General features: G+C 52.9%; 2 protein-coding genes across 21 annotated transcripts in view; one reads left to right on the plus strand and one right to left on the minus strand.

The window, feature by feature from the left end:
* TREH (trehalase) overlaps window positions 1-5,778 on the plus strand; it is a gene marked incomplete at both ends in the record, with an annotated part of 18,115 nt that extends 12,337 nt beyond the window's left edge. The window contains 14 exons of the mRNA XM_080692335.1: window positions 42-142; window positions 265-409; window positions 491-578; window positions 1,692-1,792; window positions 1,874-1,966; window positions 2,071-2,187; window positions 2,266-2,388; window positions 3,150-3,199; window positions 3,306-3,500; window positions 4,156-4,373; window positions 4,626-4,737; window positions 5,071-5,183; window positions 5,370-5,420; window positions 5,626-5,778. Coding sequence (XP_080548461.1) covers window positions 42-142; window positions 265-409; window positions 491-578; window positions 1,692-1,792; window positions 1,874-1,966; window positions 2,071-2,187; window positions 2,266-2,388; window positions 3,150-3,199; window positions 3,306-3,500; window positions 4,156-4,373; window positions 4,626-4,737; window positions 5,071-5,183; window positions 5,370-5,420; window positions 5,626-5,778 — 1,660 coding nt within the window. The remainder of the gene's footprint in view (window positions 1-41; window positions 143-264; window positions 410-490; window positions 579-1,691; window positions 1,793-1,873; window positions 1,967-2,070; window positions 2,188-2,265; window positions 2,389-3,149; window positions 3,200-3,305; window positions 3,501-4,155; window positions 4,374-4,625; window positions 4,738-5,070; window positions 5,184-5,369; window positions 5,421-5,625) is intronic.
* Window positions 5,779-7,158: 1,380 nt separating this feature from the next.
* Window positions 7,159-58,668, minus strand: PHLDB1 (pleckstrin homology like domain family B member 1; the record flags this gene model as incomplete). 20 transcript variants are annotated; one of them, XM_080704910.1, is made up of 24 exons in its annotated part: window positions 7,159-7,299; window positions 8,318-8,403; window positions 16,986-17,088; window positions 17,326-17,442; window positions 20,192-20,338; window positions 24,609-24,699; window positions 24,777-25,071; window positions 25,674-25,718; window positions 26,163-26,265; window positions 26,381-26,521; window positions 27,310-27,450; window positions 27,766-27,927; window positions 30,602-30,691; window positions 30,812-30,922; window positions 35,589-35,744; window positions 36,046-36,174; window positions 38,731-38,868; window positions 38,949-39,089; window positions 39,470-39,751; window positions 42,619-43,967; window positions 45,831-45,956; window positions 56,929-57,099; window positions 57,875-57,998; window positions 58,591-58,650. In XM_080704910.1, the coding sequence occupies 24 exons, from the start codon at window positions 58,648-58,650 to the stop codon at window positions 7,159-7,161; spliced, it is 4,449 nt and encodes a 1,482-aa protein (XP_080561036.1). The 20 variants fall into 20 exon arrangements, with proteins under 20 accessions (XP_080561036.1, XP_080561042.1, XP_080561050.1 ...); XM_080704916.1 differs by lacking the exon at window positions 25,674-25,718 and having other exon boundaries at window positions 58,591-58,668; XM_080704924.1 differs by lacking the exons at window positions 25,674-25,718; window positions 27,766-27,927; window positions 36,046-36,174 and adding an exon at window positions 8,167-8,199.
* Window positions 58,669-60,948: the final 2,280 nt, after the last annotated feature.

Here is a 60,948-nt window from a genome sequence, read left to right on the forward strand (position 1 = left end):
CCCAGACCCTCCTCTGATCCTCCCTCACCCTGTCTCTGCAGCCAGATCTACTGCTACGGCGAGCTCCTGCACCAGGTTCAGATGGCCAAGCTCTATCCAGACGACAAGCAGTTTGTGGACATGCCACTGTCCACCACTCCAGGTGAGGCGACCCTGCCTCCTCTGGAACCTTCCACCCATAGAAGGTGGGGGCAGAGGCAGGCAGAGGGGCCCCCCGATGTGGCTCCAGACAGCCCACCTACCCTCCCATCTCCTGTTCCCCAGACCAAGTCCTGCAGAACTTCAATGAGCTAGAGGCAGCCCACAACCACAGCATCCCCAGGCAGCAGCTGCAGGAGTTCGTCCAGCAGCACTTCCAGGCTGCAGGGCAGGAGCTGCAGGCCTGGACCCCCGAGGACTGGAAAGACAGGTAGGACTCCAGGCAGCGCCCAGGAGAGGGCCCCTGGATGGGACTGCCTCCCTGAGCCCTGTGGGGCCGGTGCTCTTCCAGCCCCAGGATCCTGCAGAAGATCTTAGACGTCAAGCTGCGTGCCTGGGCAGGCCAGCTGAACCAGATCTGGAAGATGCTGGGGAGGAAGGTAGCGGTATCCTGGGCCTGACCTACGAGCTGGGGAGGAGAGGGGCTGTGCCAGTGGGGTCCACAGTGCTCCAGAGCCAGATGTCTCCTGAGAACAGAGCCCCCAACCACTTAGGTCACCAAACAAAAGTCCTATAGAATATCTGAGGTCCAGAGGAAGTACCTTTGCCCCTTCATCCCACCAGGTGGCCTCCGACACCCCCTCCCCCAGGCAAACCTAGCCCATCTTGGGTCAGAAGTGAGTATGCTCTTGGAGCTGGCCTTGCCCTGGCTCCAGCTGCTGGACTTCCTGCTGGCCCTCTCCCTTTCTGAGCTCTGGGGCTAGGCCCCTGTGGCCCCTTTTGTCCCTGGTGGCAGGAACACACCTGAGCCCTGTTCTGCTGCTTCCTCAAAGTGACTGAGGTGGAGCCAGGCAGGGTGGCCCAAGCCTGTAATCCCAGTACTTTGGAGGCTGAGACAGGAGGATCGCAGGTTCAAGGATAGCCTCAGCAATTTAACTAGATTCTCAATAAGCTAGCAAAACCCTGTTTCAAAATAAAAAATAAAATGAGTCTTGGGGTATAGCTCAGAGGTAGAATGCTCCTGGGTTCCATATCCAGCACCACAAAATAAATAAATAAATAAATAAATAAATAAATAAATAAATAAAGTGACTGAGGCAGGCTGAGGTTTCTACTGATACCACGTGCTCTAGAACTGCTGGGAATGGCCAAGCAAGGACTTGATTGTCCTGGGCAGACCCCAAGCTGGTCCTACCACATGTGTCGAACATGGGGAAAGGGTGTGGGGTCCCGTTCTGACCTGAGCCAGAGATGGGAGGCTGGTTCTCTGGGCCTGGATTGGTGGTGGCAGCAGTTATATGGGGGTTAAAGGAAACCACAGAGCACCCCATTGCCCTTAGCCCTCTGGCTCACAGTAAGAGCTGCTGTCTCTTGGTCCTTTGCCTGGTGCCAAGCGGAGTGGTCAGGGCTCCTATACATTTTAGTAGAGTCGGGACCCCAAGGGCTGGCACATGGAAAGCAAGGCCACCAAGGCGGCTGGCCTGGACCCCACAGGGAGAGCTGCAGAGATAGCTGTGGCCACTGGGCTCCCCCGCACCTCTCTCCAACTTCAGATGAAGCCCGAGGTTCTCAGCCACCCTGAGCGATTCTCTCTGATCTATTCACAACACCCCTTCATTGTCCCTGGTGGACGCTTTGTTGAGTTCTACTACTGGTGAGTCCCCAGGACAGCGGTGGGGACCCCGGGCCAGTGCCCTGCTGGCCTGGGGTTGCAGCCTGACTGTCCCTCCCCTAGGGACTCCTACTGGGTGATGGAAGGCCTGCTCCTCTCTGAGATGGCCGGAACCGTAAAAGGCATGCTGCAGAACTTCCTGGACCTGGTGAAGACGTAAGAAGGGGCTGGGGGAGAAGCGAATATACTGTGGGGTTGGAGCTGGTCATGCCCTGGCTCTGGCTGCTGGACAGAGGACATCAGCAGGCCTCCTTTGGCAGCTATGGGCACATCCCCAATGGTGGACGTGTGTACTACCTGCAGCGGAGCCAACCCCCTCTCCTGACCCTCATGATGGATCAGTATGTGGCTCATACCAACAACATCACCTTCCTACGGTGGGTGCCCCGCCCGGCTGCCCTGCAGGCCCATCCAGGGCCGGGCCCCTGCTGAGGCGCTGCTTGGCTCCGCTGCAGGGAGAACATCGAGACTCTGGCCTTGGAATTGGACTTCTGGACCAGGAACAGGACCGTCTCTGTGAACTTGGGGGGAAAGAGCTACGTCTTGAATCACTATAATGTCTCCTATGGCAGACCCAGGTGAGGCACTGCCCAGCCAGCCTAGTTGCACACACCTGTAGACTGAGATAGGAGGATTGAAGTTTTGTGGCCAGCATCGGCAACTTTATGGGCCCTCTGTAACTGAGACGCTGTTTCAAAATTAAAAAAAAAAAAAGCCGGGCGTGGTGGCGCACGCTTGTAATCCCCGCGCTTGGGAGGCTGAGACAGGAGGATCGCACGGGTTCGAAGCCAGCCTCAGCTACTTAGTGAGGCTCTCAGCAACTTAGTGAGACCCTGTTTACAAATAAAATATAAAAAAAGGTCTGGGAGTATAGCCCGGAGGTAGAAAGCCAGCCCCTGGGTTCCACCCCCAGTATCACAAAAAAAAAAAAAAAAAAAAAAAGCCAGGCGTGGTGGCTCACGCTTGTAATCCCACCACTTGGGAGGCTGAGACAGGAGGATCGCACAGGTTTGAAGACAGCCTCAGCTACTTAGTGAGGCTCTTAGCAACTTAGTGAGACCCTGTTTCCAAATAAAATATAAAATAAGTCTGGGAGTATAGCCCAAAGGTAGAAAGCCCCTGGGTTCTACCCCCAATACCACCAAAAAAATAAATAAATAAAATAAATAAATAAAAAGGACTGGGAGTGTAGTTCAGAGGTAGAATGCCCTAGAGTTCAATCCCCAGTCACACACACACACACACACACACACACACACACACACACCATCACCCATCTCAACCTGAGTAGAAGGCCAAGCGCCTTCTGGCCCTAGTTCTTCCCTCTCCTCTGCACCAGGCCAGAGTCCTACAGCAAAGACATGGAGCTGGCGGAAACCTTACCAGAAGGTAAGTAGCTGCCAGGTGAGGGAGACCTGGGGAGGCCAGGTGGGCCTCTGAAGTGTGTGTGTCGGGCCTCCCTCTACAACCAGGCTGGCCTGCTCTGTCCTCACAGGGGACCGGGAGGCTCTGTGGGCCGAGCTCAAGGCTGGAGCTGAATCTGGCTGGGACTTCTCTTCCCGCTGGCTGTTTGGAGGCCCAAACCCCGACCTGCTCAGTAGCATCCGAACCAGCAAACTGGTACCTGTGGACCTGAATGCCTTCCTGTGTCAAGCAGAGGGGCTGATGAGCAGCTTCTACTCTAGGCTGGGTGAGTGCCTGCAGGAGGGTGCCAGCATGGGGTCCTGCCTTGGCTATGGAACTGCAGGCAGGGTTAAGGGCAAAGGGTAAGCCTGGACTGCCGTGTCTTCACACACACCCCCTTTGTGCTATGAGGGGCTCTAGGGCTAGTTTCCACTGTCTTTCCCCAGAGATGCCTTCCCCCAGCATCAGGGGAACCCACAGCCAGTGAGTGCCCTGGGGACAGTAGACACAGCCAGGGTAAGTGGCCAGAGCAGGCCTGGGAGCTGTCCAGAGCCATTTGCCCTGGGACTCCATGATCAAGCTTGAAAAATGGTGTGCCTCCTGGTTCTCAGAGCCTTCTAGCCCTCTGGGAGGAGCATCAATGGAAGAGGTGAGGGAAAAGACATCTAAGGCAGAGCTACCAGTCAGGCTCAGCTGGCTGGGTGAGGTGGCGCATGCTTATAATTCCAGCATTTGGGAGGCTGAGACCGGAGGGTCAGTTTGAGGACAGCCTCAGCTATTTAGTGAGGCCTTCTGCAACTCAGTGAGGCCTGTTTCAAAATAAAGAATAAAAACTAGGCCTGTGGTATAGCTCGGAGGTAGAATACCCCTGGGTCCCATCCCCAGTACTGCCAAAATAAATATAAAAATAAATAAATAAATAATAAAAGCAATCCCCCCAGGGAACGACTTCCAGGCTGCCAAGTACAGGGATCTACAGGCTCAGCGCTTGGCTGCCATGAATGCTGTCCTGTGGGATGAGCAGAAAGGTGCCTGGTTTGACTATGACTTAGAGAAGGGGAAAAGGAACCCTGACTTTTACCCCTCCAACCTTGCCCCGCTCTGGGCTGGCTGCTTCTCTGACTCTGGCGTCGTGGACAAGGCTCTGAAATACCTGGAGGTGAGAGGCAGTGGCCAGTCTGGGACCCTGGAAGCAGGACTGTCCCCTCCCTCTGAGCAGGGACCAGACAAGGCCAGGACAGGTCACACTGCTGGTGTGCACCTGGGGCTCAGCCTGGAGGTTCCACTATGGCCACACGGGGGCAGCCATGAGTCAAGAAGAGGGGGGAGGCTCCCTAGGCTTCCCAGGGCCCAGCACACTGGCCCCCTGTCCAGGCCACACCCAGTCACAGCAATGTCTGGAACCTTCTAGGACAACAAGATCCTGACCTACCAGCATGGGATCCCCACCTCTATCCTGAAGACTGGCCAGCAGTGGGACTTCCCCAATGGCTGGGCCCCCCTGCAGGACCTGGTCATCAGAGGTAGGGAGGCAGGCCTGGGCAGCTGCCAGGGCCCAACTGCAGGGTATGGGTCAGTACCCTGCAACAAGGAAGTGACTGGAGGAGCCAGCCCCTCCTTTCCCTGGCTCCTCTGCTCCCTTGGCTGCCCCCTCAGCAAACATGTGCCCCCCACCTGTCCAGGGAACTTGCTTGCCCTCCTCCCCGGCTCCACACTCAGCCTGGACTAGATGGTGCCATGGCTCCAGAGGGTGGCCCTAGGGCCCAGCCAGGCCTCCTTCCCTCCAGGGGTCACATAGGCCCGGCCCCTGCTTTGCCTGGGATGGAGACTCAGGACCTCCTTGGGGTGGGGTCTAGGCTTGGCCAAGTCACCCTCACCTCAGACCCAGGAAGTGGCTTTCCAGCTGGCCCAGAACTGGATCCAGACCAACTTTGACGTCTACTCCCAAAAGTCAGCCATGTATGAGAAGGTGAGCTGCAGGTGGCCTGTCCGCCAGGGTAGGAGTGTCTGTGAGGCTTGGCCAGGCCCAGGGGAGGCACAGTGGCCACTCTCAGCACCGCAGGCTGTAGCTGCTGGCCAGAGCATCTTCTCCTGGGGCTCCATGGCGTGTGGCCCCGGGCAGAGCCTTATCACCTGCATGTCCTCTTGTCCCCAGTATGACATCAGCAACGGACAGCCAGGTGGCGGAGGGGAGTATGAAGTTCAGGTGAGTGGGCTAGCACCTGACAGGCAAATCCTGGGGTCCACACACATTCCACAAGGGACGTGACCTTCCCCCCCAGCATTAATGCACCCTCCTGTGGGCCCTGGGGAGGGCCTGACTGGTGCTTCTTGGTGCCCCCGGGCAAAGAGATCCTACACTCTAACTCAAACGGTGCAAAGCTCTGGTTCTTGGCTTTGCCTTGCTCCAGGAGGGGTTTGGCTGGACCAATGGTGTGGCCCTGATACTCTTGGACCGCTATGGTGACCGGCTGACCTCAGGGTCCCAGCTGGCTCTTCAGGCACCCCATGGCCTGGTGGCTGCCCTTCTGCTCTACCTCCTGTTCAACTTCCTGCTGCAGTGATGGTGACCACAGGACAGCCTCACCGCCTGCCCCGCCTCTTGTTTCCCCGTGTGACCCCAGATCCTGCCCCATTAAACCACTTCACCTTTCTTGCCTCCCCTGCCTCAGCCTCCACCCCGGCCTTCCCTCTCTCACGGTGCAGTGGGGCAGGGCAGTGACTGAGGGGCCAGGGACGGGCCTGGGTTCCTCCTGGGACCTCCTGGGTGGAATCCTGCTGGAGGAGACCTTCTTACCACACCCCCATGTCCCCCAACCCCACACCCTACATGATCTGGCCTTCCACACACGTACATAGTCCAAATGCTTTATTGTTCTGCTGAAATGCTTACAAATACTGAAAAACACCCAGCAGGGGCCCAGGCCATGGGGGCGCTGTGCTGGGGAGGAGGGCAGGGGAGGGGGCTTAGTGTTAAGGCAGCAAAGGGCTGAGGCCACATGGCTGAGGCCTGGTCTTCTTCCCCCCGTCCCATCACCCTTTGGGGCTGAGGAGAGGGCGGCCCCCTTGCTACCCTCTCCTGCTCGGCTTCTCCTCTGGGAGCTCTGAGCAGTCTTCCTCCCTGTCAGGAACCTATCCTGTCAGAGCCCGGGAAGGACCTTGCGACTTGCTACCCCTGTGCATCTCTGCTCCTCTGGTCGCCATCCCTGGCATCGTCCCTTCTGGCTCTAAGCAAGGCACGAGTGGGAGGGAGAGAGCTGGAGTGTAGGCGGAGACAGGCAACAGGCAGGGAGGTGTCAGTCCCCCTCTGCATGAGATGCCCATGGGCCTGGGCTGGAGAGATGACGGCACGTACCCTCAGAGGCCCAGAGCGGAAGCAGTGGGCCGAGTGATTAGTATGTAACCATGGTGATGAAGCAGTCACCATGGAGACCATGGGGATGGGTCTCCACCATGGGGATGGGGCTGGGACCTCAAGGGTGATACCTGCAGTCTGGCCCCTGAGCAAAGTAGTAGGTCCGGTGAGGGAGAAGCAAGGCAGAGACTGCCAGCCGCTCTGGAGTGGCTCTGCTCAGCCCCAGGCCCTTGCAGAGGGCGTGAGGCAAGAGGGGATCTTTGGCAGATTCTGGTACCATAATTTGTCCTTTACAAAGATAAAGCAGGCTGGGGAGAGCAGTCACCAGGTTGGAGTTGAGGCCTCTTTGTGATGGGTCCACAGCTGCAGGGGCCCTGTGCCGGCAGGACTCTGAGCCGTTACTGCAAGTTCTGGGCTCCTAGGAAGCAGCAGACCTACTACCCATCTTTCCTCTTCTGAGCCCAGAAACTCACAGGACAGGTCCTTACAGAGTGTCACAAAGTCATCTTGCACACACGCCTGGCTCACGGTGTCATCTGTCTACAAGGCCAGTGGAGCAGAGGTGGCTGGGTACGGGTCCTGGGCCGCCTCAGTTCATGAACTGTGTGTAGCCCTCAGCCCCCGTGACAATGACATCCATCCAGATGCGCATGGCCTCTGCCGATGGCGCCACCATGTAGTACAGCCGGTCATGGGTCTTGACACAGAAGGTGAGGGCTGGGTTTGGGCTCTGCCAAGGGAAGAGAGGAAGGTCTGAGAGGGGGTCGCACATGACTGGAACATTCTCCTCACCTGCCTCCTGTCTGCTCTTCCCCTCAGCCCCAGAAAACCCCAAAGTCAAAGGGTAGGCCTTAAAGAGGTCCAAAACCAGCAAGGCATCATGGCGTACACTTATAAATCCCAGTACGTGGGAGGCTGAGACAGGATGATCACAAGTTCAAGGACAGCCTCAGCAACTTAGTGAGACCCTGTTTCAAAATTAAAAAAAAAAAAAAATTGGGGCTGGGGGTGTGGCTCGGAGGTAGAATGCTCCCGAGTTCAATCCCTAGTATAAATAAAAAAAAAAAAAAAAAAAAAGAAAGAGGCCCACAGCCTAGGAACACTGAACTGCTCCTCTTCTCCCACCACAGTCCTAGGCTCTGAGCCCCCTGAATCCTGGCAGGGGACACCCTGAGGGGACACCGATCCTTGTCACCCCAGGGTAAGAGAATTAGTCCCCAAGGGCTGTTGCAGTGAAGGTCAGACTCTCCTCTCAGGGTAAAGGCTGTGAGCAAAGTGCTGGGTGGGCACCCCAAGGGGGACAGCGGTCAGGGCCAGGAAGGGGATAGTCAGTTCCCTTCTCACACGTCACTGCTGAGGCCCGCCACCCCTTTCAGCTCTTCCTCCGCCCGCCCCACCGGGTGACAACCTGCTGCCATTTTCAGAGAAGGAGCTGGAGGGTGCTGGAGCCCACAGACCCCGCTTGCTCCCGTGGCTCCCCCGCGGAGCATTCGAGGGGACGAGGGGGACGGGTGAGGGGAGAGTCACGGGTCAGGGGCAGGTGGGGACAGGAGGTGTTATGTGTGCAGCTGTGGTTACAGGCATGTGGGAGGGGTACCTCGGTCACCATAGTGAAGCGGAAAAACCTCTTCTGGGGGGACAGAAGAAAGAAAGAGAAAGTCGACAGAGAGAACAGGGCCTGGGCCAGGGCCTCTGCTGCCACAGCCCGGCCACCCTGGCCCGCCCCGCCTCCGCGCCTCCGCTCTGACCTTGGCCGCACTGCGCAGGTGGTCATAGTACACCTCCTCGATGGCTTGGAAGTAGATGACCCCCTTCAGCTTCGTCTCATGCTTGTCTGCAAAGGGAACAGGCTGCGCTGAGAGGCCTGCCAGCTTCCAGGCCCCAGCTTCCCTGTCTGGGGAGTGGGGGACAGTCCTGGCCTCCCGGCCTTCAAAACAGAGCCCAGCAGGGAGCCTTGGGCACGATGTGCAAAACGCAAACTAAAACTCTCAACTATTAAAATGGCAAGCCAGGCGTGATGGCGCACACTTGTAATCCCAGTACTTGGGAGGCTGAGACGGGAGGATCACACAGGTTCAAAGCCAGCCTCAGCTACTTAGTGAGGCCCTCCACAACTTAGTGAGACCCTGTTTCAAAATAAAAGAATAAAAAATAGGGCAGGGGGTATAGCTCGGAGGTCAAATTCCCCTGGGTTCCATCCCCAGACCCGCAAAATAAAATAAATAAAATAAAATAAAATAAAATATAAAAAGGAGAGAGAGAGAGAGAGAGAGAGAGAGAGAGAGTGTGTGTGTGTGTGTGTGTGTGTGTGTGTGTGTGTGTGTGTGTTAGCTAGGGACTGAACCTAGGGACATTCTACCTCCAAACTATACCCTCAGTCCTATTTTTTTTTTTTTCTTGTGGTACTGGGGTTCCTGGAAGCCCTTCTACCTCCGGGCTACACTCCCAGACCTATTTTTACATTTTTATTTGGAAACAGGGTCTCCTAAGCCAGCACACGCGACTGGCTTTGAACCTGTGCGATCCTCCTGTCTCTGCCTCCCAAGCGTGGGGATTACAAGCGTGCGCCACCACGCCCAGCTCTATTTTTATTTTTAAAAACTTTTTTTTGGTAGTGGGGATTTAACCCAGGGGTATTCTACCTCCATCCCCAACTATTTTATTTTATTTTATTTATATATATATTTTGCAGGTCTGCTGATGGAACCCAGGGACATTTGGCCTCTGAGCCACAACTCCTGCCCTATTTTTTATTCTTTATTTTGAAACTGGGTCTCACTGAGTTGCAGAGGGCCTCACTAAGTAGCTGAGGCTGTCTGAAAACTGCGATCCTCCGGTCTCAGCCTCCCAAATGCTGGGATTACAAGCGTGCGCCACCATGCCCGGCTTCTGATCCCCAACTATTGTGATTACAAGTGTATGCCACCATGCCTAGCTATTTTTTTTTTTTTGAAACAAGGTTTTGGTTGGTTGAGACCATTTCAAAATAAAAATAAAAAAGGACTTGGAGCTCAGAGGTAGAATGCCTCTGGGTTCAATCCCCAGTACAGAAAGAAAAAAAAGAAAGAAAGCAGGCAGGCAGGCAGGCAGGCAGGCAGGCAGGCAGGGGCGCATGGTGGTGCATGCCTATAAACCCAGGACATGGGAGGCCGAGACAGAAGGATTTCAGGTTTGAAGCCAGCCTCAGCAACTTATAGTGAAACCTTTTAGCAATTTAGTGACATCATTTCAAAATAAAAAATAAAACGGGTCTGGGGCTGTATCTCAGAGGTAGAACATCATATATTCAATCACCAGTACCGCTAAAATAAAATAAAATGGGCTGAGGTATAACTCAGTAGTAGAGCACCCCTGGGTTCAATCCCCAGTACCATTTACCTTTGATCCAATGATTATAATTATCTGACTTCATCTCACATGTATACAAAATAACACACTTACAGACTGTTCACTGCAGTATAGTTGGTAGTCACAAAAGATGTAAACAATCCAGATATCTATCCATCAAGTAGAAATTGATTAATAAATTTTAGTGTACCACAGGATCGAAAATTATACAGCTGTTAAACAGATTGATACAGAAATACCTGATGCAGGCATTGACTCAGAAATAAATATTTGAAATACACCTAGATATAAACTCTGTGTGTGTGTGTGTGTGTGTGTGTATTACTGGGGATGGAACCCAGGGGCAGTCTACCTCTGAGCTACACCCTCAGAGCTATTTTACTTTTTATTTTGAAAGAGGGTCTTGCTAAGTTACAGAAAGCCTCACTAAACTGCTGAGGCTGACCTTGGATCTATGATTCTCCTGCCTCAGCCTCCCAAGTGCTAGGATTATAAGAGTGTGGCACTATGCTCATTTTGATATAATTTTTTTATGCAAGAAAGACCTCTAAGACACATTAGGAGGTAAGCAAGGCAATTATTGTATGATACCTTTTGTGTAAGAAAAAGGAATAAAAAAAATGTTTGAACTTACATATATTCTCCTACAGAATCACTAGAAGCATACAGTTATCCTGAAGGATTAATACTGGCTACATTTAGCAGGTGGAGTGTGTTTCTATATATATATATTTTTTTGGTGGTACTGGGGGTGGAACCCAGAGGCTTTCTACCTCCGGGCTACACTCCCAGACCCATTTATATTTTATTTTGGAAGCAGGGTCTCACTAAGTTGCTGAGAGCCTCACTAAGTAGCTGAGACTGGCTTCAAACCTGCGCGATCCTCCTGTCTCAGCCTCCCAAGCTCAGGGATTACAAGTGTGTGCCACCACGCCCAGCTTTGGAGTGTGTTTCTAAACTTAAGCTTTTTGTGTGTGTGTGTGTGTGTGTGTGTGTGTGTGTGTGTGTGTGTGTGTGGTGCTGGGGATTGAACCCAGGGACCTTCTACCTTCTGGCTATACCCCAGCCCGATTTTTTACTCTTTATTTTGAAACAGGGTCTCACTAAGTTGTGGAGGGCCTTACTAAGTAGCTGAGGCTGTCCGAGAACCTGCAATGCTCCTGTCTGGGATTACAAGCATGCATATACCTGCCTCCAGCCCTATTTTTTATTCTTTTTTTTTTTTTTTTTGGTACTGGGGATGGAACCTAGGAGCATTCTACCTCCGAGCTACACTCTCAACCCTATTTTTATTCTTTATTTTGAAACATGGTCTCACTGAGTTGCGGAGGGCCTCACTAAGTAGCTGAGGCTGTCTACAAACCGCAATCCTCCAGTCTCAGCTTCCCAAATGCTGGGATTACAAGCATGCGCCACCACATCCGGCTTTATTCTTTATTTTGAAACAGTTTCAGAGGACCTCACTAAGTAGGCTGTGAACCTGCAATTGCAGGCTGTGAACCTGCAATCCTCCTGTCTTAGCCTCCCAAGTAAGGGATTACAGGTTTGCACCACCACTCCTGGCTAAACTTTTTTTTTTCCCCCCTGTGGTGCTGGGAATTGAACCGAAGGGCATTCTACCTCTGAACTATGCCCCCAGCCATATTTTATTTTTTATTTTGAAATAGAGTCTCACTAAGTTATGGACCACCTCACTAAGTTGCTTAGGCTAGCCTCAAAACTGTCTCATCCTCCCAAGTACTTGGGTTATGAGTGTGTGCCACCATGACTGGCTTCAATTTAAACCTTTTCATGCTGGGTATGGTGGCACAGGCCTGTAATCACAGTACCTGGGAGGCTGAGACAGGAGGGTCACAAGGTTCAAGGACAGCCTCAGCAAGTAGTGAGACTCTCATCAATCTAGTGAGACCCTGTTTCAAAATAAAAAAGGAACTGGGTATGGTGGCGCATGCTTGTAATCCTGCATTTTGGAGGCTGAGACAGGAGGCTTGCGGTTCACAGACAGCCTCAGCTACTCCTTAGTGAGGCCCTTTGCAACTCGGAGAGACCCTGTTTCAAATTAAAGAATAAAAAAACGGGGCTGGGGATGTAACTTGGAGGTAGAATGCCCCTGGGTTCACCCCCAGCACCACACACACACAAAAAAAGAATAAAAAAGAAAAAGAAAGAAAGGCACAGCATACAGCACATTTACTATAGACTCAAAGCCACGGCATCTGCAGGAGGCAGTCGCAGGAAGGAGGAGCAAAAGCCACCCAAGGGGATACTGGATTGAAGCAGCAGGAACACCAGCAAGGAAACCTTTGCCTGGTACCTTGTCGTGACCACTGACACCCTCACGTGCAAGCCCTATCAGAGTACTAGAAGAGAGGTCACACTGTGCTGAACTCAGAGGCAACAGTGGCAGTAAGCTTCCCTCTGTGGGATCCTCCTGTCCCCTCTCTCCCAGTGTCACTTGAGGCCTGAGTCACTGGCCACCTGCAGTGCCGATCCAGCTCCAGCCTCCACCCTCTTCCATGATGCCAAGGGACAAGCTTCCTGGGGTAATCTAAGCCCACACGCTTCTCTGCTGGCTACTCTTTGGGGAAGCAGCTGCCTCTGTGGTGTGGCCAAGGCCTTTTTCAGGCTGGTGCCAGCATGTCCCTCCAGCTCCTGTCACACCTCCCTGCACGAGGCCGAGACCTCTGGAGCCAGGCCGGGCTCTCACTGTGCCTTAACAGTCTGTTCTTTCTACACTGAAAGTCTCCTCCTGCCCATTCTGTTGAACTCCCAGACAATCTTTAGACCCATTGCAAATGTCACTACAATGCATGGTTGTACATCCTCTATAGGGAACATACCATGCTGAATCTGAACCCTCCTTATCCACTCGTCAGCCCACCTCCCCTGACCAACAGCTATGTGCCAGCCCCAGAGCAGGGCCAGTCCTTGTGGAGTGCAGGAGTCCTAGGTGCTGGGATCCAGAGCAATCAGCAGCCCTGCAGAACAGTATGGTGGTGAGGAAGAAGGCCCAGACACGGCCTGTTCACCAGGTGGCAGGGCTAGGAACCCTACAAGCACACCTATGCATCCCAGGCTACTAAGAGTATTAAATCCAGTAACACACGCAAACTATGCAGGACAGTGTCTGTCACAAAAGGTGGTGGCACCTGCCACTGCACTGTTGTGCTCTGGCCCAAGTCGGCGGCAGGCAGACCTTGCATAACCTCAGGAGTTCTAGGGAGGTGGAAGCCCCTGGGGAAGATGGAGCCAGAGGGCTTTGCAGAGGGTATCCAATCTGACCCATGCTGGGAGGTCCAGCAGGAAGAGGAGGGAGAGGTAGGGTGAGCAGGCCCAACAGGCAAGACTCACCTGGGTCAGAGGCGGCCACATGCCTGCTGCAGTATCTCTTCCTCAGGACAAGGACCCTGGCTCCAGTCCCTGGGCTCTCCTGTTCCTCCTTGACTGGGACAGTGACATGCTCCAGCCTCCACCTCCTCACCACCAGCTGACCTTGACCTTCTGCAGCCTTGACACAGTGGACTGAGACCTTCCTCTCCATAGTCCTTGAACTAATGGCCGCTGGGCCACACCCCTCTGTCCTTTTCTGCAGCATCCTGGGTCCTAGTGACACCTGCTTCCAAATGCCCGCCTCTTTGCCTGGCTCCCTTCCCCTCATCACCACCGGCCTGAACTTGGTCTTCTTGTGGTTCATAGACATTAACTATGCCAAGTGCCAGCCCAGCACACGGCACGTGGCGAGTGCTGGCTCCTGCCTCCCACCCTTCAGTCCTTGCTGGCTTCCCCACAGGGTGATGCCCCATGCACCACTCTCTCCACCCTGCTCTCATCAGCTGGGAGACCTTGGGGAATTGACCTTGCCTCCCTAAGCCTCATTTTCCTTATTTGTAAAGTGGGGTAGATACAGTGCTTCTCTCATAGGCTTATTACAAATATTAAATGAGATCCTGAATGCACAGTGCTTAGCACAGCACTGGCCTCATTCAAGTGCTTGATAAATATGATCCACTATTACTGTGATGATTTGTATTATTATCCAACAGGTTCAGCTGGCCCTCTGCCTCTGATCCTAACCCTGCACCCTAACCTGTAGAAGCAGAGGGGCACTGACCTCAACATGCCTACAATGCACCTCTTCTCCCCAGCCTGCTTCTCCCCCTCCTCCCAGCCCAGGTGGGATGGCAGGGACACCTCTGGGTCTGCCTCTCCACACCCAGGGCTCAGGCGACCCAGGAAGGTGGCTCTGAACAGGTGACACCCATTGCCAAGTAGGCGGGTAGGGTACTGGTGATTGAACTCGAGGTGTTCTACTCCAAGCTACACCTCCAGCCCTATTTTATTTGTTTATTTAGCTATTTATTTAAATTTTGGTGCTGGGGATTGAATTCAGGGGCATTCTACCTCTGAGCTATACCTCCAGTCCTTTATTTTATTTTGAAACAAGGTCTTACTAAGTTGCTGAGAGTCTCACTAAATTGCTGAGGCTGGCTTCAAACTTGCACAATCCTATCTCAGCGTCCCAAGTACTGAGATTATAGGCATGCCCAACCATGCCCAGTTTTATTTTGTTTTTATTTTTATTTTTTATGGTACTGGGGGGTGACCCCAGGGGCATTCTACCTCTGAACTACAACCTCAGCCCTATTTTATTTTTATTTGGAAACAGGGTCTTCACTAGGTTGATGAGAGTTTTGCTACTTGTTTAGACTGTCCTGGAACCTACAATCCTCCTGTCTCAGCCTCTCAAGTACTGGGATTAAGGGTGTGCACCACCATCCCAAGCTTATTTTTTAATTATGAAACAGAGTCTCAGCATGTTGCTAAGGGTCTTGCTAAATTGCTGAGGCTTGCCTTGAACTTGCAATCTTCCTGTCTCAGCCTGCCAAGTACTGGGATTACAGGCATGCGCCACCAGGCTCGGCTCCTGTGACACTTGATAAGGGTCTAGGTTAGAGGGGGAAGTTGGGCTCTCCAAGCCCGACCATCCTGCTACCAAACCCTGCAGCCCATTTCCCATTCCAGGCTTCTAAAATTGCTTCTTCCTGGCTCTGTGGCTGGTGGTGTGACTTGCAGACATACACGATGCATGTCACTTCCAAGGTGGGTCATTTAATGCCAATGTAAGCCCCATTTAGCCTTTTTTCCCACGATGTTTCAGAAGGCGTGCTCTAAAACAAAGACTGAGCTCCCACTAACCAAAATGCACAATGGACATACTGGGAGTAAGAAGGAAAACTGTGCCTGTAATCCCAGTACTTAGGAGGCTGAGACAGGAGGATCACAGGTTCGCGGCCAGCCTCAGCTACCTAGTGAGGCCCTCTGAAACTAAGTGAGACCCTGTTTCAAAATAAAGAATAAAGGCCGGGCGTGGTGGCGCACGCTTGTAATCCCTGCGCTTGGGAGGCAGAGACAGGAGGATCGCGCAGGTTTGAAGCCAGCCGCGTGCGCTGGTTTAGGAGACCCTGTTTCCAAATAAAAATGTAAAAATAGGTCTGGGAGTGTAGCCCGGAGGTAGCAGGGCTTCGAGGAACCCCAGTACCACCAAAAATAAAAAAATAAAATAAATAAATAAAGAATAAAAATGGGTGAGACAGGAAAAACGTGGTACGAGGACAGCCTCAGCTACATAGTGAGGCCCTTTGCAACTCAGTGACGCCCTGTTTCAAAATAAAGAATAAAAAATAGGGCTGAAGATGTAGCTTGGAAGTAGAATGCCCCTGGATTCCATCCCTAGCACTGCAAAAAATAAAAATAAAATAAAATAAACCCAAAATCCATAGGGCTGAGGTGTAGCTTGGAGGTAGAATGTCCCTGGGTTCAACTCCCACTACTGCAATAAAGTAAAATAAAATATAAAAGAGATAGGGCTGCAGCTCAATGGTAGAAAGTTCCTGAGTTCAATCTCTAGTACCATATGCAAAATAAATAAATAAACAAACAAACAAATAAATGAATAAATGGCTGGGCATGGTTGCGCATACTTGTAATCCCAGCATTTGGGAGGCTGAGACAGGAGGATCTGAATTCACAGACAGCCTCAACTACTTGGAGGTAGAATACCCTGGGCTCAATCCCTAGTACTGCAAAAAAATAAAAATACAATAAAATAATAATAATAAATACATGGAAAACTAGTTTTGAGCAGTGCGCTTTGAGGGCAGGTTGTTACCACAGCACACCCTCACCTCTCTCTCTCTTTTGCGGTTCTGGGGGTGGAACTCAGGGGCATTCAACCTCCAAGCTACACTTTCTGCCCTATTTTTTATTCTTTATTTATTTACTTATTTTTTGGTGGTACTGGGGTTCCTGGAAGCCCTTCTACCTCAGGGCTACACTCTCAGACCTATTTTATACTTTTTTATTTTTGGAAACAGGGTCTCTTAAGCCAGTGCACAGCTGGCTTTGAACCTGTGCGATCTTCCTGTCTCCGCCTCCCAAGCACAGGGATTACAAGCGTGTGTGCCACCACGCCCAGCTTTTTATTCTTTATTTTGAAAGAGGGTCTCACTAAATTGCGGAGGGCCTCACTAAGTAGCTGAGGGTGTCTGCAAACCACACCCCCCTGTCTCAGCCTCCCAAATGCTGGGATTATAAGCGTGTGCCACCACGCCCGGAATACCCTCACCTCTCTACACCAGAACAATTTTCCCACTTGGTTCTGGAAGCTGGGGAGAGGTCGCTGAGGGAGCAGGGTGGCTGGCTGCCTGTCCTTGGGTCTTCCTGAGCACATCCTGATGCTACTTAATTGCTTATCTTGGAGTCTCCATGGGAACTTGAGGTGTCTCCTATCAGCAAGCGCACTGTGCTCTGCTTTAACTCAGTATTTGCCTTCCTGACAGTATATTCCAAGGGAGGGCGCTGTGGCCACCTTGCTTATCACCAGAACCCACAGTAGCACCTGAATTTGTTTGATGCTCAGTGACACTGCTGCGTGAGTGGGTGAATGAATGGATGGATGGATGGACAAAGAGACGTGAACTAGACAGACCCTGCACATTTTAGGGAGAGGAGGACAAGGCCTAGCCCAAGCTTTGGCCCCAAGATCAGTTGCCCCAGGTGGTCACTCACCCACATAATAGGAAAGAGTGCGCTTGAGCCGGTCAAAGACAAACCAGCGCTTCTTCCATGACTTAATCTTGCCGCCCATCTTGACCAAGTAGCCACGGCAGACCTGGTGGAAGGAAGGAGTGAGCAAGGACCCAGAGCGCAGCCCCTGAACCGTTCTGCGTGAGCAGCTCCCTCTGGGTGCCGCAGCCCATGCCTCTATTTCTAGGGACTGTCCCCCGCATGTCTTCAGGCCAGCACTCCAGGTCCTGGGGCAGAGACCGGGTCAGGCTGTGGCAGGAACCAAGGCCACCATTCCCAGGCCCCAGGAGGCACCTCTGACCAGGGCACACAGCTTGGGTACCTTGCTACTGAGCAGCACGTGCAGGCAAGTGTCCACGCCATGGCCCGATGACTCGATGTGGGTCTTCAGGTCAAAGTCCTCCTTCCGGATGGGCAGGTAGCGGGTCAGGGGCCGTGCCTGGAGCAGAGGTAGGGCCAGCAAAGTCCCCTTTTCATTCCCCGGTCCCAGCTTCCACACTGCCATCACTCCTGCCAATTTCTGCTCAGTCACTCTGGTTTCACAGGGCTTGTGGCTCACTGAAGACTGTGTGCCAGCTCTACCGAGGCCCCGGCAAAATACTGAATGGCTCTTGGCCGTAGTTTCCCCGCTTATAACCAAGACAGAGACATCTTCCTCTTATCCCTGCCCTGCACCCACCTGGGCTAAAAAAAGATAGCAAGAAACTGGACGTACACATGCTCTTGGAAAAGAAGCCCCAAAAGAAACATGTCTCTAGGACCTGAAGTATAACTGTGGTAGAGTATATGCCTGGCATCAAGGTCCTGGATTTCATCCCAGAACAAGGAAAGGAAGGAAGGAAGGAAGGAAGGAAGGAAGGAAGGAAGGAAGGAAAGGAAAGGAAGGAGGGAAGAAGGAAGGAAGGAAGGAAATAGGGAGGGAGGGAGGAAGAGAAGGAGGGAGGGAGGGAGGGAAACCAGGCATGGTGGTGCACACTTGTAAACCCAGTAGGAGGTTGAAACAGGAGGATCGCAGGTTCATGGCTAGCCTCAGCTACTTAGTGAGGCCCTCTGAACTTCCTGTTTTAAAATAAAGAATAAGCTGGGCATGGTGGCACACGCTTCCAATCCCCATGCTTGGGAGGCGGAGACAGGAGGATCACACAGGTTCATAGCCAGCCACGCTGGCTTAAGAGACCCTGTTTCCATTTTTTTTTTTTTTTTTTTTTTTTTTTGCGGGTCTGGGGATGGAACCCAGGGGCATTTGACCTCTGAGCTACACCCCCTGCCCTATTTTTTATTCTTTATTTTGAAACTGGGTCTCACTGAGTTGCTGAGGGCCTCACTAAGTAGCTGAGGCTGTCTGTGAACTGTGATCCTCCAGGTCTCAGCCTCCCGAATGCTGGGATTACAAGTGTGCACCACCACGCCCGGCTCTGTTTCCAAATTTTAAAAAGTATAAAAATAGGTCTGGGAGTGTAGCCCAGAGGTAGAAGGGTTTCCAGGAACCCCAGTACCACCAAATAAATAAATAAATAAAATAAAGAATAAAAAATCGGGCTGGGGTGTAGCTCGGAGGTAGAATTCCCCTGAGTTCCCTCCCCAGTACAACAAAAAGAGAAAAAGAGAGAGAGAGGGAGAGAGAGAGAGAGGAGAGAGAAGATAAAATATGTTCTCTCCAGCTTTTTTCTTTTTTTCTTTTTGTGGTAATGGTGGTGGAACTCAGGGGCATTCTACCTCCAAGCTACACCCCCATCCCTATTTTTATTTTATTTTATTTATTTATTTTTGCAGTACTGAGGATGGAACCCAGGGGCATTCTACCTTTGAGCAACATCCCCAGCCCTATTTTTTTTTTCTTTATTTTGAAACAGGGTCTCACTGAGTTTCAAAGGACCTCTAAGTAGCTGAGGTTGGCTTTGAACCTGCACAATCCTCCTGTCTCAGCCTCCCAAATGCTGGGATTACAAGCATGTGCCACCATGCCTGGCTTTTTTATTCTTTTTTATTTTATTTTATTTTTTTGTGGTACTGGGGTTCCTGGAAACCCTTCTCCGGGTTACACTCCCAGACCTATTTTATATTTTTATTTGGAAACAGGGTCTCTTAAGCCAGCAAGGCTGGCTTCGAACCAGCGCAATCCTATCTCTGCCTCCCAAGCGCGGGGATTACAAGCGTGCGCCACCACACCCGGCTTATTCTTTATTTTGAAACAGGGTCTCGCTGAGTTGCAAAGGGCCTCACTAAGTAGTAGCTGAGGCTATCCCCGAACTCGGATCCTCCTGTCTCAGCCTCCCAAATGCTGGGATTGATTACAAGCGTGTGCCACCACGCCTGGCTCTCCAGCTTTTCATAGAACATTGTTTGGGTCATATCCCTGTCCAGGGCTTGGGTTTCTTATGCATAAAAGGACTTTACACTAGAAAATCTGCCAAGCATGGTAGTACATGCCTGTAATCCCAGTACTTTGGAGGCTGAGACAGGAAGATTACAGGTTTGAAGACAGCCTCAGCAATTTAGCAAGACCTGTTTCAAAATAAAAAATAAAGAGTTAGGTGTGTAGCTCAGTGGTAGAGCAACCCTGGATTCAATCTCCAATACCACACACAAAAAAAAAAACAAAAACAAAAATCTAGACAATCACTAAGGTCTACACCACCTTTAATACTGCCTAGAATTCTCAGTCAACTAGAACCCTTTTTATGTGTGTGTGTGTGTGTGTGTGTGTGTGTGTGTGTGTGTGTGTGTGTTACTGGGGATTGAACATAGGAGCATTCTACCTCCAAGCTACATCTACAGCCCTATTTTGTTTGTTTGTTTTTGCGGGTCTGGGGATGGAACCCAGGGGCATTCAACCTCCGAGCTACACCCTCTGCCCTATTTTTATTCTTTATTTTAAAACAGGGTCTCACTAAGTTACAGAGACTGCGAACCGCGATCCTCCTGTCTCAGCCTCCCAAATGCTGGGATTATAAGCATGTGCCACCATGCCCAGCCCTAATTCTTTATTTTGAAACAAGGTCTCACTAAGTTGCAGAGGGCCTCACTAAGTAACTGAGACTGTTCTCAAACCCATGACCCTCCTGTCTCAATCTTTTCTGGGGAGAACACTTTGGTCTAACACAACCCAGCAGAGGTGCCTGGTTATCTCTGCTCCTCTACACCCCCAAACATCAAGCCAACCACCATGGTACTCCAGCACCCCTCACCTGAGAAAACTGTTTCTCCCGCATCTTGACCTCCTTCTCCACCAGCTGCTGCCTCCGGGCACTCTCACTTTGAAGCCTGCGTTCCACCTGCTCCCGCCTGCGCCGCTCCTCCTCCAAGGCCTGCCTCCGCAGCTCCATCTCCCGTTCCTGCCCACAGAGCCCAGGCTCAGTCCCCACAGCAGCCCTCTGCACCCTGCCGGCCCTCCTCAGGCCCTCAGAGTCACAGAGCTGGCAGGGGGTGGCCTGGCAGAGGAGGCATCGTCCTCAAAGCCCACCTCTTCCAAGAGCCCAGCTGGCTAAGGATACATGCAGGGGCTTTTTTTGTGTGTGTGTGTGCAGGGGATGGAACCCAGGGCCTTGCACATTCCAATGGTAGAGCACTTGCCTACCATACATAAAGCCCTCGGTTCTATCACCACAGAGGGGGAAAAATTGCGACTGTCCTGGTTTCACAACCTGACAAAATCACTTAAACTCTAAACCTCAGTGGACTCATCTGGGAAATAGGATCAAAGTGCATTCTCCTAAGTAAAGTCATGTAGATAAAAACCCATCATTGAGCTGGGCAAAAAACAAAAAACAAAACAAAATATCATCGGTTCCAATAAATGGGCTCTTATCATTTTATTTGAATTCCTAGAACATGGATTATTTCACTTCCTACCCTCCCAAACACACAAAATACTTGGAATTGAGCCTAGACTCTACCACTGAGCTATGCTCCCAGCCTCAAATTTCTGATCCTCCTGTTTCAGGAGTTGCTAGAATTACGTGTGCGCCACCATTACCTGCTAACAACTTTTTTTTTGTGTGTGTGTGTGTGTGTGTGTGGTACTAGGGATGGAACCCAGGGACATTTGACTTCTGAGCTACACCCCCAGCCCTATTTTTTATTCTTTATTTTGAAACAGGGTCTCACTGAGTTGCAGAGGGCCTCACCAAGTAGTTGAGGCTGTCTGAGAACTGGGATCCTCCTGTCTCAGCCTCCCAAATGCTGGGATTACAAGCATGTGAGACCATACCCAGTTTATCTTTTTTTTTTTTTTTTTGACTGCTATTACATTCAGTAGTCCTTCCTCAGTTACTGATTTAAGACTTTTTTTTGGGGGGGTGGGCATACTGGGGGATGGAACCCAGGGGCTTTTCTACCTCCGGACTATACTCCCAGACCTATTTTATACTTTATTTGGAAACAGGGTCTCACTCAGTTGCTGAGAACCTCACTCAGTAGCTGAGGGTGGCTTGAACCTGTGCAATCCTCCTGTCTCAGCCTCCCAAGTGCTGGGATTACAAGCGTGGGCCACCATGTCTGGCTGATTTAAGATTCTTTTTTTTTTTTTTTTTTTGTGGATCTGGGGGTTAGAACTTGGGCATTTGACCTCCGAGCTACACCTGTTTCTTATTCTTTTCTTTCTTATTCTTTATTTTGAAACAGGGTCTCACTAAGTTGCAGAGGGCCTCACTAAGTAGCTGAGGCTGTCTATGAACTGCGATCCTCCAGTCTCAGCCTCCCGAATGCTGGCTGGGATTACAAGCGTGCGCCACCACGCCCGGCTGATTTAGGACTCTTGAAACTCAAAATTAGTAACATATGTTGTTGGACTTCAAACTTTATGGGGAAAAATATGTTTGCATACCAAAGTCACAAATGAACTCATAAAAGCCATTCCAAAAATTTTTTGTTTTTTCTTTTTTCTTTTCTTTCTTTTTTTTTTTTGGTACTGGGGATTCTACCTCCAAGCACTACTCCCAACCGGACTTTATCCTTATTTCGAAAAAGGATCTTACAAGGTTGCTGAGAGTCTCACTAAGTTGTAGAGGCTGGGTTTGAACCTGTGATCCTCCTGTCTCAACTTCCCCAGTACTGGGATTACAAGTGTACATCACCATGCCTGGCTAAAAGTGTGTGTGTGTGTGTGTGTGTGTGTGTGTGTGTGTTATTGAAGATGGAACCTTAGCATTATATCGCAGCCCAATTTTATTTCTTATTTGGAAACAAGGTCTTACTAGGTTGATGAGAGTCTCACTACTTGCTGGGGCTGTCCTTAAAACTATGATCCTCCAGTCTTAGCCTCCCAGGTACTGGGATTACCGGCATGTGACACCATGCCCAGTTAAAAAAATTTTTTTTTTGTAATGGGGGTTAAATCCAGAGGCATTCTACATTTGAGCTACACTCCCAGCCCAATTTTATTTCTTATTTGGAAAAAGGGTCTCCTTAGGTTGATAAGAGTCTCACTACTTGCTTAGACTGCCCTTGAACCACAATCCTCCTATCTCATCCTCCCAAGCACTGGATCATAGGCGTGTGCCACCACACTCATCCTTAAAAAGAATTTTTAAAGTTATTAAAACAACTAATCAGCTGGGCATGGTGGTGCACACTTGTAATCCCCGTGCTTGGGAGGCTGAGACAGGAGGATCGCACAGGTTCAAAGCCAGCCTCAGCTACTTAGTGAGGCTCTCAGCAACTTAGTGAGACCCTGTTTCCAAGTAAAATATAAAATAGGTCTGGGAGTATAGCCCAGAGGTAGAAAGCCTCTGGGTTCTACCCCCATAACCACAAAACAAACAAACTAACAAACAAACAAACAAAAAAAGACCAACTAATCAACTAATAAATACAGAGCACTTCAGTAATACCATATATATATATATGGACTCTATTCAAATTGTGTAATTTAGTACAAATAGTACAATTTCCCATTTCTTCCCAAAATTTAGCAGAACCAGCTGGGTGTGGTGGCACACACCTGTAATCCCAGTACTTGGAGGATGAAACAGGAAGATCACAGGTTCAAGGACAGCCTCAACAAGTAGTGAGACTCATCAATTTAGTAAGCCCATTTCAAAAGAAAAAAATAAAAAAGGGCTGGGGTGTAGCTTGGAGGTAGAATGCCTCTACATTCAATCCCCACCACCGACACACACAAAAAATAAATAAATGGAATGGTCAATATATTTTTTAAAATCTTTCTAGTTACTGACTCCTACTCCCTGGGTCCCACTCTCATCTCAAAAGATGTAGGGCAAAAAGAAAAAAAGAGGAAAAGAAAGAAAAGAAAAATGTTTTTAAAAGTAAGCCAGTCACACCAGGCCAGTGAGTCAAGCCTGTAATCCTAGTTCTCAGGAAGATGAGACAGGAGAATCTCAAGTTCAAGCCAGCCCTTGCAACTTAGCGAGATTTTCAGCAACTTAGCAAGATCCTGTTTCAAAATAAAAAGGGCTAGCCAGGCATGGTGGCACACACTTGTAATCCCAGCATTCAGGAGGCTGAGACAGGAGGATCACGGTTTGCGGCCAGCCTCAGCTACTACTTAGTGAGGCCCTTTGCAACTGGGACCCTGTTTCAAAATAAAGAATAAAAAATAGGGCTGGGGGTGTAGCTTGGAGGTAGAATGCCCCTGGGTTCCATCCCCAGTACTGCAAAATAAATAAGTAAATAAATAATAAAAATAAAAAGAGCCGGGCGTGATGGCACATGCTTGTAATCCCAGCATTCGAGAGGCTGAGACCAGAGGACTGCAGTTCGCGGACAGCCTCAGCTACTTACTGAGGCCCTCTGCAACTCAGTGAGACCCGGTTTCAAAATAAAGAATAAAAAATAGGACAGGGGGTGTAGCTTGGAGGTCGAATGCTCCTGGATTCCATTCCCAAACCCGCAAAAATAAATAAATAAATAATAAAAATAAAAAAATTAAAAGGGCTGGGGGTGTAGCTCAGAGATAGGAGATAGAATGCCCCTAGGTTTAATCCCCAGTACCACAAAATATAAGTCAGTCAATTGTGGTGGAGCACACCTGTAGCCCCAGCTTGAGCTCACAAGTTCAAGACTAGCCTGGGTAACACAGTGAGATCCCAGTTCAAAAAGAACAGGTAACACTAGCAAGTGGGTGAGCCAGCTACAGGTGCCTCAGAAGGCTTCTGCAGATGTTTTGTTAACTTTTCTCTTTCTGGAGCCTATGTCCAACATAAACTACTAGTCCCTCTTTGCAGAGCCCAGAGCCATAGCCACGTAAAGGAGATGCCTCCTCTCGGCTGTACCCCATGCTTCCCAGTCAACCACTCTGCTCTGGCTTGGACATCTCTTCCATCCTTTACCTCAACCCTCAGTTCCTGCTTTTCCTTAGTATCTCCAGGAAGGATGACCTAGGGTGCTGGTGAACAGGAACTGAGATTACCCTTGTTCCCTGAGAGTCCACAGCAGGAAGCACAGCGACCGGAAGGCAGGTATTCCCTGCCCTCCCTGTTCTGAGAGCTGAGAAGCTGCAGCTTGGACAACACCCCCAGCCTGTATGAGGGCCACAAACTTTACAACACTCTCCACCCCAGAGGACCCCTGCCCTGGGTTACTGTGGGTAGAAGGCACCGGGCGGAGCACAGCCCCTTGGCAGGCCCCGGGCGGCTCTGGACCTACCCTGGACTCCACGAGCCGGTTCTTCTCCGCATGAGCTTCTCTCAGCATCTTCTCCATCTCCTCAATCTTGCCCACATCCAGACCACTGGCACTGGGGAGGGAAGGCGGAAAGGGCTGTGTCGAGGAGCTGAGGAGGGGAGGCCGGAGGTGTGGGCTGCAAGGAGGTACCTGGACATGTTTTCGGGCGAGCAGGCGGAGTTGCCCCCGGTGGAGATGCTGGTCTCCATGCTGTCTGAGCTCTCCAGGCTCAGCGTGTCGTAGGCGCGCTCGCCCTCATCCCCACGCTCCCGCCCAGCTGGCAGGTGGTGCAGAATGGAGTGATGCATGAGTGGGGGGTAGCAGGAGGGGCCCACGGGGAAGGGTGCTGCCCCATGCAGGGCATCCCACTGGCACTGCGCCTCTGCCGCTGCCTTTTGCTTCAGCTCAGCCAGCCGCCGCCGCTGCTCCTCAATCACCTGTTGTCCTGCAGGAAGGACAGGCAGCATCACAGTGACCTCCCACCCTCCCTGGGAGAGGGGCTGACACAGCAACACAGAGGAAGGAGGCAGGCAGATAACACAAGGCAGCCCTCTCCCCACCCGCTTCCCCGAAGCCCCCAGAACTTCAGGCCAGCAGCTGCACCCCAGCTTCAGTTGCCTGCACAACTGGCCACGGCACACAGCGGCTTCAGCACTCTTTCTGCATCCTGAGCCCACAGGAGAGGCACCAGCCCTGCTCAGGAGCTGGCCTGGCAGCAGGAAGGCCCACTGGCTCCAGCTCATGACCAAGGCCTAAATAGGTGAGCAGGGTGTATGCGTTCCTCCTGCCTGCTGGGGAAGGGGAAGAAACAGCAGAAGCCCCAGGAGCACCAGGGTGCCAAGGCAGTCCCCCTGCAATGCACAAGCAAGAGCAAGAGCAGGAGAGAAGGCAGGAGACACAGGGTGGGGAGCAGGAGGGGTGCGGCCAGCCGGGCACCCCAGCCCAGCCTGGCCGCAGCAGGAGCCCAGGCGGGACACAGCATGCTGCTACTGCTGCTGCTGGAACAAGGCTACTGGCCAAACCAAGTCCTCATGACCAATGCTCTACCTGCTGGCTCGTCTGCTGGGAGGGGCTCGGTAGGAAGCAACTCGACTGGTGTGGGGAACCCAGGCAGAGGGCACAGGAAAGAGACACAGAGGGGATGAGGGGAGAAAGAGGCACAGACATGGGCTTTCAAAACCACCAGGATGCCCACAAGCAGCAGGACTCCTGTGTCCCTGAGCCAGTGTCTCCTGGAACCATTCCTGGAGGTCATCAGATCCATCCCCTTGCCTCCAGACAGGGCAACATCTAACCCAAGTCAACAAGCACTTCCCTAACTGGCTGGGCTTTCTAGGAAAGATGATGTCACAGCTCCTGAGACCCTAAGTCCCCTATCCTGGAGTCTTCTGATAAATATCCAGGATGCTCTTCTTTGAGTGTCCAATAGAAACCCTCTCTACTCTTGCTCAGATCCCAGTTAAAGGAAAGACATCCTGCGAGAGATGTGGGTAGGCCCAGGGCCCGGGGAGCAGGGCTGGCACTGTGGCCACTCACCCTTCTGCTGCAGAGCCAGCTGGCGCTTGGTCTCAATGTCCTGCAACGTGGCTGCCAGGTTGCGAGGAAGGCTGCCTGTGCCATTCTGGGTGAGCAAGGAACTCTGCAGAAAGAATTGGGTGCTGGCACCTAGGCTCAGCAGACTCTGCGCCACCCCCACAACCTGCATTGAGAACTGGCAAGGAAGTCTCCACCCCCACCGCGTGCTGCCCTCAGACCTTTGGGGAGGGGCTTCGGCCAAGAGTAGCCACACTGAGCTGAGAGGAGGAGGAAGAGGACCCCGAAGAGGAAGGGAGGGGACCGCTGCGTGTCCGGGGCAGGGAACTGGTGGTCTCGCTGTCCATCTTGGAGCGGTAAACCTGGAGGGAAGAGATGCTACCCCGTGACCTCGGGATCCCCTACTGCAGCACCCCATGTAACCTATGCTGGCTAGGACCTGAGGTGCTTCCTGGCACCAGGCCGCCAAGGCCCTCTGGCTGACTACATGGCTGAGCCTCCTGGGCCAGCCCAGCAGGCAGAGGCTGCCAGCAGCTGCCAAGCCTCCTTTCCAGGCTGTTTCTCCCCAGCCAAACCCTGGCCCAGCTGCAGGCCTGAGAAAGGACCTGTGAACAGACCCAGACAAGGAGCTCTGTCAGGCAAGCAATCTATGCAGGAGAACAACTAGAGGCTCATCTCCTGGTCCCAGCTCTGCCAACAGGCTGTGTGACCTTGCATTCTGGACTGCAGCTGCCCTATTTGCCAAAGGAAGGAGCAGGTTGAAAATAAGTAACTGCCAAGCTCCCTCAGAAAACTGACATGCAGCAAACCCAGCCTTTGGTCAAAAGTCCCGGCTCTGCATACGTGATACACTTCCTAGCTGTGTGACCCTAGCGAGAATACTTATCTCCTCCAAGACCCAGCATCTGATCTGTAAAGCAAGAGTCCACATTGTTGGCCTGAAAGGCCTGCCTCAGTGATTTTATGAACCCAAATGTGGCAGTCTCCAGCCAGCCAGGCACACAGTAGGTGTGCCCGTGGAGAGAATAGAGAGATCCTCTCTGCCTTCTCAGGGCCCAGGCTGAGCTGAGTCCACTCCCCACGTTACAGTGTGTGGCTGGGGACCGGCAGGAGGCACTCAGAGCAGAGAGGAGGCTCCATGAGGGGTTACCTGCAGTTGGCGGGAAGCTTTGGCAGGCAGAGGCGGGGGAGAGGAGCGAGGGGAGGCTGTGGCAGGGCCCGTCCCCAGCCCGGCCATCAGCTCCTGGTACCACTGTTCTAAGTCTACAGCGGGGAGCAGCAGCTTCTCCATCTGGAGGGCAAGGGTAGAGAGAAAGGAGGGGAGAGGCGATGGGCAGAAAGAAGAAGAAAGGAGGAATGAAGGAAAGAGATAGGAAGGCATGTCAGGAGATGGACAGGAAGGTGAGGGAAGAAGGGAAGGGAGAAAGGAGCACAAAGAGAAGGAAGAGAAAAACAGTGAGACAACTGCCCTGAACGTGCTGTCGGCCAAGAGAAATGGCCAGGCACAACTCCCATCACAGACACGTGTGCCAGAAGCCAGCCAGAGCCCAAGGGCACCAGCGAGCACGGAGTGCCCAGGGACAGCAGGAACACACAGACCACCAACCTTGGGTGAAGAAGTGATGGAAGCGAAGGAGGAGGAGGAGGGCGGCACGGGAGCAAAGCGCATGGCGGGAACCAGGTCCCGGGAGGCAGAGGCCCAGGGAGGCAGGCCTGTGGGCCCAGGTGAGGTGCCCCACATCACCTTTAGCTGCTCAAGCGTCACGTACTTGGGGGAGGGGCAAATGCAGGAGGGAATATAAGAGGTTAATGGGGCTGGAACCTAAAGCTGGCCCTTCCCACAGGGGAGGGAGAGGTGCAATGCCCAGGAGAGCCAGAGTCTGCTCGGCACCATGCTCTCCTCCTAGAGGTGGTGCTCCCCCTTGTCCAGCAGGAGCGGGAGACAGCTCCTCAAGGTGCAGGGACATGGGGAGCTGCTCTCCTCAAACCCCTGAGCCAGCTGCCCTCCTTCCCTTGCTGAAGAAAGAGCCTGCTGTCCCGCTTTGGCCCCCAGGGGAAATAGAGGCCATTCTCAAGGAGGCCCTCTGGCACAGGCAGGCACACACAGTGGCCCATACCTCACTGCCAGGCGGGGGCTGGGTGGGCGCGCGGAGGGGGGCAGTAGAAGCACAGGGATCCAGGGGAGAGCACAGCTGGAGGACCTCTGCCAGGCTCACATACTCCTAGGATGCCAGTGGCGGGCAGAGAAGAGGTTAATGGTGTTTGACCAGGTCTCCACGTCCCACACTCCAAGCCAGGCACAGGGCCATCACTCCATGTCAATATAAAACTCAGTGCAGGAGTGGAGTGCTCAGGTGCCCACTGGGGCCATCAATAGCTAAAAGAGTGTTGGAGACTGGAAAAGATAGGCAGAACAATCTTTTATTCTCTCCCCCTACACACACACACACACACACAAGATTGGACCCATGTGTCACTGAGCTGCAACTCCAACCCTTTTGATTTCTATTTATTTATTTGGTAATAGGGATTGAACCTAGGGGCATTCCATTTCTGAGCAATACCCACAGCCCTTTTATTACTGCTTTTTCTTTCTTTTTCTTTTCTTTTTTTTTTTTTTTTTTTTTGCAGGTTTGGGGATGAAACCCAGGGCCATTCTACCTCTGAGCTACACCCCTGCCCTACTTTTTATTCTTTATTTTGAAGCAGGGTCTCACTAAGTTGCAGAGGGCCTCACTAAGTAGCTGAAGCTGTCTGCAAACCCCGATCCGCCAGTCTCAACAGCCTCCCAAATGCTGGGATTACAAGCATGCACCACCACGCCCAGCTTATTTCTTTTGAAATGAGGGTTCACTAAGTTGCTTAAGGGACTTGTTGAATTGCTGAAGTTGGCCTTGAGCCTGCAATCTTCCTGTCCCGGCATCCCTAGTACTGGAACTATAGGTGTGCACTACCACACCCAACAAGAACAGACTACTTAAGGCTACTCCTGATCTCTACTGTGGAGACCATAATGGCATTCAGTTGCTGCTCCAGGTATTTCCTAAAGGTCTATCCCTGTGTTGGCCCGGGCTGGGACAGGTGAAGGAAACCCTTTGAGAGCCCATTGAGGAGAGTGCCTACCTCCCAGAAAGCCCCTCTGTCTCCAGCACCCTGGGTATCCCCAGTGGGCCACATACATGCAGCATAGAGCATTAGTCACAAGGCTTCCCAGGGAAGAGCTGGAAACTGGCAGGGGAGACTGCAGACACCACCAGGCCTGAGCAAGACAGGCTCTGAGAACAAGGTTTTATCAGAGAACAACCAAAAGCCCTGGCAGGAAATGGGCCCACTGCTCAGGTAAGTGCTCAGAAAGACACCAGCACACTGGACTATATATAGGTTGAAAGGACTGAGACCGTCAGACTCCGCACGTATTCTAGAACTTAAGCTTCCCTAGGTGCGGGGCACAGCAGGCATCTACAGTGTCTCAATCAAAGCACAAGGTGCTCTGCCGGCCCGCTCAGGGCGCCCACCTAGGCCTAGCTCTATAGCCAGACTGTCCTCTAGGGGTCACAGAGCAGGAAAACAACAGTGTGCTGTGAAAGCTGGTGAGTGGCATGCAAAGCGCGTGCAATCAATATGCAAACCCGGGCTTCACTTTGCACAGGCTGCCTGGGCACTCTACAGACGGCAGGACGGCATGCTCACACAAACTGCCCAGCCAAAGGCTTGTCACCATGTGCCTTCCATGCTTTGGGGCAGAGCACAATGGAAGCAGTGGGATAAAGGGGCTAGAGGAATCTCCAGCCGGAATGGACGCTGGGAATACACCCAGAGCCGCAGTCCCCAGCCCCACCTCCAAGGACCTGCAGATGAGCAGCTCAGCCCACGAGGAGGGGACGTGGTGAGGACCTTACCCCTTGTGCTTGCCCAGTCACCCCCACCCTCCAGGCCTGGAGTGCTGAGCAGTGACAGAGATGGAGGAGAAGGTGGGAATGTAAAACACATCCCATTGGGGCCTCAGTGGCCCTGTGCAGACCTGGGGAAGAACTGCTTGAGCGGCCACACTGCCCACTTCTGAGTCAGCCAAGAGTCTAGTTCCAGACTGGAGCCGAGGGAGCACCAGGACCCCTAGAGCTCTATATTCCCCCTCGAGGTGAGTCCACCAAGCCCAGCCCCCTACCAACCTCTGGGCTGTCCAGCCAGGACCCTCAATTCCCCTCCACACATTTAGCCCTCAAATTCTGAGATCAGTGGCTTCCAAGAGCCCAAAGGCCACCAGAGGAAATAGCTGCTGGCCACAGAGGGCTATGGTGCAGCCCAAACGCTCAGGCAGGCCTCTCCAGTTCAGGGAGACTCCACACACCGCCTGTAGCTACCAGAGGAAGATGGCTGGTGTTGCTCCAGGCCCCCAGGCCCCCACCCCAGGCCTGAGGCTGGGGCTGACCCAGTCACGTTACCTCTTTGAGAGTGGAGGTGGTCTTTGGGAATGGCCTGCCCCCTGTGAGCAAGTGGTATCTCCTTTCCAGCGCGGCCAGCTTTTCTTTCTCCTGCAAGCCCAGCGAGGCAGAGTCAGAGAGAGGAAGGAGCAAGGGAGAGGAGACTACACAAAGGAGTCCCTGCTGGCCGCTCTGCACCCCGCCCCAGTCCCCTGCCTGGTGAGGGCCTACCTTCTGCAGCAACAGCAGGGAGGCATTCTTGTCTCGGGCCAGGCGCTCCGACTCCTGCACAGCCTGCGCTCGGATCTGCCCGGCCTGACTGTCCAGCAAGGCCAGGCGTTCCTGAGAAGACGGGTTTTTATAATTTTAATTTTTTGTGGTACTGGTGATGGAACCCAGGGGCCTTCTACTTCCAAGCTACACTCCCAGCCCTATTTTTTTTTTTTTCTCTTTATTTTGAAACAGGGTCTCACTGAATTGCAAAGGGCCTAAGTAGCTGAGGCTGTCCATGAACCGCAATCCTCCGGTCTCAGCCTCCTGAATGCTAGATCACCACACCCGGCTTCTCAGCCCAATTTTTTATTCTTTATTTTGAAACAGGGGCTCACTGAGTTGGAAAGAGCCTCACTAAGTAGTAGCTGAGGCTGTATGCGAACCCAGATCCTCCTATTTCAGCCTCCCCCAAAACTGGGATTATAAGCATGTGCCACCACATTGGGCTTTAAGGGTCTTTTGTGTGTGTGTGTGGGTCTGGGGATGGAACCCAGAGGCATTTGACCTTCGAGCTACACCCCCTGCCTTATTTTTTATTCTTTAATTTGAAACAGGGTCTCACTGAGTTGCAAAGGGCCTCACTAAGTAGCTGAGGCTGTCCGCGAACCGCGATCCTCTGGTCTCAGCCTCCCAAATGCTGGGATTACAAGCGTGCGCCACCACGCCCGGCTTAAGGGTCATTTTTTTTTTTAATCCACAAATGCGATCAGATCACATTTCTCCTCAAAATCGTTTGGTGGCTCCCCATTACTCACAGGACAAAGTCCAAGCTTCTTACCTCTCCCCTCTGCACTGGTCTTAACTGCTCGGCATGCCATGCTGTATCCTCAGATGGGCAGCCGTGGGCCCTCAGGCCTCCCTCATGCTCCCTTAGCTCAGAAAAGCTAGCCCAGTCTCCGCCGCCCCTCCCGAGCTGTCTCGCCCTCCAAGACCACACTGAACACCACCTCCTCTCCAAAGCCCTCCTTGATTGCCACCTGACTTCTTTGCTCCCTCCTCTGTCCTCGCATCATTCCACGCCACCCTACAGCCTTGTCCTACATTCTCTGTGGTTGATCTGTCTCTACCACCACCACCCAACCCCAAACTTAAGATCCCAGGTCAGGACCAGTGTCATTTCCATCTCTAGCCCCAACAAGGCTTGGTACAATGATTGGCTCAGCATTCCTGTGCTAGAAGGAAATAAGAAGACACTACATAGCTGGGCCTAACGGTGCATAACTGTGATTCTAGTACTTTGGAGGCTGAGACAGAGGACTGCAGGTTTGAGGACAGACTCAACAAGTAGTGAGACTCTTATCAACCTAGTGAGACCTTGATTCAAATGTTAAAAATAAATAGCCAGGCATGGTGGCCTACACTTGTAATTGCAGTACTTGGGAGGCAGAGACAGGAAGATCGGGGTTTATGGCCAGCCTCAGCTACTTATGCCCTCCACAACTTAGTGAGACCCTGTTTCAAAAATAAAGAATAAAAAATCAAAGCTGGGAGTGTAGCTTAGAGGTAGAATGCCTCTGGGTTCAATCCTCAGCACCACAGAAAAAAAATTTTAATAATAAATAAAAATAATAAAAATAGGGCTGTGGGTATGGCTCCGAGATAGAGTGTCCTTGGTACCAAAAAAAAAAAAAAAGAAAAAGAAAAAGACACTAAGGGTAAGGACAAGGGCCTGGGAAAATGGGGAAATGGGCTGGGCAAATGCCCAGAGGGCTTCCTGAAAGAGGAAACCACTACCCTTAGGAAATATACACGTAAGAGAAGGTATGAAAAAGGGGGCTGTCCTGAACCTGGGGTCAGCCCCCAAAAAGACTAAAGCAGACCAGGTAGTGACCCTCAAGGCAAGAACTGCTCTTTATCAAGAACCTAGAAGGAGCCAGACAGACAGTCTGTGAAGGCTTTACCTGTTACCTGCCTGCAGCCTCAGGAGGCAGGCACCATCAGACCTAATAGGGAAGATCACTGGCAGCTCGGGAGCTGAGGTCTCAGCTAGTAAGCGGCAGAGGGAGGGTTAGAACCAGACCTGCCGGATGCCAAGGCCCCTACTCTCACCCTCTCTATACCAGAGGACCAAAGAGCCGCAGGGCAGCCCGAGCTGAGGGAGGGCGCTGGCAGTGAAGCTGGAAGGGGAAATCTGACCCTGCCCCATTGCAGTGGCTCAGCTCATTTTCCAGGGGTCAGGGTGCATAGTCCACTACTGCTGGCTCCTCCCAGGCTCCCTCAAAGTGACTGGGTGAGCTGTCCCCCCTCACCAACACAGGAAATGCTCCTTGCTGAATTCTGTCCAGGAAGAAAGAGGAAGAGGACCTAAGCTGACGTGAGAGAGCACGGGCTGGCTGTGGGATCGACTCTGACTCTGAAGCCGACACTCCGGGAGGCATCAAGGAACTCTGCGGCTTCTCTGGCCTGCTTCCCTCATCTACAGAGTGGGGATAAGCACCTGCTGTGGGCCCACTCAGGATGGCCAAGGAAGCCGCTTGGCAGGGCGCCTGGCACATGCACGGGCCTGGGAAGTGCGGGGCCCCCTTTTTTATCAGCCCTACTCTGGCAAGTAGGTGCATCTGAAAGGTGGAGTAGCTCAGGGAGGGAGGGAAGCAGGGGGTCTGGCCTAGGGAGATCTGACAGCTCCTCACTTCCCAACAAGCTCCAACTCACCACGTGGGTCACTGCTCCCCATCTCACTGTCCTTGCCTTCCACACATTCCAGCCAGACAAGCTGCACACACATGAACCTGTGTGCACATCACACACGCCTCGGCTGCAGGATGAGCCACCAGGGCCACTGCCCCATTCCTGCCCTTGTGGGGTTTTGTTTTTTTTTTTGTTTGTTTGTTTTGTTTTTGTTTTTTTGTTTTTGGTACTAGGGATTAAACCCAGGGGCATTCTACTTCCAAGCTACACCCTTTTTGTTTTATTAATTATTTATTTATTCATTTTGTGGTATTGGGGGTGGAACCTAGGGGCCTTCTACCTCTGGACTATACCCCCAGACATATGTTATTTTTTATTTGGAAATGAGGTTTCAATAAGTTGCTGAGAGCCTAAGTTGCTGAGGCTGGCTTCAAACCTGCAATCCTCCTTGTCTCAGCCTCCTATGTCCTGGGATTACAAGCATGCGCCATCACACCTGGATTTTATTTTAAACAGGTTCTCACCAAATTGCTGAGGCTGCCTGAACCTCCGATCCTCCTGTCTCAGTCTCACAAATACTTGGAATTACAGGTGTGTGCCCCCACCTGGCTTCCCACACACATGTCCCACCATCTGAGCCTGGTCTGCCTGAGCTCAGGAGCAGATTATCACAGCATTAGCACACATGAGCCCACAGGGGCTATCTCAGGGCCGAAAACCAGTTGGACATCCTTCCTAGGGCTCCCAGATCTCTTTATGTGCCCAGCTCTCTAAGGGCAGGGCAGCGCTGAGGCAAAGCTCAGTGGTACAGCATGTGCTCTAGGTTCAATCCCAAACTCCAAAAAATAAAATAAAAACAAGGGCCAGATGCATAGGTACATGTCTATAATCCCAGTACTTGTGAGGCTGAGATAAGAGAATCACAGGTTTGAGGCCAGCCTCAGTAATTTAGTAATACTCTGTTTCAAAACAAAAAGTAAAGGCCAGGCATAATAGTGCACACTTGTAATCCCAGCATTTGGGAGAATGAGATAGGTTCCCAGAGAGCCTCAGCTATTTAGTAAGGCCATTTGCAACTCAGGGAGATCCTGTTTCAAAATAAAGAATAAAAGTCGGGCGTGGTGGCGAACGCTTGTAATCCCCGCCCTTGGGAGGCAGAGACAGGAGGATCAAGCAGGTTCAAAGCCAGCAACGCTGGCTTAAGAGACCCTGTTTCCAAATTAAAAAAGGATAAAAATTGGTCTGGGAATGTAGCCCAGAGGTAGAAGGGTTTCCAGGAACCCCAGTACCACCAAAAATAAATAAATAAACAAACAAACAAACAAATAAATATTAAAAATAAAGAAAAAAAATAGAACTGAGAGTGTAAATCAAAAATAGAATGCTGCCCCGCCGGGCGTGGTGGCACATGCTTGTAATCCCCGCGCTTGGGAGGCTGAGACAGATCCCGCAGGTTCAAAGCCAGCCTCAGCTGGCTTAAGAGACCCTGTTTCCAAATAAAATATAAAATAGGTCTGGGAGTGTAGCCTGGGGGTAGAAGGCCCCTGGGTTCCATCCCCAGTACCACAAAAAATAATAATAATGATAATAATAATAATAATAATAATAGTAGAATGTCCAGGGCAAGGCATGGTGGAACACACTTCTAATCCCAGCATTCGGGAGGTGGAGACCTCGGAAGATCACAGTTTGCAAACGGCCTCAGCTACTTTGCTAGGCCCTTCACAACTCAGTGAAACCCTGTTTCAAAAAATAAAAAGAATAAAAAATAGGACCAGGGGTGTAGCTCAGAGGTAGAATGCTCCTGGGTTCCATCCCTAGTACCACCAAAGAAAAAAAGTCCAATAAATACATACATAAGCACAAGGATGAGTCAAACCACCTCCTCTTCCTCCTGGTCTCCATCCTTCACTTCCTGGCCCCTCCAGCACTCAGCAGGGGAGGATGGAGGGAGCTGGGCTTAGTGACACTAGCTAGCCTGGCTGAGTGACCATCACGCTGCCTTTGGGTTTCACTTTACCCCTGAGGACATGGAAGCACCAGGTGGTGAAGTTAACTCTCTTGGGGTCACTGACCCATAACCAAGACACGAGGGAGAGGGGCCCACCTTCCTCTTGGCCACACTGCGCAGCAGCTCCGCCTTGCTCCGAAGCAGCCCCTGGCCGGCCAGCTCCCTCTCTTCCTCCACTCGGCTCTCCCGCTCCAACTGCTGGAACTCCAGATCCTCAAAGAGTTTGGTCTCCGTCTCTAGGGCATCTGCCTCCTTCAACGACAGTGACACTGGGATTGGGTGGTGCTCGGCATGCCACTCTGGGCCCAGAAGGCCAGGCCGCAGAGTCCGGAGTCTGGACCTGGGAGAGGGGGAAGGAACCTGCCCCCACCCGGGCCCTCTGCTCCACTGGGCCTGGAGCGCTGATCCCCCCAACCCTGCTGGTCCCCTCCAAGCCTCAGCACCGACCCTGGTGTCCGGCAGGTACTGCAGGGGCCAGGCGTCCCGTCCCACCGCTTGCCTCTCTCCGGTCTGGGCGGCCCGCAGGGCCGGGGAGGGGGCTGGGGGAACTGACCCTTCTCAGCTGCTCCTGTAACTGTTCCCGCACTGACTCGGGGCAGTTATCGAGCTGCGTCTGGAGCTCGGCGTAGAGCGCCTGGCGGGCCTCCAGGTGCCTCCGTCCCGCGGCCAGCTCCGCCCTCTCCTGGTCGGCGGGAGGGGAGGGAGGCGGGGCACAGGGGAGAGAGAACACACACTCCTCAACTCCGGCCCGCGGGGAGCGCGGCGGGGGGCGCGGGGCAGACCCAGAGGGAAGGAATTGGAGCAGCCAGGGAGGGCGGGACCAGAGCGAGAGCCGGAGAGGCCGGGCGGAGGTGTAAGCAGGGCCCAGAGACGCAGGGATGAGGCAGGGTGGAAATGTTGGTCTCTTGGAGTCCCTTGAGCTAGAAGTGTTTGCATAGGTACTAAGACCAGGTCTTGTTTCCTCTTAAAAAAATCAAGGCCAGCAGGGTGTGGTGGCCCACGCTTGTAATCCCAGCGCTTGGGAGGCTGAGACTGGAGGATCACCCAGGTTTGAAGCCAGCCTCAGCTGGCTTAAGAGACCCTGTTCCCAAATAAAATATAAAATAGGTCTGGGAGTGTAGCCCGGAGGTAGAAGGCCCCTGGATTTCATCCCCAGTACCACAAAAAAAAAAAAAAAAGTCAAGGCCAAAGCCACTTGGCAGAGCAAAGCCCAAAGCCCAGAGACCAACGTTTAACCCTGGGAGGAAGGGGAGGGAAGGGAAGGGTTACATCCAGGGGCTGGGTGTGAATGTTAGAGCTGCAGCGGTACAGGGAGAAAACCCCACCCAGCCCAACACCCTGGCCTCCCTCCCTCTCCTGCTGGGGTGGGCAGAGTGCAGGGGCTGTGGGCTGAACTTCAGCAGGGATGAGGGTTACAATTAGCTGGCCGTTGCTGTGGTAACAGGAGCCCCAGGAGTGAGTACCAAGAGGAGGTGGATGGCTCTGTCTAGGGCGAGATGACACCTCTGAGGGCGGGCAGGGGGACGAGGAGGAGCTGGTGAGTCAGTCCTCCAAAGGACAGGCAGAGGAGAAAGCAATTACTGATTCAAAAGCTAGAGCCACTGGGTAAGGACTGGGCAGAACCTTCCCCAACCACCTCCATAGCCACAGACCACCTGCAGGCCACAACCCTAAACAGCTGGACCTGGGGGCAGTCAGTGAGAAGTGAGGTTAGGCAGGCTTCTTCTGAAATGCCTGGCCTGGCCCTGGAGTAGCCACTAAACTACACTGTGCCCAGTCACCCACCCACCCATACACCCATCTCCAAAGAGGCCAGGATCAGGCCAGTTCCTGGGATCCAGGCACATCTCCACCCTTGTGACACTTAAAAAAAAAATACCCTATGTTCTAGGTGGCCTTTAGAGACCAAAGGATGGCTATGGGGAGCCACCCATTCTTTCTCAGACTGGGGTTTCTGCATTTGGCAAAGCTAGGATGGGTAGCCATGGGTTGGCAGAGAGGCCCTGTTAAAGCCCTCCAAGGCCATCCATGCCCACAACCGGACCTCCTTACCCTTCAGCTCCAGGCTCCAGAGGACTGATGAATGGACAGGAGCTGGGCCTGCCTCCCTCTGCCCTGCACTGTCCTAGAGGCAGAGCCCAGGCCTTTCCAGGGGGAGGAGCTGTTCTGGCCAGGGAGCTCTTGAGCCAAGCACTTCCCTACCCTTATACCCTCCTGCCAGTGCCCCACTCTGCAAAGTTTAGCAGCTGTGCCCTCCTGCTGGTTGCTTTCTGATCAAAACCAAGGGGTCCCCCACCAAGAAAAGGAGGAGGCATCATTAGAGGGGAGAGGCCAGGGGCACAAAGGCACCCAAGAAGTTAGTGCAAAAGCAGGCATGTCCTGCCTGGATGGCCTGGAAGTTAGGGGCATGCGGAGAGCCCAGCATGGTGATTAGAGGGGCGTTAGTGCAGGCCTGGTTGGCAAGCATAGAGTTAATTTGGCACAGAATTTGGGAGTGTGGTTTTGGGGGCCAGAGCCAAAGCTCAAAGAAAAAAAAAAAAGGGTCAAGGATATTTAGGATCTTCAAAATTGAGGGCAAGAGGAAGGCACTCAAAAAAAAAAAAAATACAGAAGCACAATTTAATTCTTGAAAAAATACTGTCAAATCCAGAAAGAGATGACCCCTCTCCACTTCAGAGCTTTTGGCACGGTGTTGGGCATCTTGGGCATGGCTGGCACGGCCCCTGTGGGATGCAGCGGCCCCTGCAGGCTGGCACGAAATCTGAAAGGGGCAGGGGCAGGAGCTGGGACCATCTGGGATGGAAGACTACAGACTCTGAAGACTTGAGGGTGGCAGAGGCCTGCAGGCCATCTCCCAAAGACCACACCCTAAGCACCTAAGGCATGCTCAAGGGGGCTAATCTCCCAGGGTAGACCAAACCTGAACCAGCCCTAGCACCAGTCCCCTACATAGGCTGTGCTCACTGCCCAAGGAGGACATGGACACTTCCTAGAAGGGCCATGAAGAGCCCAGAATGGCAGGCATCCAGAGGCAGCACAGAGACCCAGACAGAGACCACAAACACCAGCCCAGCCCCTGGCAGCACCCTCCATGTTGGTACCTTCCAGAAAGAGCCAGAAGCTACCTGGTATGGAGGACAGATGATGAGCTGAGGGGTCCAGAGCCCCAGGGAAGGCACTGCTCTTTTTCTCCTGGGCCACAGGTACCCAGCAGTGAGCTGGGCCAGGTATGGGTTACCTTGTCCCTCTCCTTCTGGAGGCCTTCCTCCAAGGCCACCAGCTTTTCCTGCAGCTGGTCCACCGCCTTCTGCTCCTTCTGCAGCAGTGCCCGCTCTGCCTCCCTCTCCCCCTGCAGCAGCGCCCGCTCCATTTCAGCCTGGGGGCAGACCAAGGTCCTGTTAAACCAGTGAACCCAGGCCTCTTCTGGTACCAGGTCCCTCCCAGCCGCCAGCTCACCTCTCGTGCTGCCTCCTGCAGCTGCTGCTCCAGCTCCTTCACACGAACCTTGAGCTGCTCAACACACCCCAGCACCTGAGCCCTTTCTTCCTCCAAGGCCAGCACCTCTCCCTGCAGCTTGGTGCTAGGTGCATTCTCATGCTGGAGGGAGAGAAGGGAAGTCACCAGCCTTCCAGGATCAGACCAAGAGACCAGGCCACCTGTTCCTTAGGGCACCTGGAATGGGGAGCTGAACTGGAGGCCACACTCCTCCCTGCCAGGGAAGTAATAAGGGTTCAGCTACAGGGAATAAAGATTTACCAGAGTGCCAGGCCTGGGTGGGGCCCCAAGGAAAAGCAGGTCATAGAGCATATTTATAGCCTGGGGAAGTCTTGGTCACCTCCCTTCTCTGCCTGGCCGCCTCCTTTCTACACCTCTGGGTCTCCCGACTCTTTTCAGACTTCATCTTTTCATCACTTGCCCCTCATGTGGCACTCCCACCAGTCCCTACCCAGCCTGCCCCACCACCGGGCCCAGCCCACCTCCTGCTGGGTGCTCTCAGTGCTGCTGCACTCCTCCTTGAGATTCTCCTCGTCTGAGCGGTCCACGCCCTCCCACAGGCGCTGGGCAGCCCCTCCAGGCTCTTCACTGCTCCGCCCAGAGGCCACGAAGGCCCCTGCCAGGCCTCGCGAGGGCCTCCGGCCTGCAAGAGCCAATGCTGCGGCGGCCTCCCCGATGCTGGGCAGCTCCCCAGCCTCGGGTGCCCTGCCAGCACTGCTGTACTCGGCACACAGGTTCAGGATGGTCTCCAAGCGCTGGCGTTCCTGGGGAGGGGGCAGAGTAGGGCATGAAACACGACCAGAGCCAGGCTGTGTCCTAGCAGGAAGGAGAGCTAGGACCATAGGGGCTGAGGCCCAATGTCAAGTCAGGAGCTCTGACCCCAAGATCTGAGGGGGCGTAGGAATGAGGGCACCCCCGAGTTGGGCATGGGGAGCCAGGCTGTGTGCCACCTGCCCAACTGGGTCCAGCCCCTCCCATTTTCCTGCTTCTCCCCCCCCCCCATACTTAGATGGAACCCAGGGGCATTCTACCTCCAAGCTACACCGCAGCCCTATTTTTTATTCTTTATTTTGAAACAAGATCTCACTGAGTTTCAAAGGGCCTCACTAAGAGCTGAGGCTGTCTGTGAACCACCATCCTTCTGTCTCAGCCTCCCGAATGCGTGCACCACCACGCCTGGCTTCCTTTCCCTTTTCATTCTGTCCCAGCATGGGGTTTCATCGTGGCCACACAAGGACACACCCAAATATACATAGGACCACACACAGATGGTGGACCAAAGGCCACACGAGACATAGATCTGCTCAGGTGCTCAGCTGATTCAGTGCAGGCAAAGGGGCACCGACACTCAGGCAAGTGCAGACACCAGCCCCAGCATGCACAAATGTGCACTCACAAAGATAAACACCGCCTGCACACCACTGGGTGGGCACCTACAGACAGACAAGGCCAGCGGGTAGACCCACGGGCCCACAGGGACCGGACGCTTAGCCTAGGCACATCTGGAGGAGGGGCAGAGCTGAGATATGGTCCTCCTGCTCCCCCTCTCAGCTCCAAGCCACCCTCAGGCAGCCTTGGACTCCTCACCACCCGTGGGCTGCTGCCAGTCCTTGAATGCCTGGGCCCAAGTAGGAATGCGCCATGGCGCTCCCTGTGTACCTACCCAGGGACTGTCACCTCTCAGGGCCCAGGAGGCAAAGGAAGGGTAGCAGGACCATGTCCCCAGCCTGCGTCTCCCTCTCTATTCACAATACTCTAGCCCTGAGTCCTGGCCCCCAGCCTCCTGTGGCTCTCTGGGGTCACTGGACCGCTTTCCGGGTCTTCCACCACCTAGACTTTGCCCATGACTCCCCAACACTTACCCAGGTTCCCTCCTGCTGCTTGCCCAGTTCCATGGCAAAAAGGCACAAGAACCAGTCTCAGTACAGGCCCCCGCCCTAGGACCCAGATAAGCAGCCGGACTGCTGTGGGAGGGGCCCCTGGCAGCAGCCTCCAAGACTTAAAGTGGCAGGTGGGGCAGGTCAGGACTGGTGGAGGTGTGCGGCTGTGTGTGGGAAGGGGTGGGGAGGCTGAGCAGAGCAGCTGGGGAAGGCAGTGCCTAGTTCACAGGAGGAGGGAAAGACTGGGGATCCTACCTCCCAACCCGCAAAAGCACACTGGCCAGCCTCATCCCAAACTGTCTCCAGGCAAGCCTCCCCAGACCAATCCCAGGGTTCCTGGGCCCCCAAGAACCCTGTGCTTCTGTCCCCAAGGGAAAGAACACAGCATCCATTCTCCTGTCCGTGGATTCAAGTGTACAGTGCACCACTAGAGGCCCCTCCCCCAGCTCTCCACTTAGCTGGGGAATCCTGGCCCCACCCAGCTCAGATGTCATCCCCAGGACAGCTGTCCAGAGCCACACCATACCCATGAGGACAGTCACATCACAGGCCAGCCAGGGACCATCCATCCTGTTCTCATCCCCTCCAGATGGTCCCACCAAGCCAGGTGAGCAGTTCCCACCCACTTGTGTATGCCAAAGAAAGTAAGAAAGAAGGACCAGGAGCTTTTGAAAAGAATAAGACTCAGCTGGGCACACCTATAACTGCAGTACCTGGAAGGCTGAGATAGGATCATAGGTTCGAGGCCAGCCTCGGCAACTTAACGAGGCCCTCAGCAGCTTAGAAAGATCCTGTTTCAAAATAAAAAATAAGCCGGGCGTGGCACACGCTTGAAATCCCCGCACTTGGAAACAAGAGGATCACACAAGGTTCGAAGCCAGCCTCAGCTATTTAGTGAGGCTCTCAGCAACTTAGTGAGACCCTGTTTCCAAATAAAATATAAAATAGGTCTGGGAGTGTAGCCCAGAAGTAGAAAGCCTCTGGGTTCCACCCCCAGTACCACCAAAAAATAAATAAATAAAAAATAAGAAGAGGGTCAGGGATGTAGCTCAGAGGTAGAATGCTCTTGGGTTCAATTCCCAGTTCCACATACACACACAAAATAAACAAGCCTCAGAGATGGAAAGACAGGAAACTTGGGTTCCAATTCCAGCTCTGATAGAACTCTCTGTGTCACCTTAGACAAATCTGTTTCCTCTCTGGGCCCCAGCCTTTTCAACTTCAAAACCTGCTTCTCAACCTGAGAAATGCAGGACCTCACCATAAATATGGTATGTTTTCCTACACCATCACTGCACGCAGATAAATAATGTGAAATCTAGTTGGGTGCAGGGCGCACTAATGTAACCCCAGTTGTTTGGGAGGCTGAGGCAGGAGAATTGCAAGATCGAGGCAGGCCTGGGCAACTTAGTAAGGCTCTGGTGCAAAAGAAAAAGAAAAAGGGGCTGGAGTGTAGCTCATAATTACAGCACCCCTGTGTTCAATCCCCAGTACCATACACAAAAATGTGAAACCTACATTTCTATAAACAATGCTATGTTGAAAAAATGATACAAAAAAAAATTAGTAAGAATTTAAAATAAGTCCTTAGAGATTTCAAAGAAAGCTCTTCTTCAGGAGACCATAACAATGAGACACTGGTCACTGAGGCATGTCTCACCAGAGGGCCTCTCTCCCTCTTGCCAGCTGGCTGCCCACACCCTGGCAGAGACTCCACTGTGGACAGCAGCAGCCCCCCAGCCTTGGCTCACCAGCCTCTCCATCTCCTGCTCCCGGAGCCGCTCTTGGCGCTGCCTCCGGTGGTACTCCAAGAGGTCATCCTCGTTGTCGCTGATCTCCGTGATGCTATTCTTCCGCTCCCGTGTGACAGGCAGCCTCAAGTCCCCAGTAGACAGCTTCCTCTGGGTACGGGGGCTCTGGTGGGGCGAAGCCCCAGTAAGAGAGCCCAGACTGTAGGCTGGGCTCAGCCTACCACTGAAGCTCCCCTTTCGGGGTGCCAGGGACTCCCCCAGTGTGGGCGAGGGGCTCCGGGTCCTGCGCCCCCGCACTCCCAGTGTCAGGGAGAAGTTCTCTGCTGAAGCCCCATGGGCTGCCCAGCGCCGGGATCGCGGACTCTCTGCTACCTCTCTGGTGAGCTTGGGATCTGGGGTGGTCCTGGCAGGTACCGGGGACAGAGCTCGCCGGGACAGAGATGGGCTTAAGGGAGGGAGTTCTCGCATGCTGTCCAGGCCCCGCCGGCCCAGGCGGGGACTCTCAGGAGGCTGCAGGGTGCGGGTGGCTGGTCCATCTGAGAATGTCCGGCCCACCAGCTGGCGCGAGGGACTGGTTGTCATCCCATGATCAGTACCTGGAGGCTCGCGGAAAGGGCTCGGAGGGCGGTCCTGTAGTGTGCCAATCTTGTTGCGGGGAGCAGGGACTGGTGGCTGGAACTGGGGGCTGCCGGGAATGCTGGTGGGCTGGCTTCGGGCACTGGAAGCTGGGTATTCACTCAGGCTAATAGCCACAACGGGCACCTGCCCACCCAGCCGGGGGCTCTCAGTGGCTCTACAGGCCTCTGCCAAGACTGTGGCTGCAGGGCTGTCAGTCAGCAGACCCCGGAGGCCAGGGCTGGGAGGCCTCTCATGACCACCTTTCCTGCCCAGCCGGGGGCTTTCAGAGGAGCGAGCACCGCTCGGGCGGGACTGTGGGGGCTGCAGGGCAAGATGGTAACTGGAGGAGCGGGCAGGCACCAGTGGGGGCACAGAAGGTGCCAGCTCCTGTCCACTGGGGGAGTGGCTGGCACAGCTTCCACTGCTGGCTGGTGAGGAGAGTGGAGAGAAGGCTGGAGAGGTGTTCTCATAGCTGGAGCCTACAGACATGGCCCCTGGGCTGGTGGGAGGGGACAACAGGTAGCGTCCGCCGTTAGCCATTGGCGACAGTGGGGAGGTGGCAGCAGGTTTTTTGCCAGCAGTTCCAGGCTCCTCAAGCACCAGAGAGTCCATGATTTCCTGCAGGTCCTTCTCAATGGAGCTCACCAGGGAACTGTGGCTGGCACAGGCGGAGGGGCCGCGGGCCACAGGCTGTGAGGTGTGGTTCCCATTCAACAGACTTTCTGACTCTGCTCAGGAGAAGCACAAAGAGGCCTCAGGCTCTGGGCTCTGACTGTGGGGGGCCAAATATGACCTAGCAGGAGGGCAGCCCACACTCTTCCTGGCACAACAGGGCTGCTAAAGCTCCGAAGAAGCTGGGAGACCTGGGGTTTGGCACCAGCCAGCTCTGCAATCGCAGCCAAGTCACTTACACTCACTTTCCCCTCTAAAGGAAGAGGATGACAGGGTTCTCCTGGCTCTAACATTTATTTATTTATTTATTTATTTATTTATTTATTTATTTATTTTTGGTGGTACTGGGGTTCCTGGAAGCCCTTCTACCTCCAGGCTACACTCCCAGACCTATCTTTACATTTTTATTTGGAAACAGGGTCTCCTAATCCAGCGCACGCGGCTGGCTTCGAACCTGCGCGATTCTCCTGTCTCTGCCTCCCAAGCGCGGGGATTACAAGCGTGCGCCACCACGCCTGGCAGGCTCTAACATTTAATCACTCAGGACACAGTTAGAGACAATGCAAAGAGGTCCAATCCTAGTTTTCACCAACTTGTCCCAAGACTAGACTCCTCCCTGCCTTGGTTTCCCCTCTTCCCCTCCCTCTGTTTTGGGAACAGGTGGGCATTCTACAAAGGAGATGGGGGCCTACTGTGGAGTTGGCCAGAAGTTCCAGGGCCTCCTAGTCTAAAAGGACATCAGAGCCTCCCAACCTACAGTCAGAGGCCTAGGGGAAAAAACAAAGCCTCCAGGCAGGGCGAGGGTGTGTGCTGCACACTTGGTCCAATCAGAAGTAAGGGAGGGATCTAGTGCTAATGGCTGGTTCCTGGAAGCCCTGCTGGCTTGCCAAGAGGTACAGCTCTGTGCCTCCAATTATCCCATTAAGCCACGCCAGCAAGAGCCTGCCTTTGCTGGGGCCCCAGTCCATGTCAACCAACCAGAAGTTCCCAGTCCCTGGAAACACTGCTCCAAACAGTGGTGACCCCAAACATGCCGGGGAGTGGCAGGACAAGCCTGCAGTGGGGAGTAGACTGGGAACCCAGGCTTCTGGGCCCTCAGGGAAAAGAGGAGGGGTCGGCAGGGAAGGGAAAGCCTTTGCAAGACTGAGTTTGTGTCCAAAATTATGGGACTGTGTAGGGCCCAGGCAGAGGAGTTACCATGGATACCGGTGATCCCCGTGACCACTCACCTTTCTTCAGATACATTCAGGCCAGTGACAACCATTCCACCCGGCCTACCTGATACGCATATCCACCTACCCCATGCCACACTGGCACCGTCACCCCACAGACATCTGAAGGCCAGTGCAAAGTCTGGGTGGCAAACCCCCTGGTGCCTTCCTGATCTGCACCCCACCCCCTAGGCAGCTGGCTGAGTGGGGCCATGCTGGTTCCTAGAACAATCAACGATTCTCCTCTGGGGATCAATAATTCACACACAAACTGCAGCTGCTCCTCTGAGTCATCAGCGGGCACAGCATGGCCTAAGGGCTGAGCAGGGACCAGGGACGTGGTCACCAGCAGGTGGGACCCACCAGGGCTTACGGGTTCAACCTAATGCTCAGGCTGCATCCTTGAAGGAGACGCTTCTTGTGGTGACACAAAAGGGTGATGGTGGTGTCCTAGACACTGAGTGGTATCTTCTAGGGCAATAGGGTTCAGACTGGCAGAGCCCTCAACCTCTCAAGGCACATGATTTCTCAATCCAGCCAAGCAACGTTGCCCCACTGCCTGGCATTTTCTACCAACCCAGTGCAGGTGGCAGTGAGCCCAGAGTGTCGACACTGGCCTGCCCTAACACCCAAAAGTAGCAGGAGTGGACAAGGGAGCCTATCCAAGGGGTACCATCAACCTATCCACCCCCCGCCCTGACCAACACCTACCAGAGCCAGGGCTGTAGGGGGGCCCAGAGGCCCGGCCCCCTGCTGGAATCATGCTCTTCATCCACTTGGCTTCGGCCGGGTGGTTAAAGCGGAGGAAGGTGCCCTGACCCAGGCACAACATGCAGCCTGCAGAAAAAGCAAACGCTTACAAGGGGCAGGCAGGGCTGAAGCCACCCCCAGCCCCAAAGAGCCAACTCCACCTGCACACCTGGCCCTGCCCGTCCCTGAGATGGGTCCCTCAGCACAGGGCAGAATGGAATGCACACTGGTGGGCGAGTCCCAAGATGAGCACCCTCTCCTAATTCTTCTTTCTAGCTGTGGGATCTTCGAGTAAAGTACTTCAACTCCAAGTCTATTTCTCTCAGGAGAAAAAGGAAACAATGCCGCTGAACGTGCAGGGCTGAAAAGATCACCTACGTGAAAGTACTGTCAGTGAAGAACACAGACGCTCCTGTCCCTTCATCCCAAGCGGATTCGGGCACCATCTAATTGTCTCGAGTAGAAGGGTTAGTTGGAAGACAGCAACTTCCAGAGTCACACAAAAGCTCTGAGATAGGAGCAAGGGAAAACCATAGATGGGTCCTATGCCTTCCTGGGGGCTCATCATTATTTCGGCTCCTTCTTGCTAGGTGGTCTTAGGAGAACTGCCACCCTCTCTGGGGAGTTTAAGGAGCACCCACCTCCCTTTTTCTTTCGGAGAAGCCACCCTCTGGCTCACCTGGAATCTATCCAGGCCTAAGCCGCTAGACCTGGCTTCAGCCAAGCACATTCCCAGGCAAGAGACACAAGCCTAGTCCTGCCCAGGAAGTGCAAGTGCACAGGAGGGGGAGGATATGTGGGAGCCAGAAAATGTAGCCAGCGGCTCAGGAGCATGCAGAACAGCAGGTGTACCCCCAGGCACCTAGGCCTGGCTGCCAGAACCCCGCCTCCTGGCCATGCCAGGTGCCAGCGGGTTCCTGAAGAAGAAGCTACGCCAGGAATAGCCAGAGCCCCTGGTGCACTCTACCACCCACCCTTCCAATTTGCCTACACCCCTAACCCCAACCTCCTGTCAACCAAATTCAGTGCCACTTGGCACCCTAAGCTTCATGCCAGTCTGAGCTAAGACTGGCAGAGAAGTCTGCATTCCTGGACGCTGAGACAGTTCAGCTCTGGCAGGCTGCAAGGGCAGAGGGTGTCCCAGGCCACGTGGGGTCTTTGGCAGGCCCCTTACTAAAGAGCTGGAGAGCCCGTTCCTAGGACCCTGGGCACTGCCATGGGGGTGAGGAGACAGCAGGCTGAAACGCCCACAGCGGATAATCATAGTAGACAAAGCCACTCACAAGCTCGGCACACCCACAGCCCTCCTAGGCAGGCAGCACCAACAATTCTAAAGGCTGATGGGTGGTTGCGAAGGGGCAAGCCTTCCCCGCCAAGCCGCCAATCAGAGGAGCCGATCCCAGAGTAATCATAACTGGAATAAATAATAGTCAACCACATGTCCACCTAATTACAACCACAGCTGTTTCAGAAAAAGCCCTACCAAGCCCCTCTCTTTCCTTTCAGCCATTTCACCAGCTAATGATGAGCTTCAAGGGTCTAGACAGACCCACTCAACTCTAGGTGGATGGAGGTGAGCGTTTGGGGGAGCTTGACTGCTTAGTCCAGGCTGGGAAGAAGGTGGGAGTCTGGGTAGATTCCATCCTGAGCAGTGCCAGGCCCACCCATGAGGCTGTGGGTGTGGAGGTCCCTGCCCCACCGCTCCCCCAGCAGTGGGAGTGGCCATGATGCCTGGGGCTATATATAGTGATGCCAGGCAGCAGAGTTGTAGCTGTATTAATAGAGGGGTCGGAGGACAGCAGGACTGCTAGCAGCCCAGCTCTGACCCAAATTAACTTTCTATTTGTACTCAAGGGGCCCGGGCATCCTCCCTCTTTGGCACCTAGTGCCCCAACAGGAACCTGACCAGCATGTTTCTCGAATAAGCCTCCCCTCTGCCCACTCCTGCCCATTCCCCAAGGTCAGCCCTCTGCCCATTCAGCCCAAGATATGGTTCCTGTCCCTATGCCCAAGGAGGCTCAGGGTCCAGCTGTGCTAGGGTGGGTGGGGGAGCTGCACATCTGAGCAAAGAGGGTGAATTTCGTCTTCTACACACACAGGGAAACGACACACACACTCACGCACACGGACACTCAGGACACCCTTGGGCTCAGAGGCAGACATGCCAGCTCACACAGCACCACCAAGCTGGCCACACACTGAGGACCCACCCTCCCGATGGGGGTGCCTTGGCCCTTCCCAGCAGAGACCCCCTCTCGGCCATTACACGACTCCCTCATCGTCACCACGACCCCCAGCCCCTCCAGGAGGTGGGTCCCCGCGAGGGGACTGCCCCGCTGGGAAGTGCTCCCAAGCTCAGACTCCCACTCCGGGACCCTCCCACAGCTTGGAGCTCCCAGCCACAGGGCGAGGACCCCAACCCCCCTCGCGCCCAGCCTCCGGAGGACGCCCCGGCGGCTGAGGACTCACCACCCAGCTGGACCTCCGCGCCGCTCGCCCCCGCAGGTCCCCGGCCGCCTGGCCTTTGAGAGGGCGGGCGACCTCCTGCGCGCCAGCCCGGCTCCCAGCGCAGCCAGCAGCCAGCCGCCGCCAGCGCCCGGGAGGGCGGGCCGGCCACCAGCGGCGGGGGAAGGGCGCCAGGAGGGAGGGACAAAGGCGGGAGGAGGGGAAGAGGAAGTGATGGAGGGCGAGGGCGGGGCGGGAGGATGCGGAGAGGCAGCGGGCTGGGGATCCCGCGCCCCCGCAGCAGAAAAAGTGGGGCAGCGAGGAGAAGCTCGAGAGAGGTGAGGCCGGAAGGGAAAGTGAGAAGTAAAGACAGAGGCCAGACAGCCGAGGTTGGCCGGGAGGCTGGAGTGCGACGGCGGGGCGCACTCAGCCCTCTGGGTAGCAAGTCAGTGGCCTGGCTTGGGGTCTGCGCCAGGCCACCCTCTGGCCTGGGATCACTTGTCCCAGAATGGGAAGGATGACTATGGAGGACATCCCATGGCTCCATGTAGGACAGGGAGAGCTGGGGGGGTGGGTCCTGCTGGGACACCAGTTCCACCTCTGGCCCTCAGCTGGATACGGTGTCAAGGTCACCCTGGGGGGCCAAGCCAAGGCAATGCTGTGTGCCCTGCCAGCAGCACGGGCCCAGCTCGGGTCTCTATCCTAAATACCTGCTTTCCTGGCCCTTGCTGGCCCAGAGCTCACCAAGGCACTGCCTTGCCCAGCCAGCCCTCCTCCTGGGGCCCCCAAGAGCCTTCCGCTGAGTGGGGCACCCTTCCTATCTAGGAGACAGTGCCACCTGTCTCTGGAGCCCCCCCCCCCGGGGTCAGGCTGAGTTTCTAAGCCAGTCTGGTACCTACCACCCACTTGGGACCTCAAAGTTGTGCCTTTCCCAGGGATCCTGGATGCCAGAACTTTAGGGGACACGCCACATTTGTTCTCTTAGGCACACTCTGCCCAGTGGCACTTACACCCCTGTGCCATCAGTCAGATACACACTGACACCAACTCACTGAGCGTAGTGAGTCACAGAAACACACACACACACACACACACACATATCCCCCCAGGCCCACCCCCTCATAGTATACTATTGCTCTCTGAACACAGCCATCCTGTCACTCAACTTTTTTTTCTTTTTTTTTTTTTTTGTGGTACTGGGGATAGAACCCAGAGGCTTTCTACCTCCGGGCTATACTCCCAGCCCTATTTTATATTTTATTTGGAAACAGGGTCTCACTAAGCTGCTGAGAGCCTCACTAAGTAGCTAAGGCTGGCTTTGAACCTGTGCGATCCTCCTGTCTCAGCCTCCCAAGCGAGGGGTATTACAAGCATGCCCCACCATGCCCGGCTGTCACTCAGCTTTTAGAGAGACTCAAGAGTCCTTAACCAGGCACAGTGGTATACCTCTGCAATCCCAGTACTTGAAAGGCTGAGACAGAAGATTTGCAGGTTTGAAGACAACCTCAGCAACACAGGGAGACTCAGCAACCTAACATGACCTGTCCAAAATAAAAAATAAAAAAGTGGGAGGCCGGGCATGGTGAGACGGGAGGACTGCAGTTTGTGGACAGCCTCAGATACTTAGCAAGGCCTTCCACAACTCATTAAGACTCTGTTTCAAAATTAAAAGGACTAGCTGAGTGTGGTGGCCCAGGCTTGTAATCTCAGCATGGGTGGGGCGGGGGGGCGGGGGGGGGGGGCAGAGACTGGTTGGTGGACAGCCTCAGCTACTTAGTGAGGCCCTTCACAATTCAGTGAGATCCTGTTTCAAACATAAAAAGACTAAAAAAATAGGGCTTGGGGTGTAGCTTGGAGGTAGAATGTCCTTGGGTTCCATCCCCAATACTGCAAAAAAAAAAAAAAAAAAAAGAAAATTAAAAGGACTGAAAAATAGGGATGGGGGTATAGCTCTGAGATACAATGCCCTGGGGTTCCATCCCTAGTACCACAATAGTAAATAAATAAATAATAAATAACAGGACTCTGTTTCAAAATAAAGGATAAATAATAGGGCGGAGGGTATATCTTGGAAATAGAATGCCCCTGGGTTCCAATCCCAGTACCACTAGATAGACAGACAGACAGACAGTCTAAAAAAATAGACCTGGGAGTACAGCTCAGAGGTTCAATGCCCCTGGATTCCGTCCCTAGTACCACAAAAAAAAGGGGGGAAGCTGGGAGTACAGCTCAGCGGTAGAATACCCCTGGATTCAATCCTTAGTACCACAAGAAAAAAAAAAAAGAAAGAAAGAGGAAAAAAAGTCAATGTCCAAGTTGGGCATGGTGAAACACACCTATAAGTCCAGCTACTGGGGAGGCTAAGCAGGAGAATCTCCAAGTTGAGATTCTCAAGGGAAGTTTAGGGAGACCTCCTACTCAAAAAAAAGCTAGGCATGGTGGTGCACACCTGTAATCATAGTGCTTGGGATGCTGAGACAGGAAGATCACAGGTTTGAGACCAGCCTCAGCAACAAGACTTTCAGCACCCTAGCAAAACCTGTTTCAGACCCTGTTTCAAAACAAAAAGAAGAGGACTGGGAGTGTAGCTTGCAGTTAGAATGTCCCTGGGTTCAGGCCGGGTGTAGTGGCACACACTTGTAATCCCAGCATTTGGGAGGCTGAGACAGGAGGACCCAGATTCTCAGACAGCCTCAACTACTACTTAGTGAGGCCCTTTAAAGCTCAGTGAGACCCTGTTTCAAAATAAAGACTAAAAAATAGGGCTGGGGGTATAGCTTGGAGAATGTTTCTGGGTTCCATCCCCAGTACTGCAAAAAAAAAAAAAAAAAAAATGTCCCTGGGTTCAATCCAGTCAAACTCAAAGTCCCAGTACCACAAAAAACAAATAAATAACACACGCACACACATTCACCCACTCGCATGAAATTTACTCCCCTTCTGAAGGAAAAAGGAAGAACCATATACAGCCAAATGCAAAATAGGGGGAGGCTTTAAAAAAACAAAACCTCCTCAGGAAGAGTGATTCATGAGTCTGGAAACAGTGATGGCCAGCTGGACAGGAGCAAGCCGCCAGTGTGAGGCTGAGCAGGAGGCAGACACCAGGAAATGAGGAGCTCAGAGTCCTGCTCCTGCTTTCCTGCCTGGAGCTTTATTACTCACGATCTTTATCAGTCTTATAACAGGGAAAGCTCGGAGGCTTCCCTCCCTGATTTCTAGAATAACTGGCTTCAGAGGAAGCGGCTCGTGTTCTGCATCTCTCAGAGAGGAAGTTGAGAGCCTAGAAACCCTGGCTTCCCAGCCACACTGCTTTGCTGGTCCCACACAACCTCCCCTCCACCCCCAGGAGAGCCTTAGGAAGTGGAGAATACTGAGAGGCATGGCAGCAGTGGATGGGGACCAACTGTCTAGACAGCTGGGCCCTGAGCTGTGTGGCTTTCTGGACCCTCCCCTGCTTATCCCCTCCTGGGCTTTCATGTGGTCTGGCGCTGTGGTCCCCGGGTGGGGCAGCCTAGACTCAGACTGAGATCCTGCCTCATTTCCTTGGTCTTATTCCCAGCTCCACCCCCTGCTCTGTAGAGAAGAGAGTGACATGGATGTGCCAAGATGCCCGGGCACAGGGGCGAAAACAAGGTCCTCTGGCTCTCTCACTCCACACTCCCATGTTCATAGCTCTAGTTGGCATCTGCTTTCTGCCCATCTCCCCCTCCCTGGCCTAAGCATACTCCTCTTGGAAGAGCCTGTCACTGCCTCCCTCTGCCTGTCATGAAGTATGTCCGTCCCAGTTGCCTGTGGCTGGGCATAGTGCCCAGAATGATGCTTCTAAGGCCTGGCCCAGCCAGAGCAGGCTTCTTGTTATTTCCAAGGTAACGCTCTGTTTTTCAAAAAGTACGATCTCCTCTACAAGACTAGATGAGGGGAACACAGGAAAAAGTAGCCCCCTTTTTTTGTTTTTTGTTTTTGTACTAAGGATTGAACCCAGAGGCATCCTACCTTTAAGCGACACCTCCAACCCTTTTTTATTTTTTATTCTGAAACAAGTTCTCCTTAAGTTGCTGAGGGTCTTGTTAAGTTTCTGAGGCTGGCCTCAAACTTGTGGTCCTTGCATCTCAGCTTCTCAGTACTGGGATTTGAGGTGTGCAACCACTGTAGTTGGTCCTCCTATCATCCTTTTTCTTTTTTGCTTTTTTTTTTTTTTTCCCTCAGCATTGAGGATAGAATCCTGGGCCTTACACATGCTAGGCAAGTTCTCTACCATCATGCTACACCCCAGCTCTGACCAGTCCTCTAATGTACATGCCCATAAGTGGGTATATGGCCAGTAAGTTCTCATATTTGCACAGGAGTATGCTCACGGACATTTTGATAGCATCAGTCCTGGGTTTGCCCCCACTGCTCACTTGAACACACTAATCCATAAATACCAGGAAAGATACAAACAAATACAGAGACACACAAGCCCAGAGTCACAAACACATCCGGAGATGCATAAACACACTCCAGTTATAGAGACACACAGAGATAGCACATGCACCCGGAGCCACCCAGTTCCCAAGGAAACGCACTACCAAGAATGTCCGGATTGGGGCCAGGCAGGGCTGGGCTTGGTGCTTGCTCCAGAGAGGAGACAAGGAAACCCTCAGCTCCTGGAGCCCAGGGAGGGGGAGGCTGGGGAGAAGAACACCCATTCCTTTGTGCCTCTGCCTACCCTGCCACCGGCTGCCAAGCTTCTGAGACAGGCAAGCCCAGACAAGAAGGCTTGGGGGGGTTACAGCGGGAGTTTAGGGTCAGGAGAGAGTAGGAGGATACATACTTGGCAGAGTGGGCTTCTGGCTCAGAATGGGGGGGGGGTCACTGGGGCTACAGGAAATGCTTAATAATTCCATCATGACTTCAGGGAGCTAAAATATTTACTGGGAAGACCAGACAAGAGAGGTACATAAAGCATTGCCCCACCCTGTTCACAAGACTTGGGAAGAAATGCTCTTCCCATGGAAGTGATGGGATTGGGAGCTGAGAGGTCAGAGCCAGACCATCTTTGAACTTTGCCTGCCTCCCCTTGCTGCTCTGCTCCCAACTCCTAGAGGAGATGCTCTCCCTCAGACAGAACAGGACTGTCAAAAGCCAGCTAGCAACATGACCAAAGCCCCAGTTCATGGATTTCTCCCATGACACCCTCCAGAAGGTGAGGGGCTGCTGCTGCTGCTGGCAGACCTGCTTCCCTGCGCTCAGTTGCCTATGCCCTGTCCCTACCCAAAAGGAAGGAGAAAGGTCAGCTGTGAAAGAAGTGCTGTGTGTGTGTGTGTGTGTGTGTGTGTGTGTGTGTGTGTGTGTGTTTACTGAAGATTGAACCCAGGGACATTCTACCTCTGAGCTACATCCCACCCCCTTTTCTATTTATTTATTATTTTTATTTTGTTTATTGGTGCTGGGGGATTGATTGAACCCAGGGACAGTCTACCTCTGAGCTAGACTCCAGCCCTATTTGGTGTGTGTGTGAGAGAGAGGGGGACTAGGGATTAAATTCAGGGGCATTCTACCTCTGAGCTATACCTCCAGCCCCCATTTTTTTTTTTTTTTTGTACTGGGGATGGAAGCCAGGAGCATTCTACCGACGAACTACACCCCCAGCCCCATTTTTTATTCTCTATTTTGAAATAGGGTCTCACTGAGTTGCAAAGGGCCTCACTAAGTAGCTGAGGCTGGCCATGAACTGCTATCCTCCTGTCTCAGCCTCCCAAATGCTCAGATTACAAAAGTGTGCCACCACACCTGGCTTTATTTTTTATTTTGAAAAGGGTCCTACTAAGTTGCAAAGGCCTCACTAAGTAGCTGAGGCTGGCCGCAAACCGAGATCCTCCTGTCTCAGCTTCCTAAGTACTAGTATTACAAGTGTATGCCACCATGCCCGGCAGACTTCCAGCCCTATTTTAATTTTTATTCTTTCTTTTTTTTTGGTGTGTGTGTGTGTGTGTGTGTGGTACTGGGGATGGAAGCCAGGGGCATTCTACATCTGAGCTACAGCCCCAGCCCTATTTTTTTTTTTTTTTTTTTTGTGGTACTGAGGGTGGAACCCAGAGGCCTTCTCCCTCCGGGTTATATTCCCAGACCTATTTTATACTTTATTTGGAAACAGGGTCTCATTAAGTTGCTGAGAGCCTCACTAGTAGCTGAGGCTGGCTTCAAACCTGTGCAATCCTCCTGTCTCAGCCTCCCAAGCGTTGGGATTACAAGGGTGCACTACTACGCCCGGCTCCAGTCCTTTTTTTTTTTTTTTTTTTTTTTGTGATACTGGGGATGGAACCCAGGGGCCTTCTACCTCCAGGCTACACTCCCAAACCTATTTTATGTTGTATTTGCAAAAGGCCTAAGTAGCTGAGGCTGTCCATGAACTGCAATCCTCCTGTCTCAACCTCCTGAATGCATGCTGGGATTACAAGCATGCACTACCATGCCTGGCTTATCTTTTGTTTTGTTTTTTTTGGGGTTTTTTTTTTTTTTTTTTTTGGTGGTACTGAGGTTCCTGGAAGCCCTTCTACTTCCGGGCTACACTCCCAGACCTATTTTTACATTTTTATTTGGAAACAGGGTCTCCTAAGCCAGCGCACGTGGCTGGCTTCGAACCTGCGCGATCCTCCTGTCTCTGCCTCCCAAGCGCGGGGATTACAAGCGTGCGCCACCATGCCCGGCTTATCTTTTGTTTTGAAACAGTGTCTCACTAGGTTGCTAAGAGTCTTGCTAGTTGCTGAGGCTCACCTTGAACCTGCAATCTTCCTGTCTCAGTCTCTCAAGTACTGGGATTACAGGTATGTGCCACCATATCTAGCTAAAAAATGACTTTTATAGCTGGGCATGGTGGTACATGCCTGTAGTCCCAGTACCTGGGAGACAGAAGGATCGGAGGTTTGTGGCCAGCCTCAGCAACTTAAGTGAGGCCCTTAGCAACTAACAAGACCTTGTTTCCAAATTTAAAAAAAAAAAAGAAAGCAAAAGCAAGCAAGCAGGGCTGGAGTATAGCTCAGAGGTAGAATGTCCCTGGGTTTAATCCCCAGTATAAAAATAAAAAGGCCCCAAGAAGGGGGAGAGAATAGAGAGAGCAGGGGAAAGCCCACCAAGTGCTATGTGCATGTCTGTCACTATCACTATGATTTACATTATGATATGAAACTATAATTCACCAATAAAAAGTATATTGTATAAAAAAGGACCCAAGGGCATGAACAGAGGAGCTTGGGAAACAGTGGGATGAGTGGGATGTCCCCTGCCCAGGGGCTTCCAGCTAGTGAAGAAGACGGGGGCACAGTCAGCCCTTTTGCTCAGACCCAGGCTTGGTCGAGCTTCCATCCTCATGTGAACCTCACCTCTGAACCCCACCCAAGCCTATGTCTCTCATTCCTCTATCACACAATTCACTGTATGAACTGATGCTTGGAACTCTGTTTCCATAGTGAACACACCCGGCCTGTCAAAAGGTCACCTAAAGCCGGGCATGGTGGCACACACTTGTAATTCCAGTACTTGGGAGACAGGAGGATCGCAGGTGCCTGGCAATCAATATTTACTGAGACCCTCCACGACTTAGTGAGACCCTGTTTTGAAATAAAAAATAAAGTCAGGTGTGGTGGAGTATGCTTGTAATCCCAGCATTTAGGGCTGAGACAGGAAGATTGCGGTCCGCAGACAGCCTCAGCTACTTAGTGAGGCCCTCTGCAACTTAGTGAGACCCTGTTTCAAAATAAAGAATAAAAAATAGAGCTGGGGTATAGCTCGGAGGTAGAATGCTCCTGAGTTCCATCTCCAGACTCGCAAAAAAAAATTAAAATTAAAAATTAAAAAATAGGGCTGGGGGTGTATCTCGGAGGTAGAATGCCCCTGGGTTCAATCCCCAGTACTGTAAAAAAAAAAAAAAAAAAAAAAAAAAAAAAAAACAAGAAAGAAAGGGCAGCCGGGCTTGTAATCCCTGTGCTTGGGAGGCAGAGACAAGAGGATCACGCCAGTTCAAAGCCAGCCTTGCTGGCTTAAGAGACCCTGTTTCCAAATAAAAATATATATAAAAAACAGGTCTGAGAGTGTAGCCCACAGGTAGAAGGGTTTCCAGGAACCCCAGTACCACCAAAAATAAATAAAGAAAGAAAGGGCCACCTGGCCATCCCTTTACCTGCCTGGTAATCATAGTAATTAGGGGTCTTTACACATCAGAGCAGTAACCATAGGAATAAGCCACTGTCATCGGTTTTGCAGCAGGAGCAGGCACGCCCTCAGGCTTTGCTATCAGATTCCGCCCTTGCCCCACCCCACTGGGTTCTCAAAACAACAGCATCATGGAGTAGCACCACTGATCCCCTTACAGGGTTCTCCCACTTGCTCCCCCAACAACCACCAACAGCCACACCAGGCTCAGAAGCCTCATCTTCCTGCTCTATGGAAAGTGAGATAAGAAAAAACAAGTGGAAGTCAAGCCTGGAGGGCTTTTAGATATGCTACATCCAGATGCACCTAAGGACAGCAGCTCTGGCAGTTACCATGGCAACCACCATAGCCAGCTTCCCTGAACCTGACATTCGCAGGCAGGAAATCCAGGCCCCCTCCTCAGTCCAGGGGTACCAAGTCTTACCCTGAGTGAGCCGGGTAGGCTGCCGGACAGGGAGCCCATCGATAGCGCAGGCATTGCCACAAGGGTAGAGGGTGAGAGTCCCCCGCAGGTTCTCAATGTAGCAGTGCTCAGGAGCCAGGCCAGGCCCCTGCAGCGAGATGTCCCGGGCTGCAGAGCCAATCACAGTCCTTCCTGGAGGCAGGAGGCAGACCAAGTCAGAGGGTTCCTGCAGGTCGAGAAGACCAGGACGGGACAAGGAGGGACCCTGCGGAGATACATTGCCATCTCCTACTCCAGGGAGAATTGCTGCCTGCCACTGCCTATCCCATTGGGCCCCTGACCCTGGTGGAGAAAGCAAGTGACAGAAGCCTCCCCCAAACAGGACACTCCAGTGTCTGAATGGGAAGACGAGAGACCCAGGAGCCAGACTCCACTGAGAGCGTGGAGCGGGGACCTCAGCCCCTATCTGTGCCTTCCTGTGTTCTTGGTCCTGCCACCCCTTCTGGCTACTTTCCCCCTTTCTTCATTTGTCTTTCCCTTCAATCGGCCCCCTGCAGCCCAGCCCCGCCCTCCTGTCTCTGCAGTCTCTCCAGGCCCCTCCTTGGCAGAGCCCCCAGCCTGGTATTTGGAGAATGTGGGGAATGTTGCATCACCCAGGCAACAGGTGCAGCCCTAGAGGAGCAGGAGGGCAGAGACTGAAGGCCCAGGGGGTTGCAGGGGCCCCTCTTATGCCAGGCCTCTTCCAAACAGCCCCTTTCTCCTCAGTCACACTGGTTACCAAGAGCAGTGTGTTTTCCCACTCCTCTCGGCACTCTCCTTCTTGTTTCTAATTCCAGTATGGAGCAGATCATCTACCAAAAGGCAGCTGTCTGGGGAGGCAGAGACCAGGCCAGTAGTGCCCCAGAGGCAGAGGGCCCCACACGGGAGGGTCTGGCCTCCAGGTCAGAGGTGCAGCAACCACACTTACCTTCCTCCAGCGGCAGGAGGGTGATGGCCGTACTGAGCCTCCCACTGCCCAGGCTGACCAGGTGTGGTTTGTCTGTTTGCACTTTCAGCCCTTTGCCTGTCTCGATCAGGTCCAAGGGGCCTTTCTGCAGGGGGTGGGGTGGGGGATGAGCACCCTTAGAGACATAAAGCCAGCACCTTCCCCGCCAGGTCCCTGTCCCGCTGGCATTCTCTCCAGCCCCTGCCCTCGTGGAGGGGCTCCAAGGGTGCCGGGAGGTATAGCACAAGTCTTAGAGCAGGATTCCCCTAAACTGTAATTAGATCTGCATCCAGGCCACTAACTGGCCCCACTGGATTTATCTCATCTGGCTCCACTGCCCCTTTGTCTATTAAGAGAGAAACAAGGAGAGGAGAAGGGTGAGGCCCTGGTAAGGAGGAGTGCTGCAGAGGAGAGCCAGTCCAGCCCCAGGACATCCTGTTGGAGGCTGTCTCTGATGCCCCTGCTTAACTAAGCTGCAAGGGAGGGTCCAGGAGAGCCATACAGTACAACCCAGGGACAACCTCTAAAACCACTTTCTGACTTTCAAAGAGGAGTTTTACGGTGAGCCAATTCATATGTTTTGGATAAAGACAGAGCTATCAATAGGCTTGGGACTTGGGGAAGAGAGGGGCAGAACCTGCTCTCCCCTGCACTGGGACACCGATGGGAGAAGAGTAGAGCCCTCTTACCCCACTCACCTGCACCATGGCCAGAGTCTTGCATCCAGGGCCTACTTGGCTCCTGTTGAGAGAGTCCATGTTTCTAGGGCTCCAGAGCTCCTGCGAACATGGGATAAAGGAGCTGAAGGGGAGAAGCAGCGGGCTGAGTGGCAGGCTCCTCAGGGCTGGGCTGCACCGCCAGCTCAGGAGGTGGGGGAGAGGCAAGGGCTGGTCTCCAGCCACAGCCAGACCAAGCCCAAATAGCTCTGAACGGCTGGACTGGAGCTTCTGTGCAACCCAGAACCTAGGTCTCAGCAGCCACAGATCTCCAGCTATTTGAGCTTTAAGTGGGGTGGGGGAAATCTTGCTCAGGGTGGGAGCAGCACAGTCCAGGACACTGGCGGCCAGAGGGCCTGGAGGGGGCTGGGCTGGAAAGGGAACTCTGTCCTCCCACCTTGCTTTCCCCTCTTCCCTGTCTCTTCTCCCAGGGGTCTCGATGTTTTCTTCAAGGAGACACACGAAAGACTCAGCCCACCCCGCCATCCTCTCTGGATGTCACAATCCCTGCACCTTTCTTCCCTAGAAAGCAACCTCACCCAACAAACACATCAGCTAAAAATCTCAGTGGTGCCGGGCGTGGTGGCGCACGCTTGTAATCCCAGCATTCGGGAGGCTGAGAAAGGAGGATCTGGGTTCGCGGACAGCCTCAGCTACTTAGTGAAGCCCTTTGCAATCCAGTGAGACCCTGTTTCGAAAATAAAAAAAATAGGGGCCAGGCATGGTGGCGCACGCTTGTAATCCCAGCATTCGGGAGGCTGAGACTGGAGGATCCCGGTCTGCGGACAGCCTCAGCTACTTAGTGAGGCCCTCGGCAACTCAGTGAGAACCTGTTTCAAAATAAAGAATAAAAAGTAGGGCAGGGGGTGTGGCTTGGAGGTCAAATGCCCCTGGGTTCCATCCCCACACCCGCAAAAAATTAAATAAATAGGCCGGGCGTGGTGGCGCACGCTTGTAATCCCCGCGCTTGGGAGGCAGAGACAGGAGGATGGCGCAGGTTCGAAGCCAGCCGCGCGCGCTGGCTTAGGAGACCCTGTTTCTAAATATAAAATGTAAAAAGAGGTCTGGGAGTGTAGCCCAGAGGTAGAAGGGCTTCCAGGAACCCCAGTACCACCAAAAATAAATAAATAAATAAATAAATAAATAAATATTTAAAAAATAAATAAAATATATAAAATAGGGCTGGGGAACTGGGCGTGGTGGCGCAGGCTTGTAATCCCCATGGTTGGGAGGCGGAGACAGGAGGATCACACAGGTTCAAAGCCAGCCTTGCTGGCTTAAGAGACCCTGTTTCCAAATTTAAAAAAATATAAAATAGGTTTGGGAGTGTAGCCCGGAGGTAGAAGGGTTCTATCTCCAGTACCACCACATACATACATACATACATACATACATATGGCTGGGGGTATAGCTTGGAAGTAGAATTCCCTGGGTTCCAGTACCACAATAAATAAATAAATAAATAAATAAATAAATAATATCTCAGTGGTGATTGCTACTGGAAATAGAAGAATCTTAGGTCCTTACTGGCTTGCTATAAGCCTAGGTGCTTAGAACCAGGGATAAGAGACTCTACAGTCAGGTTTGTTTTTTTTTTGGTGGTACTGGTGTTCCTGGAAACCCTGCTACCTCCGGGCTACACTCCCAGACCTATTTTTACATTTTTATTTGGAAACAGGGTCTCCTAAGCCAACGCGCGCGGCTGGCTTCAAACCTGCGTGATCCTTCTGTCTCTGCCTCCCAAGCGCGGGGATTACAAGCGTGCGCCGCCACGCCCAGCCAGAATTTTTTTTTTTTTTTGTACTGGGGGTGGAACCCAGGTGCATTCTACCTCCCAGTTACACCCCCAGCCCTATTATATTTTTTATTTTAAAACAGGTCTCATTAAGTTGCAGAGGGCCTCACTAAGTAGATGAGGCTGGCCTCGAACCTGTGATCCTCCTGTCTCATCTCCCAAGTACTGGGATTACAAGCGTGCGCCACTACACCCAGCTTCAAAGTCAGAACTTGAATCCCTCATCCACCTACTACCGCCTGTCCCTTTCCCTGGCTAATATTTCTGGTACCTGAGAAATGTGTGGAAGGGCCTCTGCATATAACAAGGGCTCACATGCCCATCCCTTGGCCAAACTGTAAAAGTGAGAAACCTCTCATTTGCTGCTGGATGTTTCTGAGGAGAGCTAAGGGCTGGGAGGTAGGCCCAGGAAAGCAGAGTTGCCTTCGGTTTTCTCTTCCAGCCGTCTACCAGGTGACTTACAGAGAAGCCAGCAGCCAGCATTCCAAGGAGTGTCTGACCCTGGCAGAGGGTCCAAGGGCCTTAGCCAAAGAGTTACTAAATTT

The sequence above is a fragment of the Muscardinus avellanarius genome (genome assembly GCF_963383645.1).
Source record: "Muscardinus avellanarius genome assembly, chromosome: 1".
NCBI lineage: Eukaryota > Metazoa > Chordata > Mammalia > Rodentia > Gliridae > Muscardinus > Muscardinus avellanarius.